General features: G+C 52.3%; 2 protein-coding genes across 3 annotated transcripts; one reads left to right on the top strand and one right to left on the bottom strand.

Annotated features, from left to right (window-relative positions):
- Window positions 1–32462: 32462 nt before the first annotated feature.
- Window positions 32463–37378, bottom strand: LOC132248496 (protein doublesex-like). 2 transcript variants are annotated; one of them, XR_009459693.1, is made up of 3 exons: window positions 36428–37378; window positions 35638–35815; window positions 32463–33367 (listed from the first exon to the last, which is right to left on the bottom strand). XR_009459693.1 is itself a non-coding variant. In XM_059721534.1 (2 exons), exons 1-2 carry the CDS (start codon window positions 37376–37378, stop codon window positions 35807–35809), a joined length of 960 nt encoding a protein of 319 aa, XP_059577517.1. In that variant the 3' UTR covers window positions 35228–35806. The 2 variants fall into 2 exon arrangements, 1 of the variants encoding a protein (XP_059577517.1); XM_059721534.1 differs by lacking the exon at window positions 32463–33367 and having other exon boundaries at window positions 35228–35815.
- Window positions 37379–37538: 160 nt separating this feature from the next.
- On the top strand, window positions 37539–60664 carry LOC132248483 (ral guanine nucleotide dissociation stimulator-like). The gene is made up of 10 exons (XM_059721469.1): window positions 37539–39623; window positions 40227–40292; window positions 44665–44842; window positions 45053–45168; window positions 47166–47246; window positions 50824–51005; window positions 52482–53134; window positions 55720–55788; window positions 57312–57426; window positions 60421–60664. The coding sequence occupies exons 2-10, from the start codon at window positions 40267–40269 to the stop codon at window positions 60594–60596; spliced, it is 1596 nt and encodes a 531-aa protein (XP_059577452.1). The 5' UTR covers window positions 37539–39623; window positions 40227–40266; the 3' UTR covers window positions 60597–60664.
- The last annotated feature ends 7744 nt before the right edge of the window (window positions 60665–68408 follow it).

The following is a 68408-nucleotide window of genomic DNA, read 5'->3' on the forward strand; positions in this document are numbered from 1 at the left end:
TCTCCAAACTAGGACAACCTGGGCCTTCAGTGGCCTTCTCAGTAGGGGTGTGCAAAACCGGCCCTGCATGATTCGAATTTGGATTTGGCCCAAATCGGGGACAGGGATTCGATTAATTGATTCACATCACTGTCCCCGATTTGGTTTGGGTGAATCCAAATCTGAAGATTCGATGCTGATTCAGAGAATCAGTGATTCGGCCATAGACACAGCTTGAAATATTTTTGTACATACCTCGAGGTACCAGCACGGCTCATGATCGCTGTGATGGAGCGTCCCACAGGAGTGCCCCGCCACCCCACATGCTCAGTGGTGAACCCGGAAGTGGACCAGAAGTATTTTCAGTCTATTTCTGGGTCTGCCGGGGAGCGCATCAGGGGCCCCCCATCCCCTCCGGCTCTGCGATCAGCCTCAGGGCGGACCCTGGGTGTCCCCCCAGACCCAGGAGGCACCAGTCACCAAGCTGGGGCGATGCAGGAGGGCCCCCAGTGCACTACCCAGCGGACCCAGAAGTGGACCGGAAGTGCTTCTGGTCTACTTCTGGGTCTGCTGCCGAGTGCGCTGGGGAGCGCCCCCGTGCTCCTGTGGGACGCTACATGTGCCCCTGCATGGCAGTGTTCATGAGCTGTCTGCTACCTAGACTTATGTAGAAAAAACATTTAAAGCTGTGTCTATGTCCAAATCACAGAATATTTTTGAATCTCTCCGAATTAATTCAGAGGGATCTGATTTGATTTGGAGAGATTAAAAGGCCCTCTGATTCAGTTCAGATTTGGAGATCCAGCCCCAAATCGGACTGAATCTCCGCCAAATTGATTCAGGGACCGAAGCTTTGCACAGTCCTACTTCTCAGCCTTCCAGACGGGCGACGGTTACATCTCCTCCCCCAGTGCAGTGGGGAATGTGGAGGTCTCTGTCCATCCCATGAATAATACTGGCATCCCCTCCACCCTACTGATCCCTCTCCACCTTCTGAAGCTTCCTCAGTTTCCATGTCCAGCCACTGGGGGTACTTAAACGAAAAAAGGTTGAAAACCCCTGGAGTAGTCGGTTGGAGTACCAGGAAAGCATGACCAGAACCTCCTGCCTTGACATCTGCCTAGGCCCGTCATAGGTGGAACAACCACTGGACCTGACTGCTTACAGACTCCTTTTCCTGGTCCAGTGCACACAGTGATTTGCAAAGTTTCAGGACACAACAGGGGCATTATTTGAAGTTCCCTCTCAGCTGTCACTGTGAAGAGCAACAGCATCACCTTGCCTGTTAGCTGACAACCAGAAAGTTTCCTTTCTGCAGTCAATTGCCTCTCATACCCATCTGCTAGGATGAGATCAGCCCAGGCAGACGTGTCACAAAGCCTGGACTCGGACGTTCCACCAGCTGACTCCAGGGGTTGCAGCAGAAACCGCACAGACAGCAGTGTCATCACATCTGCAGCACGAGAGAGAAGAGCTTAGGTATGATCATGGCAAAGCTCTGCCCCTGTGGTATTATTACAGCACACTAAAGCTTTCTAACAAGCAACGTCGCACAGCACTCTGAGGGCAGCAGTTTCTTGGACCTTAGCCTCACAAGGCCTGCAATCCTTTAATCCAGTGGGCAACGGGATAATTTCTACTTAAGGATCAGGCTCTGGCCCTGGAATAAAAGAATTAGGGTTCTTCTAGGGAAACAGGGCCTGAGCCTAGGGCACAGCATGTGGTTCCTAAAGAGGACTGATGTGCCTCACTCCTTTTTATGCACAGAGAATACTGTACTCCATCAGGTCCAAACTCAAAGTGACGGGGAAGCGTGAAATCACAGCATGTCCTAGCACCACCCTTGAATCCAAGTGGAGACCAACACAAAGAGTCAAAGACACATCTGGATATGCACTTAAATAAATATTTATTTAAAGAATAAATTACAGAACTTAATTACAGAACTACAGAATTATGGAGGATGGCCCAGGGCATGGAGGTGGAGGGCAGACATGCAGCAGCAGGAGAAGTCAATGTACTGGCCAGCAAAATGGCTACATGAGCCATTCCTGGAGGACGAGCAGGAGACAGCGAATGTCCTGGTTTCTTGCCACAAGCAGCAGCGCTGTGGGAATACTGGATTGCCTCATTTCAGAGATGCAGCAGAGACAGCGAGTGCCCTGGTGTCTCACCATGAATACAGGATCGCCTCTTTTCAGATAAAGCAGCAGCAGTGCTGGAGACGCACTGGATCTCCCTGTTTCAGGGACGGAGCAGCAGCACTGTGGAGACACTAGATCTCCCTGTTTCTGAGGACAAGCAGCGGTGCTGTGGAGTCACTGATCTCCTGGAGGAGGAAGAGGACGAGACGACACTGGATCCCCGGAGTTGTCCTCTTCCCCTATGCTGCCAACACCTCTGTTCGGTTGCTGCAGAGTCAAATGGAAGAAGCCTTCTGGGACAGCCCCCAGTGATGGCCTCCCATGATGCATTCTGCCTGCCACCATTTGCAACAGCTTCCACTTCTGTTTTGCCTCGAACAGCCTCTTGCCATGAGCGGACAACCTCCTTATGGCCACCAAGCCCCAGCAGTGGGAGCACCCCATGTCTGGGAGCAGCTTCCCACTCTGGCCACTAGCCAGAGCTTCAGCTGGCCCTATTTATAGAGGAGCGGCTGACTGCAGCTGACCAATCACATAGGGTCTGTCCATATATGGCCATCAAATTGTCCTATAGCCATCCAAATGTCCATATATGGCCATCAGATACGGTGACCATTGATTGTTCATATATGGAGAACTCCTCTCCAATTAATCCAGGTGAGAAAATGGGAAAAGCCTGGGTACATCCCACACCTTTCTTTCACCATGGCAAAATCAGGACTCTGGCTGCAACAAACACTTGTAATCATAAATGTCCTTGTCTTTGGTTTTCTCCTCTTTGGGGTTTCCTGCTTTGCTCCAGACACGTGGGGCACAGCCCCCATTCCTCACTGGCAGTGAGGTTCTGCCACAATCACAGGCCTCCAGGAGCTGGGGCTTGAAAGGAAACACTCACTCCCAGGAGAGTCACGCTAAAATCCAACTTGCCCTATTCGTTTCATCCTCCCCCTCGTCTTGTGGGGACATCCCTTCCTTCCTGGATCGTGCCTGGGACCACGAACTGTTCTTTCGCTAAACCACCTGCCTCTCTGGGCACAAACGGACTTCGGACTGAGCACAAAGCTCCAACTCTTTGGTCTATCTCAAGTCAAGGGGAGAGCTGGCATTTAGCTGTCACTGCCTCCTCTTGCTGCCCCTATAAGTCAGTGGTACGTGAGCTGTTTTACTGAGACTTATACTTGAATCTAGTTACAAGAGTCCTGAGGAAATCAGTCCATCCGGCAGTCCTTAGTAAGACACCTCACAAGTTCGTCTGTTATGAGATCAACCTGGCAGTTTCCTCACAAAGGCCTATGCTAGGCTCTGACATCAGACCACTAAGTCAAGACACAGGACCAGTGACTTCATAGACACTTGGGTCTTCGGGCCAGCTGAGTAAAACAGAGGAGCTCGCTTATGTACATCACAAAGCATCCCAGCTAAGTAAAGCAACCTCACACAGCCCTCTGCAGTGACCTCACTCGAGGGCTTTTCCTTCACAATCCCTTTTAGCACTTGTTCTTCCAAGAGACACTTGGCCAAGTTCTCAGATCAGATTTGGGGATCAGGCTGAGCTCCGGGAAGAACACAACATGGCATGTCTAGGGAGACAGGGACAAGCAGAGGGGAATAGTGTGGATTTGCTAAGGTGGGGTCGGCTGCTGCTGCCACATTGTGGGAGGGGGACGTTCTGTGCTTCCGGTAAGGACAGACCTCTGTGTGATATAGGAGTAAAGGGAGAGCTTAGATGCAAGCAAGAGATGAGCGCTTAGGTGAACCACACTTGGTGACAACAGGGAACGTCATTTCGGTTCTTTTTTGACGTGGATCATTCAAGTGGCACGTGAGAAGTCAGCCCTGAACGTGGCCACAGAAAGCTTCTGGATTTGCTGAAATCAGAAAGGAGAGGAGTGATGACTGAACAGAAGAGGACATCTCAGGGGATCCACTGACTCCCCTCCCTTCTCCAAATCAGGAGGCTGAATGCAGTACTCCTCCAGTGAAAGGAGGTGATCTGACATTTCTCCAGAGCACCAGACCCACTGTCTCCACTGGCTCTCATGTCCTAGTCCCAGGCATCCACACGGCTTTTGTCCATCTTTGGCCATATAAGAAAACACACATACATGACTAAACATGGCCATAAAAGCCACTCAAAAAGTCCCGTGCCCATGTAAGGGCAATGCCCACAGTCATAATAGCTGTGTGTTCCCCTATATGGGCACTTGGACAGGATGGGGACCAATCTGATGGCCATATATGGACAAGCCAAGTCTGGTTGGCCCCCGGTGAGTGATGCCATGGGACCTGGCTGGCCAGCAGCTCCCTTATAAAAGGGCCCAAGGGCTGAGCCCCTCTCTGAAGCCAAGGACTTCCCATCAAAGCGAAAAGCTCCTTGACAGTAGTGTTGCCACGAGACAAACCACATGCGAATGGCTCAGGGGAAACGAAGCAGAAGGACTGGTGCAGAGAGGTGCCGCCGCAGGCTGCCGAGGGCAGAGTATAGGCCTAGAGAGAAGAAATGGCAAAGAAGGACCCGACTGGAGAAGAGGCCAAGGCTGGCACTCCTAAAGGAGGAGGTGGTGGAAGAGAGGCTGGACCACCGTGTTTGGGAAATAGATGAGGGGGCCTGTGGAGACAACGAAGCTTCTGCTTGGGCAGAAGATGAATATCCTAACGAGGCACAACCCCGAATAATGACCTGGAGGAATACTGCAGCTACGAGAGTCTATCAGATGGATTTTGTGTACTGAGGGAGGAGAAGAGGAGGAGACATTGCCTTTACACTCAGGGTCCGTGTAAAACAGGAAGACTCTAGAAAGAAAGAAGTCTCTGCATTCTCAGGGCAGGGAGCCAAACGGCAACACATCCTGCTGAGACAGGGCAATCAGGAACAGACCCAAGAGCTTGGAAAAGTCACTGGCACTAAATCTAACAGAAACCCTCTTCCTGCTACCAAGCAGCCAGAAGGAGAATGGCTCAAGACCAAGGTAGCACACCCAAGCTGCATTTCCAGAGGCAAACTGGTCTTTGGTGGAAACTCGGTCTCCTAGCCCTCCAAAGAGAAGATCAGCTCCTTCTTGCAAATGTGTTCCCTGTCTGATCCTGCCAGTAGCTCCTGGTCCTTTCTGCCTGATGTCCCCAGAGCCTTTTAGTTTCATTAAAGATCATTTTCTCAGGATTGTGATGTTCTCCTTATTTTGTGTGATCATGCCTTGTGTTTTAATTAGATAAATACACATCAATATATGAACTGTTCAGTTCCACTATTTAGAGCAAGTCTTGATAAGAGAGTGTCCTCCCGTGTCTCAGGCACAACTCGTGACATGGGTGCTTGTACAATCGTGTCTGTCTTGTGGCACAGACTGGGGGGGACTACTGCAGTCCTGGCTGCTAAGCTACTGCCTTACCAGTTCCCAATCAATCATGATTCACTGAGGGACCAGCTCAATACACAGGACCTAGCTACTAGTAGCTACTAGATAATTAGTCAATTAGCAACCATTAACACCTACAAAACCACAGATTAAGGAGAGGGAATAATCAATACAATCAACTGCCCCAAGACAGAGACAGTCAGTCCCGCAAGCACCCATGGCATGAGTTTTGCATGTCAGCAGCTAGGAGTGCAGGGCCCCAGAAGCCAGAAGCCCCCTGCCCCTACCTCCTCCACAGCTGGCAGACGTTGTGGCCACAGCAGGAGCTAGCAGGCCTGCAGCTTTCGCCCTGCTGCGCCTTCACACACACAGTGTCACCCATGGCATGAGTTTGGCTTGTCTGCACCTTGAGGTGCAGTTCCTCCCAAACCCCTGCACCGACCTCCTTGAAACGTGGCAGGCTTCATGCTCCTAGAAGAGGCTACCATCCCTGCATATTTCATCCAAATCAGACAAAAAACAACAGCATTATAGATATTTCATTGATTCCCCATGATACCCTATGGCTAGATCTCTGAAGCTTTTCCGAAGCGCTTTGGAAAGTCTAACGAAGCCAGCACTTGGATCCGGACATGCTGCTTTGGATGCCGAAGCGTCCAAAGCTTCTCCAGATCTGAAGTACGGTCTGAAGCCTTGCACAGCCCTAAGCCAACCTGTAAAGCAAGTGTCCCACTTGGAGGCAAGGCCCTATGAGGAGAGACCAGAATCTCTTCAGCCGTCACCAGAGAAGGCTGAGAGGTGATCTTGTGGCTGCCTGGAATTTCATCAGGGAAGCACAGCAGGGACTAGGAGATGCTCTATTTACTAGGGCACCCCCTGGAGTTACTAGGAACAATGGCCACAAATCAATGGAGAGAAGATTTAGGTTGGACATTAGAAAGAGCTTCTTCATGGTGAGAGTTGCCAGAATCTGGAAAGGGCTCCCAAGGGAGGTGATGCTCTCCTCTACCCTGGGGGTCTTCAAGAGGAGACGGGACCAGACTGGATATGTGCAGTGAAAGCCTCGGCAAAGCCCTGGGAATCCCTCCGCTCCTGTGACATGATTTCATCTGCTCCGGTGTATTCCAGGCTCAGCCCATACCTGAAAGGTCTTCCCGTGGCAATAAAATCCTCAGTAAGGGTCTGGGGGTGGTTTTTAGCAGCCATTTATCATGTTGCACATAAGAGAGGATGGTCCCGGCAGGATCCCAGGTACCATCCATGTCCCAGATGACTTGATGTCCAGGAATCAGAAGGAACTTCAGGCCCCAAGGCTGCAGCAAGAATTATTATAACAAACCTGACGGCTGCCCTGTCCTCAGCACATAGAGGACTTCCAACCCCAGCCCCTTTCCCTCAGGGCACCTGGAAAGAGCTCCACATTTAAGGCACATGGAAGGGCATGTTTAACTCCGTTGCTGTCTCTGGAGCAGCCAGCAGGGCCCTTTCTCATCATAAGAGTCACTTTACTGCCTCCAGAAATCTTGTGGCAGATCGAGTGACTTCAGCCAAAATCCTGGAACAGATGCCCCCAAAACAGACCGAGTAGCATCCTCCCTTCTCTGTGCTCTCCCCCCGTGATGACCACTCAGCTGAGCAGCGCATCACCCCCATGCCTACAGCAAAGTCCAGGGGGGTTTTTATTTAACAGACAGCAGCTGCACTCGGGGCAGAGAAGAAATTTGTATGATGCCAATGATAGATATCTACGGGCCTCTGTTGGGTGTAAATGGTGTGCTGACCCCATGGCTCTCTCAGACCATGGACTGGAGAGGACAAAGAAACATGGGACTGGAAGGGACCTCTTTGTTCATGGCTATATCCTTGCCAGTGCAGGCAATCCCACTGTATGATCCCATGCTGAAGTCCGACAATCAGTATTTTAAAACTAGTTGTTCCCTCCCACGGGGAACCTGCTCCAGAGCCTCCTGTTCTGATGGTTACAATCCTTCTTCTGAGCTTCAGCCTATATGTATGTGTGACCCCTATTTCCCCACTTCTCCTGGGGCAGGCATTTGTCTTTTCTCTTGTGTGGCTCTTCTCCCTCTCAGCAGTATTTCCAGAGAGCAGTCAGCTCCCTTCTCAGCCTGCCTCTCACTAGGATGAACAAGCCGGTTCATCCCAGGAAGTCTCAGCTGTTCTTGTTCCACTTCTGGCACGTGGGGGCTCCAATCGCACACGGCCGACTTCCTTCCATAAATGGATGTCTCACATCTGCCTACACTGTTGCCTCTGCTTTTGTGTGCCTGCTTTTCAGCTGTACATTCCCAATGCTGGGGACTCAGGCCTATGCTGTGTGTGAAGGGGAGCTGTCACATTTGCATGTATATATAGCATGTACATACAGCAGGTACATCTAGTTATCACATCACTTGCAGGCACATATAGCAATACCTCTTCTCCCCTGGTTCCAGGGTATCCTGGATCTGGCAATGGGGGTTTTCCAAGAGAATGGAGGCAAAGCGGAGAGGAGACTTCTCACAGACACCAACTCTGATCTCTCCCTCAGCTACGAAGGAGGTTGCGTGGAGCCACAGCCCCCAGAAGACCGGGGTGGCAGAGCCACACTGAGAGTCCGCTCTGCCTCTCCCTCCACTCCCTGCATCGCGCAGAGCTGGAGGTCACTGCATCCCACAATTGCATCCTGGTCCAGAGAGCAAGTCACTGCAGGGAGACCGAGTGACTTTAAACTCTCCAGCTGGGAGGCACAACAAGGGTCATACCTCTCTTCACATCAGAAACACCCTGGTTTTGAAGGCCTTCAGTGTACACGTGTACGGAGAAATGCTTCAAATGCGACATCTGCCTGCACCCACAACGTGATGGCTAGAGAGCACTGTCTATGAGACAAAGCCAGGATGGCAAGAAACTCTTCATGAATGCCAGTCAGCCCTGACTTTGGCAGCACAGGACATCTCTGTCTAAACTACCAGTCCCTTCCATTTTACATCACCTGGCCACTGCCAGTGCCAGGACTGCAGGAAAGTCTTCATTAGTGACAGTCAGCATTGACTTCAGCAGCATGGGACATCTCTGCCCAAACCACCAGTCCCTTCAGCTGTACCTCACCTGGGGTGGAAGCAAGATGGATGAGCAATGACCTTCTTTCTACCTGGTAGTCTGCTGCTGGGATTCTTCACGCTCATTGATGAGTCTCTGTGTTCCAGCTCTTGGCACACAAGCAGATCTTACATTTTGCATCAAGGGAACTCCTGTCTCAGGGAAGAAGAGTGGAGAAGGTTTTGGTAAGGTTTGGTCCAAGCAGAGATTACTCCTGAATCTGAGCTGTCTCTCTCTGTAACACAAACCCATCTGTGGCTTGTTGATACAAGTATTTCGGAGTCTTCAGATTTCTGCAGGCAAGTTGGCAGAGGACACCTCTCCGTAAGGCCCTGACAGACATCTTGGGAGACACAAAAATAATAAGCAGCTCTGCCCACATGTAGGGAATGTAACAGCAGACTAGGTCATGATCCCTGGTAGGGGTGAGAAGCTGCATGCCAGGATCCAGATACAGCTCCTTTGTGGACACTCGAAGCTCTGCCTGGAGCCCAGCTCTGATGTGAGCACTCAGGGAGGGCAGGGGAGGTTTTTGTCTCAGTTCCCCATCTGACTGTGGCACTGTGAAACCCAAAACCGCTACCACTGCCATAATCTGCAGCACACCAGTAAGCAGCCTCATCGTCTGCTTGGGCGTTGGTGATGGCAAGATAGTGAATGGCACCGCAGTGAATCCATCTGAGACTCCATCTCCTTTGGTACCTGAGCCGTGCCATAGAAATCACAGGGTTTGGCCTGGTTGTTGTTGATACCAGGAGATAACACAGTTACTGTGCTGGCTGCTCAGCGTGCGGGAGAGTTGAACGGTGTTTCCCAGGGACGCAGACTCTGAGGGCACCTGGGTGAGCATCGGCTGGGAGTGGGAGCCTGAAATGGCTCCAGAGATAAAGCGGTTATTGTTCTTAAGCCTGTATCTATGCAGCATCTTCCAAGAGAATCAAAATATGAAAAGGTGAAAATCAGTCACGTAAACACAGTGAAGCAATGTGCATAATGCAGTGTTTCATGTTACCTGAGCAGGAGGGGAGCGGTGTCAGGAGGAGCAGGGCCCAGGCCATGATGGGGACCCAGACCAGCTCGGCTTCCTCAGGCAAATGGGGTCTGTGGCTGGGACCCTCCAAGTCTCTCTTTAAGCTCTGGTAGCGGAGATCAGCCCCTTCGTGCAAATCTGCCGCCTGCTCACTGGCTCCTGCAGCCAGGTCCTGCCCTACTTCCTTCGAAATGTGCCACAAATGATTCCAGATAACCACAAACACAGGAAAAGCTCATGTAGCAGCAATATAGGCCACGTAAACAGCAGCCAGGTAGCTAGATACATACTTTAGCTAGAGTCTATCTACCGTCCAAGGTGATGTTCACCTCTTCGCAACCAGATGCCTGGACAGGCTCTAAAGCGTGCCTCCAGGAAAAGGAAGATAAAGGAGATAAAGGCAGGCGCTGGTGAGGAGATAAGTGCAGGCTCTTCCCTTCCAGCCGCTCCTCCATCCACTCACTGTGGCACAGGCTGTTTCCTGCTGGCAGCTCCTCCTCCTTCCCAGCCCGTCTCCAAGCAGGCGAGCCCTCGAATAGATCAATGTGGCTCTGAAATGAAGTCATGCTCAGTTCCCAAGTTATGGAGGTGTGCCGTTAGTCCAAAACCACTGGCATAAAGACTACTCGCAGTCTAAAGCCACCTGCTGCTCTCCTGTGCCTTTGTCCATAACCCTCACGCAAGACCCCCAACCATGGCCCAACAAAGCCTGCTCTCTACCACAAAATCCTCTTGCCGAGGGCATTTCAGCCGGTGTTTCTCTTGGCTTAGAAACTATTTGTCAGTCCTGCATCCTGCGGTGCCCTACCCCACCCATTGTTCCCTCCCTCTAAGTAAATTGTGAACAGAGAATTGGCTCAGAGATGAGTCCGGATGGCAGCACGTCTGATCTGCGGTAACGCTCCACGTACCCATGAATCTATTGCTCTCATTTTCTGTCCTCATCAATGGGTCTGGGAGATACAGCTCCTTCTCCACAGACAGCTCTCCAGAGAAGGGTGCGCACATCCCAGGGGATCCAAGGGGAGCCAAAGTCCAGATTGACATGACACCTAGTGAAGATTACTGCTTTACCTGAGATGCCCGTGTCTGTGACTCCAAGTCACCCTGGGCTTCTGAACTCTGGGTGAACTCAGGTGCACCCAACCTTGGCAAGCCACACAGGAAAGGGATGAACAGGTGTCCGCAGCCCAGGGCAGAGAGCTGTTGCTAGGGAAACTCTGAAAAGTTGCTTTGTCCCTCACCAAAGGATGTAACGACACAGCGGGACAAGACCCGACCGTTGCTGGGGGGAGCAGCTGCAGTTCCAGGGACCGGCCAGCACCTGGTTTGCCGGCACTCGACGCTCTACAGGGAGCACAGGTCGCAGCCACGCACAGCTCTGCGGGGCACAGGGGAGGCTTCTCGCTTGTATTTTGCCTCCCTGAGCCGTTGTTGGGAAGGGAGCCATCTACATCTAATAAATGAATACAATAACGAAGGGGCCGAGCTCAGACCAATCCCTGGTTGGACTAAATCCCAGTCAAAGCTCCATCTCAGACCCCAGCGTGATCCCAGAGGTCAGACATGCCCCAGTCCTTTACAGGGGTCACAGTATGAAAGACAGGATGGTACAAGAAGGAACTGGGGAAATGCTATCTTGGAAGGAACAGGACTTGAAATGGCCCATCAAATTGGATAAACCAAGGTGTTGTTTGCTCTGATCACTGGGGAATTGGCCTTTGTTTTTCATCTTAGCCTTCACAACTATACACCCCAGAACAGCAAAGGGAGGAGGAGGGGGGCATGTCATTTGTTTTCTGTGTGGGAATGGAGAAACCTGGAAAAAGTAAACCCATTCGTGATCCATCGCGCCCTGTGAACAGGACAAAATTGCCCTGCCTGACAATTTTGCGACTACTCTATAAGGGGAGAGCATCCAGTCAGTCTCTATTCATCAGACAGATATTGGGAAAAACACAGCAGCAGAAGATGCACGCAATAGGATGGGCTAATATTGCCACTTATGGACAAATACAGAACAACAGGGAAGAGATTATTGGTGACTACATCAATATAAAACTGAACCTCATTAGGAAGGGGAGGACACAGATAGTCATTTCCAAACAAGCTGTCTCTTCCCTTTTCTGACCTCTGAGCAGAACTGTGGGACAGAGGCAGGGTCCAAATGGGCTGGAAGGTGATTAGGGATGACTCTTTGATAGCTGTTAATCTAGAGCTGGGATTTCCCTTTATCATTAACAGGCCTGTGGACTCAGCTCCTGGTCTACAGAAAGGGACTCCTTTTGCACAGCAGAGCACACATCACCAGGAATTGGAGCGGAGAAGATCTTGCCAACTCCATGGCTCTAACGACACTATTTGCAGACACTTTTACCTGAGCTAAGTTTTATGCAGCCTAAGGCTATTCCAGCTGGGGAAACATATTTTTGACCCTTTAGACTTTGGCAAAGGAAGACAGAAGGTGATGAACAGGGATCCACAACTCAGTTCAAGGAGCTTCCAAGAAGGAGCGCTCTAAAGCTGCTTTGCCCCTTGCCAAAGGATCTGGTGGCAGAGCAGGGCAAGAATCTCCATCCTTGGAGGTTTTGAAGACCTGGGTAGACAAAGCCTTGGCTGGTACGATGTAGTTGGAGATAGTCCTGCTTGGAGCAGGGGCTGGACTAAATGACCTCCTGAAGTCCCTTCCCACCCTCATACTGTATGAATTTAAGAGGGCCCCGTTAGATGAGAAGCTGAAATTACAGGCTCCAACTAGCAGCAAGTTTCTTGACACTTGAAGCTCTGCATGGAGCAATAGTGCCAGCTGTGCAGAGCCCCAAAGAGCACAGGGGAGGTTTTTGTCTCGCTTCCCATCTGACTGTGTCATGCTGCTCTACGTGTAAACATCACCACTCTTATACCTTGCACCACACCAGGAAGTGGCTTCATCACAGCTTGGACGTTGGTGATGGTCAGAGAGCAAATGGCCCTGGAGTTTGAAACAGTGAATCGATCTGGGACTCCATCCCCTTTGATCCCTTTGCTGTGCCAGAGAAATCGTGGGGCCTGGCTCGACCTTTGTTGGGACCAAGCAACCTAGTAGTTACTGCACGGCCTGCTCAGTGTGCAGGACAGACTGACAGTGTTTCCCAGGGACACAGACTCAGAGGGTGGCTGGGTCAGCATAGGCTGCAACAGGGAAACTTTAAGAAAGAGAGAAATTGATCTCAAATGAATGACTTACAGAGAATCAATAGATTCAGAAAGCCACGGTGTGGTTTTCCATCCCCTTCCAAGTACCTGTGCAGTATGTGAGCAGCACAAGGAGGAGGGAAACCCAGGCCATGATGGGAATCCAGACCAGTAAAATCCTCTATAAGGCTCTGGGATGTTTTTTAGAAGCCATCTCTTAGCCTGCAGGTAGACAGAAGGTCCCTGTGGGATCCCAGGCACTATCCATGTCCCAGGTGGCTTGATCTCCAGGACCCAGATGGACCCCCAGGCCCCAAGGGTGCAGAGAGAATTACTGCAACAGACATGGCACCTGTCCTACCCTCAGCAGGAGGGGACTTCCAGACCTAGTCCTCTTCCCTTGGGGCACCTGGAGGGAGCTGCACATTTAACACATTTAAGGCAAATGGAGAGGGAGGCTTAACTCCATTGCTGTCACTGAGGCAGCCAGTAGAGCCCTTTCCCATCATCATGGGTGGCAGAAGGCCAGGGCGAACAGAGCTTAGCCCCCACAAATGTGGCTCCCGTCACACCACCGCCATGCCCCGCCACCACAGTGCTGAGCCCAGCAGCCCCGCTGAGCACTCCTCTGCTGCGTACAAACCCGGTGCACACCGACCGGCCCCACTACGGCCGTGCAGGAAGGAGGCATGGGGGCCAGGCAACGCATTCTGCACAGTGCCCTGCACTTCCCCAGCCCCCCCAATAAGATTTTCTCCTGATGCGCATGCCCATAATAATAGTCACTATCCTGCCTCCAGAAACCTTCCCCAAGGGCAGATCGAATGGCCTCAGTCAAAACCCTGGAACAGAGACCTCAGGGGGCTCCAGTCTACCCACCCCACCCTCCAATACTGGCTGAAAACTCCCAGACAAGCTCCCTCCAATCTCTCCCTCCTCCCCCCATTATGAAGACAGAGCTGCGACCACAGCTGAGCTGCTTTAGCCCACCCCTGGCGAATACAGACATTAATGAAGGTGCTCCACTTTGCGGTGTCTTCAGCCAAACACTCCTACAATGAGGGTTCAGCTTGGCACAGGATTAGGTCCTTTTCAATGTGCTCTGCAGCTGTGCACTTGTGCTTGCTCACAGCTATAGAGCGCTTGCAGGGGCACTTTTAGATAGGGCAAAAAATGTAATTTCTGCCTGCGCCTAATATTCACTCCCCTGCCTCCAGAAATCTTCTTGGGGCAGATTGAGTCGCCTCAGTCAAATCCCTGGAACTGACACCCCAAAACAGACCTAGCAGCATCCTGCCTTCTCCATGCTCTCCCCTCCCCACGATGACTGCCCTGCTGACCAGCACATCACCCTAGTTCCTACAGCAATGCCCACCTGACCTGGTTTTCTCCTGTTCAATAGAGGCAGCTGCACTCTGGGCATTGCAGGGGTTTGTATGACACGGTGACAGCCAGCGGCCTCTTCTGGGTGTAACTGATGTGTTGTCCCCGTGGCTTTCCAGAGGAATGAATGGAGAGGACAAGGGACCGAGGGACTGGACGGGACCTCCTGGCTCCTGCCCATACTCTTGCCAGCACAGGCAATCCCACCATATCATCGCATGCTCAAATCTGTCAATCTGCTTCTGCAAACGAGTTGTTCCCTTCCACAGGGAACCTGCTCCAGAGCCTCCTGCCCTGATGGTTACAACCCTTCTTCTCAGCTTCAGCCTGTTTGTACAAGAGTCCCAGCTCCAGTGCGACACATGCGGGTGCAAGCCCACTGTGCCCCCCATGAGCCTAGGGGCCCCAACAGCGACCCCCGGACCTCCGATGAGCCCCAGCCTGTCCCAGGTACGCAGGGACCCGTGGAGGGAGGGATCTAGTCAGCTGGGAGCGGGCTGAGTGGGTCAAGGAGGGCCTCGCCCCCGGCTCTTACTTGGCCCCAGCCCCCCAGGGAGCTGCGCGACCAGAGCCTCGCGAACAGGCCACGCAAGCAGGCATGCTCCTGGCCGCGGCACACGAGTTAGTGCAGGAGTTTGCACAGGAGGGTGCGTGGGAGGGTTCGAGGCCCTGCCCGTGAGCCCCCCAGAGTAGACAGTCCCTGCTGCAGCCAGCCTACCAGTGGCATGATGCGGATGGGCACGCGCCACACCCTGAGGGTCCCCTCGGGGTCTGCGCCCTGCCTCTGGCACCTCAGAAGCCTGCACCCAGACGGACCCGTGGTCCCAGGATCCACACGGATGGAGCCCCTGGCTCTCAGCTGCAGGGGCTGCCTGTGCTTTTTCAGGCTCTGGGGCCCAGGAGCATGGCCACCTCCCCTTGTGGGGTCTGCTCCCTACTGGGGTCTCTGGCGTGCCAGCTGGAGGAGCTCCAGACCACGGTCCAGAGACTGCGCGCCATCAGGGACTGCGAACAGGAGATCAGCTCCTACTGCCAGGTCCATCTCCCCCAGGAGACACAGGGCAGACCACGGCCTCCCTCCAGAAGAAGGGAAGACTCGGGGACCTCCCTTACTGTCCAGCCCAGGGGTTGGACCAAGGTGGTCAAGGGCCCCAAGGCCGGCCACACCAAGGCCCTTGCTCCACTGGAGCTTTGCAACAGGTCCGAACCTCTGACACAGGAAATCTATGGGCCGACAAGAGGTAAAGCACTGCTCGACCCAGTTCTAGCAACCAGGGGCGACCTAATCAGCGACCTAGTGATCGAAGGGAAGCTGGGTGACAGTGACCACGAGCTGATCGCCTTCACCATCCGCCAAAAAGCTGGCAAGTCAGTCCGTAATAGAGAAGTCTTCGACTTCAGGAAAGCTCTTTGACAAGCTCAGGAGGCTTGTCAGGGCAGCCCTAACAGGCCACAACCCAAAGGGGAGAGGAGTTCAGGACAAGTTGTTGCTCCTCAAGGGAGCAATCTTGGATGCACAAGCAAAGTCCATCCCGTCTTGGAGGAAAAGCAGCAAAAGGGCACAGCAGCCCCTTGGCTGTCCAGGGAACTAGCAGACCTACGTCTTAAAAGGAAGACCTACAAAGGATGGAGGACTGAAACCGTCACCAAGGAGGAATACTCTGCTCTGGTCTGGACCTGCAGAGAGCAAACCAGGAAAGCCAAGGCTGCGACAGAACTCCGGCCAGCTACAAATATCAAGGACAATAAAAAGTCCTTTTTTAGATATGGGGGGAGCTGGAGGAAAAGCAAGGGCAACATCAGACCCCTGCTAAACCAGATGGGACAACTGACAAGCGATGCCCAGGAAAAAGCAAACTTGCTAAATGGGTACTTTGCATCAATTTTTCACCAGTCCCAGGGGACGCCCCTGCCCACTGCGGGATAGGGAGGCCCAGGTGAGGGAGATTCCTTACCCTCCATCAAAGATGACCTTGTGAAGGAACACCTTGACAGGCTGGATACCTTCAAATCAGCTGGCCCTGATGGTTTACACCTCAGGGTACTTAAAGAACTGGCAGGCATCATAGCAGGCCCTGGCACGGATCTTCGAAAGCTCCTGGCGCTCAGGTGAAGTGCCCAAAGATTGGCAGAAGGCCAACGTGGTGCCTATCTTCAAGAAAGGGAGGAAGTGAATCCGGCAAACTACAGACCCATCAGCTTGACCTCTATCCTGGGGAATGTCTTGGAAAAGATTATCAAGGAAGCCATCCTTAACAAACTAGCTGAAGGCAATATCCTGAGGGATACCCAGCACGGGTTTGTTGCAGGTAGGTCTTGTTTGACCAATCTCATTTCCTTTTACAACCAGGTGACCTATCACCTGGACAAGGGAGAAGAGATTGATGTCATACGTCTCGACTTCAAGAAAGCCTTCTCATTGGTATCCTATGATCATCTCTTGCAAAACTGGCTAACTGCGGCCTCGGGTCCACCACGATCCGCTGGCTGGGGATTGGCTCCGTGGCATGATCCAGAGGGTGGTGGTTGATGGAAGTCGATCGTCTTGGTGCGCTGTGGCCAGTGGGGTCCCTCAAGGCTCTGTCCTAGGGCCTTTACTTTTTAATATCTTCATCAATGATGTTGACATTGGTGTCAGCAGTGGGCTAGCCAAGTTCGCTGATGACACCAAACTCTGGGGTAAAGCGTCCACACCTGAGGACAGGAGGGTGATCCAGGCAGATCTTGAGAGGCTCATGAAATGGGAGGATGAGAACCTGATGGTGTTTAACACCGAAAAATGCAGTGCTATGCTGGCTATGGCAGTGCTACCCTGGCTAGCACCACGGATGAAAGGGAATTGGGGTTCACGATTGACCACAAGATGAACACGAGCCTTCAGAGCGATGCTGCGGCTGGTAAAGCGAGCAAAATGCTGGCTTGCATCCATAGATGCCTCAAGTAAATCCTGGGACGTCATTCTCCCCTTGTACTCGGCCTTGGTGAGGCCGCAGCTGGAGTACTGCGCCCACTTTCGGGATCCACAGTTCAAAAAGGATGTGGAGAAGCTTGAGAGAGTCCAGAGAAGAGCCATGCACATGATGAGAGTCCCAAGCTCTCTGATCGCTTCCCTCAGCTCCCTGATCATTTCCAGGGTCCTGCACCCACAGGAAGAGCTGGGGGAATGAGCAGAGCGCCGGGGACTTGAACATTTCCCCCGCTTCCGGTTCGATTTCCCCATCCCCGATCATTACCCCAATCTCTGACCACAGCAGTAACCGCCGCAGGACCCCTGGGGCAGGGCTGCTCCAAGAGCTGGAGACCCCCGGCCGCCCCCGGCCCTGCCTCAGTTTCCCCAACCCACCCCACAGCCCCGCCCCGCCCCGACCTGCTCTCTGCTCCCGGCAGCTGCCCCGCCCCCTTCCATCGACGTCACACGCGTGACGTCACCGGTCGGTACCGCTGCTGCCGCCCCGCCCCCGCGTTAACCCCTTGGTGGCAGCAGCCTCAAACAAGACCGGGGGGTGGAGCTGCTCCGCGGGGAAACTGAGGCAGGGCCCCGGCTCCCTCGGACCCTACAGCGTCCTGCTCAGCCTCCCCGGCCCCGACCGGACCGCCCCCCTCCGCGGCTCCTGTCCTGCCGGCCCCTCCGGCCCCTGCCTCAGTTTCCCCCCGCGCTGCCCCGCGCGCTCCCGCCAGCCCCGCCCCGGCCCGGCCCGGCCCTGCCTGTTTCCCCCGCCAGCCTCCAGCCCGGCCGCAGTTTCCCTTGTGCCTGGAGACGCGCCGCCTGCCCGCGCCCCGGTGCGGAGGGCCGTGCCGCCCGGGGCTGGGGGACGCGCCGGGGTCGGGGCGAGGGGGCCCCGGTGCTGCCGGCTCTCGGGGGCTCAGTGTCCCGCAGCGCCGGGCTCCGGGGAGGGTTTCGGGGTCCCCCCACCCCAGCTCTGGCGGTGTACTGGGGTCCCCGGTGCTGCCAGCTCTGGGCGGTATCGGCCCCCCTGCACACGGCACCGTGGGGGTCTCGGGGTCCCTAATACTGCCCGTCCTGGGGGGTCTCGGGGTCCCCAGCACGCAGCTCGGGGGGCTCGGTGCTGCCAGCTGGGGGGGGTCTTGGGGTCCCCCTGGGACTGGGGAGGTGTCAGGGTCCCCAATGCTGGCAGATGTGGGGCAGCTTTGGGGGGCCCCAGGCATCCCTGATGGCACCAGGCGTGGAGGGATTTTGGGGTCCCCCTGCATCTGGGTCTTGGGGCGTGGTCTCACTGGGAAACGTGCCCTTCCCACAGCCAGGACCGGCCCCCAGGGGCCCTGCAGCGACTGTGGGCGCTTTGCAGAGGCCAAGGGGAGGGGTGCCGGGGAAAAGGGTGCTCAGGCTTAAAGCACCGGTGCGTGGTCAGGAAGGACGCACAGATGAGATTCTCTGAGAGCTATTCCCTAGCGATTTGGAGGCGCACACCCAGAAGCGGGCGAGAAGACACTTACCACAGAGCTACAAAGAAGCTCGAAACGGGCCGAAGTCATTGTCCCAGAGAGCGGCTCGCTGGGACCCCCTGGGCCCCGGGACGAAGGCGGGGAGTGAAGATGAGACCCCGTTAGGTGGTGCCCTAAAGAAATCACCTGTTACAGATGTGAGCGAGGGGGACGTGGTGCCCGAGACTGCGGGCTTACTCGTAATGAAGGTGGAAAGAGAATAGCTCCCCCCAAGCCCCCAGGGAAAGGCCCAAGGAACCTGAAGCGGTGGAGGCCATGGACAATAGTTATGGGGGAAGTGAAAAGCCTGTGGCTTGGGCGCGACCCATAATGGCTGCAAGCCTGTGTGTGTGCGTGCATGCATCTGTGTTCATGGCATGAACGACTCGTGCCATGGCTGGGGGGCACAGCAGTAGCAGGAGAGGCAGGAGTGCAGTGGCTGTCAGTGGTGGGAGGGGGTGGAGTGGTGGCAAGCGCCAACCAAGCATCAGCAACCAAGCACAGCTGCTGCTGGCAGTGTCGGCAGTGCCTTTTTGTAGGGGGTGCACATGCACCCGTGTGAACCCCCTACACGTTGACCCTGGTTCGTGGCAGGGAAAGTGTGTTTGTGTGTCCATGTGCAGAGCATGGACGCAGGCGCAGGGGGCTATTAGCAGTTCTTAAGGAACCCACATTGAGCCCAACAGGAGCTGAGGCTCATTGTGAAGCTCTGAGGGCCTGTTTGCTGCCCACGAGGCAGGTGGCCCTGGAAAATTTGAGGGAGATCCAACAGAAACCAAAGAGGCATCATGACAGAGCGGCTGAGGAGAGAGCTGCCAGTCAACAACAGGGTGTCAGTCCTATTACCCACCATGGCCGGTAACCTGCTGACAAAGTGGCAAGGCCCTTGGAAATAAGAAGGCACGCCGGGCTGGTGGATGACGAGCTATTCCAACCGGGCATCAATGGGAGCGACAGATTTTCCATGTAAACTTGTTAAAAGCTGGAAGAAGGCCGAGCGGTGGTTGGCTGAGGCTGAACTAGAAAGTGCAGAACTTGGCCCTGAAATAAGCGGGGATGTTAGGGAGACACCAGGGGAGGAAAGAGTACAAATTGAAGAGCGCCTGGCAGCTAGTCAGGGAGGAGACTTGGTTCGGGTTATTTGCACCTTCCGCGATGTCTTTAGTGGTGCGAGAGTGATGGCGCCCTGACCCCAACCATTTATATGGCCCCATGAAGCAGGAGCTCTGAAAGATGCTTGGACGAGGGGTAACAGTCCCCTCACGGGGTCTGTGGCAAAGCCTGATGGGACCTTACGTCTCAGTGTAGATTTCAAATGCTGGAGCTGCTTTCGATGCCTTCCCCATGCCCCAGCTTTTAGAAAGAATAGGACAGGCCCGCTACATAACGATGCTTGACCTGTCTCAAGAGTACTGGCAAATACCCATGGCCACAAAAGACGATGCCAAAGCTGCTTTTGGGACCCCATGGGGCCTATATGAATTTTGCAGAATGCCCTTCAGCCTGCACGGGGCGGCAGCCCCCTTCCAAAGACTGATGAACCGAGCTTTGGCCTTACATGGTAGGTACATGTTGGCATACATAAACGATATTGTCATATGCACCAACTGAGGGAGCTTGGGATGGCGGCCAATCCAAAAAAAGGTGTAGTAGGAAGACGGGAATCAAAGTACCTGGGATTCCTAGGAGGGCATGGGACCATCAAGACTTTGGCTGACAAAATCCAGGCATCCTGCCCACAGCACCCCCTCACCAGCCTGGCCGCTGCCCCCTGCCCCCGGGTCTCCAACCCCTCCTGGGGGACATGCTGCCCCGGGCTTGTGTGTCCTGGGATGGGGCTTGAGGTCCCCACACAGCAACTGTCCCGCCTGGTTAGGGACAGGTGGCCACCCGCCCTGCAGGGACGTGGCAGGAAGCTGGGCTTGCATCCTTTGTGCAGCTAGTGCAGTCCTGGGAGCCAGTGCTAGGGCTGCAGGGAAGGGAGGACGGCTCCGACACTGCTGGGAGTGGGGGCAGTCGGGGGTGTCGGGGCCGGGCAGACCTCAGGCTGGGGCAGGGTCGCGGTCCCGGGTCTCCGATCCATGGTCTGATTTGTGCTGTGGCCTTTCTCGCAGGTGCCCCACACACCGGACGCTGCCAACAGGCGCTGTGCGTGAGTGCAGGGACGGTGAGAGCCCGAGCCGTCATCTAGCTGAGATCTCTCCTGGGGAGACGTGGCTGCTGCGCTGGAGCCCGTGGCAGTAGATCTGCAGGGAGGAGCTGAGGGTGCAGGAGTCCGTCGTGTCGTGCAGAGCGGGACTGGGGCAGGAGTCCCTACAGTGGTCGGCACCACAGCCAGTAAAACAGCAGCTGCAGACGGAGCCAGTCCAGCGCCAGGAGCTTTGGGGGCAGGACACAATGCAGGCCATGCAGCCCCCTTGTGAGACCGAGCTGCCCTCTGCGACCCCACAGCTGGCACTGTGGGATGAGCTCCCCACCCCAGAGGCCTAGCACCAGCTCTTCCGTGGCCTCCACTACCGGGAAGCCGAGGGCCCAAGGAAGATTTGTCACCGCCTGTGGGAGCTCTGCCAGCGCTGGCTGGAGCCCCAGCACTGCAGCAAGGAGCAGATCCTGGAGCTGGTGGTGCTGGAGCAAGTCCTGGCCATCCTGCCCCAAGACATGCAGAGCTGGGGGTGCGGGTGCCAAGTGGAGGCCTCTGCCAGGGCTGTTAACCTGGCCGAGGGGTTTCAGCTGGGGCAGGCAGAAGATGAGAAGCTCCAGGTGAGAGTGTTTGTTTGCTGCCATCTGCACCTCCACGTGTCTGGGGGATGTTCCCTCCAGGATCAAGGCTCCCCAGTGACACATTTCTCTTGTCCCTAGGTCACAGTGCGTGCAACACCCAAAGGTCCATCGTGGGGACAGGCCTCTGGTGGAGGCAGGAGAGCAGGAAACCCCAGGGCCTGAGGACAAGCTGCCTCATGTCCTCTATGATGAGCTGCCAACACACCAAGAGTCAGGTCCTTACCAGCCTTTTTGATATATATGGTTAACAAGGGCTCGACACCCAAAGAGCATCAGTAACCCCCAACCCCCTCTTATAACTGTTGGCTACTGGGTATAGGTCAGCTCCCCAAAGAAAGATAACTTTCTGTTAACTGTTTTGTGTGTGTAAGCTATAATAAATTTGCCTTTATTTCACTCCCAACTTTACCTCCGCTATCCAAAACTGAATCAAACAGCCCAGTTGGCCTGTGAAAAAATTGATACACTCACAGTGCCCAGCAGGCCTGTGACACTGTTTTAGGGCAATGTCTGGTACAGGGAATGAGCCCATGGGGATTTCCTCTGCTGATGAGTCCCAGGGAGCCTCCACATCACAGGAATCTGCACTGGGACAAAGGCCTTGGTATGAACCTTCAATGGACTTTGGGCTGAGTCTCAGGCTTTGTGACACTCTGGGCCTAAAAGTGGGAACAGATTTGGGGAAATTCTGCTGCAAACGATGGGATATTCCCTTCCCATCACAACAGAAAACTTCTGAATCCAACTAACTCCATGGAGCCACTTCATGCAGCCTAAGACCAGGATTAGACACGTCCTGTGCTCCAGGTCGACCCAACCAGGAGACGTCAGGGACAACCCCAGCCTCTCTCAGCCAAGAGCCATGGCTACACAGAGCTTCTTCTGCACACCATGTGGATTTCCATGGGGGACTACAAATCCCATCTTGCCCTGAGAGAGGGTGTTAGAGAGGTATGGCTACTTGGGCTGGGGAATCAACTCCTACAATGGGGAGTAAAGATAGAAATTTAAAATCATGGTGTCCCAAGGAAACCAGATCTGAGCCTAAAAAGGAAGACAGCAAGCTCTATTGTCCCCTAACAGCTGTAGTCAGGGGGAGAACAATGGGACAGGTGCTTGTCTCCACAGCTCTGAATTTCAAAGAGTGAAACACTTGCCTGGACACATGACAGCATAAGCTATTTGAGGTTAGCACTCAGGGATGGCAGCACAGGGCAGGTCTGCAGTTTTCAGGCCCCCTTTCACCCTGGGCATGGAGCATTTGTGAGAGGGGAGTCAGGTGGACGGGACAGCCACAAATCACCTGGCAGCAGGTCCTCTGACCTCGAGATTTCCCCTTGGTCCTCATCATCAGAGACCCAGAGATGCACCTGTCCTCACTGATTAAGTCAGGTGTGGGACCTCAATATCCTGTTTGGGGCCGTAGTTAAAGCGTGTTTCTGACTGGGTACTGGACGCAGAATAACCAACTGGGATTTGGGGAAGGGATCCAATGAATTCAAGGTTTCTACTCAGGACTTGATGGCCAGTGAAGGGTGGGGACTGAAGGATGAAAGAGAAGGCAAAGCAGGGAGAAGCCTTCAGGAGATGATGGTCCTTGTCATGCAGGGAGTGGATGTATGGTCACAGGAATCTTTCAATCTGTCGTAGGCCAACTGGGCACTGCGAGGGTATTAGCCACACTGGGCTGTTCAAAACAACAAATAGACAGACATGGGTTGGCAACTTATTGATAGTCCCTCGATGCCAGGTGTGCGCCAAGTGATTCCAGTGAAGTCAGGCGTCCCTGATGATCGACGTTGTCAGAGGGATTACCGGGGAAGATCCCTTGATCAGGAACAGGGACCCGATCCTCACTCACACTGGGAGTCTGGGGTCCGGGCATGGACCAGAAACAACCATTCTATTCCCTCCTTCCTGCTGGTTACCTGATGCACGTGCTTTTTATACCTAGTCTTATGTTAATCTGTTGGCCTCAGGACCACTCATAATGTTGCCCTATAGCTGTTACCCTATGGGATTGAAAGGTGATGAAACTATCATAAAAGGTGACTACTGAGACTCAGGTTTATCCAATAAGCAAATTATGATGCAGCACCTTAAGGTTTGAAATTGTCATCGCTCTGCCTAAATCCCAACCCCTTTTAGGCTTCATTTGAATATGCTTTTTTGGGATATGCTTTCCTAGAATATGTTGGGTGTGCCAAGCAGTTAGATCTAGTTTTTATCGCTAAGGCTGAACCCTGAGCAAAAAACCGTTAGGCCAGCTAATCTCACAGCTACAGCTTTGCCTCTGGGGACCAGTCAGTCCCATGAACAGTGAATTCATCATTTTGATTAAACTTATGACAGACAAGTTACATTTGCAGTTTACAAACTTAAAAGCTTATATTAACTAATTGTTGTTTAAGCAAAATACCAAATGCCTCCAAGAAGCACATAGTATTGCTTAATAATCCCTCTGGTTCTGGCTGTTACAAAACAGGTAGGAAGCACCCTGCTGCTCCTTCCAGAAGGGAGACCACAGCTCCGAATCCTCCGCTTCCAGAACATTTCTTGGAGGAATGAGGAATGAAACCTGGGCTTTTCTTATCAAGCAGAAGTAGTATTTTCTATACAACAGAAGTAGCTGGTGCAGTGTAAGGCAGTGCTCCCTGCACACTCCTGACGGCTGACAACCCTGGGTTGGGCTGGGCTGGGCTGTTCCCGGTGGGTGTTTGGTGCAGGGCTGCAGTGGGGCTGGGCAGGGGCTGCACTTGGTGCAGGTGGCGGCGCTGAAGCAGGGGCTGCAGCCACCCCAAAATTTGCCGTAACCCCCCTCCCAACACTTCTGCTGCCTGCCCTGATTGCAGCCTTGGCCAAAACACCCACCAGCAAGAGCACAGCTCTGACCCCAGCCTGCAGCAGCAGTCCACCCTTGCCCTGCGCACAGATCCAGGTGGCATGTGCCCCCCATGCCTCTCCTGGGGTTGTGCACTGTGGCAGGAGACACCCATCCCATGACTCCTGAACCAGCTGCTTGGGGCTCTGGCCCCATCTGGGCAACATCTGCCCCAGCCCCACTCCCTCCCTCAACACAGGGACCTCAATATGCCCCTCCCACCCTATTCCCCCCAGACACTTACCAGCTAGACGTTGCTGTCCAAGCTTCCAGGTGTCATATTGAATGTAATAGTCTGAATGCCTGTAATAGTTTCCCATTAGCCAGTTTAGGAAAAAGACAAGATTCATCTTCTGATCTAGGCCATTGTTTTGGCCTATGTGTGGAAGGTCCTAGCTTTGCTCAAATTCTTAACTCTTGAATTTTATCTTTAGAGGCCTTTAACAATGTTAACATAAAAATGACCCTTAAGCAAACATCCCACATTCCGAGAGATCAAACCCTAGGAGCCTTTTAAAAGATTGGAAATAAAAGTCAATTCAGTGATATGGAAATTCCTCAAAGTAATTAAAATGGTCAACAAAAGAAACTAATTACCAAGCAAAAGAATCTGTTAAGAAAGATCCGAGCCCAAAATTGGGAGTAGTGACAGGTTTGGGTAGGAGGGGCCCAAGACAGCAACTCACTCAAGACAAACTGTAACCTACTGTCCCAATTTGGAGGTAACCTCACTTGCAGAACAACGAAGGAAGAATCGCAAGTGTAGGCCAGATCAGACTGATCACCTGAACCACCCTCTCCGTGAACACAAATCTCTTAGTTCGCGCTGAAGCTGCAGAGTGCCCGAGTGGGACTGAAGGAAGGGGACTTGTTCCTATCACTGCTGAGGCCAGCCCATTGAACTGTACTACTGAGGCTAGCCCATTGAACCGTACTACTGAGGCCAACCCATTAAATTGTACTACTGAGGAATGAAACTATATTTAGGTGTTTGGCTTCTTGGAATTCTAGGACTGTAAGTATAATATAGTAATAACTTTTCTAGTTAAAATTATATAGTTAGTTGTAATTGTAATTGTTTTAAAGAAGTCCATTTGGAGCATTGTTTCTGATATATGTAGTTATTGTGTTCTTAATGTTTGTGGTATTTCTTAAAGCTAAGCAGTGTTATATGCCTAGCAAAGAATTTTAAAATAAAATTGTGGTGTATGAATTAAGTGTGCAATCATTGTAAAATCGTGCAAGTAGCTAAAAACTCCCCTATCCAGGCGCATCAAACAAATCAGTAAGTTGTGTGGGATCTTCTCTATTCTATAAGCCACTAGAGACACCAGGCTTGCGTGTTGGCAATCAGGTCACTCTCGGCCTATATGGCTCATTAATAACGGGCCATCAGAATTGGCCCAAAAAATCTTTAGCAGTACACCCCTACCCAGCATAATCTCCCCCTGGACTCACTAGTGTGGTGGGAAAGAGAAGCCGTTCAAGAGCCTCATTTTTTCCTTTTAGCAGATCATTCTGGTCTCAACTTCAGCTTATTACAACATGAAGCCATCCAGATACTGTCCAAGCATACATGGCCCACGTGTTTCTCCCTGCAGGGCATTAGGTGCTGGGACTGAGAGCTGGGCCAGAAACCTTGAGAGTCTGGCTCAGAACTGCAGTGAGTAGGAAAGGTGAGGATGGCACAGGGACCTGGCACTGCCACATCCCCAGCACTTGGGGTCATGGTAGGAAGAACTTGTTGAGTTGAGGATAGACAAGTGCCAAGTCCAGTCCTCCCTATAGGCCCATCCCAGCAGAAGGAATAGCTGTATTTGTCCCTTGGCAGCAGGGTGGGGACTAATCTGGATTTTCTCTTCCCCATGTAGGAGGTAGCTGGCTGCTGAGCAGAGCTGAGGAGATGCCTCCTAAGGAAGGGCCTGCAAATCTGGAGCCACCGTGGGCTTCCCAAGGGTGTTTGGGTGAGATGGACTCCCTGAGCCCTGTGAAGCACCAATGGCACAAGGGCCAGGAGAGACCCCCAAAGTGAAAGGAGAATGTAGCAATGAATCAGGTCCCATCTCCAGTTGCTTGTGAGAATTAAGAAGGGAAAGAAGCCAGAAAAGGACCTGGGTTCAGGGAAGATTTTCTGGTGCTGAGAGACCTGAAGAGGCGTAAAGAAAAGGTCCACCAAAGAGAGAGACTGCATGTAAAGCAAAGCAGTGGAGTGGCCTTGGAGGGAAACCGGAGCTCGCTACCAAGTCCAGGGGGAGAGCCCACCCCTGCCCTCAGTGCAGGAAAAGCTTCAGCTGGCCCTCACTCCTGGCTCTGCACAAGATAAGGCACGCTGGAGAGAAGCCCCACGTATGCACTATGTGTGGGAAGAGCTTCACCTGCCTCCTGACCCCAGCTGCTCACTGCCAGAACCATTCTGGACAGCTCCCCATTGCTTCACCAAAAGGGGAAAGATCGTGGTCTGCAGCTCAGAGCTCATGAAGAACCAACATGTGCACAGGGAGCAGAATCATTACTGCTGTGTCACTTGTTGTAAGACCTTCACATGTTTCTTCTCGCTGGTTCAGCATCAGCACACACACTTGGGAAGGAAGACACACCACTGCACCAAGTGCAGGAAGACCTTCATCAACAGGGAAGGCCTGTCCCAGCACCAGTGTGTGCAAAGCAGGCAGCAGTTACACTCCTGCACAAGGTGTGAAAAGAGCTTCAGGCAGTCTGCCAACCTGGCCAGGCACAGGTGCATGCACACAAGGGAGAAGTCCCATAAATGCTCTGACTTTGGCAAGAACTTCACCCGCTCTTCCACTGTGGCCAAAGGTCAGCTCATCCACACGGGGAAAAGCCAAATCAGTGCTTGGAGTGTCATAAGAGCTTCAGACAATTCTCCAGCCTGGCCCGGCACCAGCTTATCCACAGAGGGGAGAAGCTACATCAGTGCTCTGTGTGTGAGAAGAGCTACCTCCACTCTTCCAGCCTGGCCAAACACCAGTTTGTCCATACGGGAGAAGCCACATGGGTGCTTTGTGTGTGGGAAGAGCTTCACCGACCCCTCCCACCTCTTGCGGCACCAGCGCATCCATGCAGGGGAGAAGCCACATGGGTGCTCTGTGTGTGGGAAGAGCTTCATCTGGTCCTGCAACCTGGCCCAGCACCAGCGCATCCGCACAGGGGAGAAGCCACATCATTGTTCTGAGTGTGGAAGGAGCTTCACCTGTTGCAGCAACCTGTCCCAGCATCAGTGCATCCACACCCAGAAGCATCCCTAATTCTGCCAGCAGTGCAGGAAGGGCTTGGTGCTGTCTCCCTGCTCAGCACCCACCAGTGGCTGCATTTTGTCAAGCATCTTCATGCTGGTAGACTGCAGAAAGAGTTCCTCCAGGCTTTATCCGTTGTAGGGCACAATAGAAGCCCAGAGGCCCAGCCCCCCAAGGTTTGATTGTGGGGAGGGATTATGAGGAACACCTCAGGCAAGGCCAGCCCAGGTGTTGGGGGGAGGAGATAAGGAGGAGATGATTTTTTGCAGCACCCTTGGAGCCTGTGCATTTCCCAGCAATCTCTAAAACCAGTCAGTGCTCCCTGGGGAAGAAGTGACTACATGATAGGGTGTCCTCCCCAAGAGAACTGGCTTCAAATGACTCCCAGGGACTGTCCTTTGCTGCCTGCCAGCTTTCTCTCCCCTCCTGATGTTCTGGTGTGAGGCTCTTGAATAGCAGGAAGGAGGACATTTGTGGCTGGGAAGTATTCTCTGCCCTGCACCCTGACCTCACCTTTCCTCACCGCAACATCACCCCTCTCCCAGGCCTCCCCATGCCCAGTGGGGTCTGCAAGTAGCTGCTACTACCACCCCCTGAGCCTTTATGGCTTGTGTTGCTTTTCAGCCTCTCCAGAGCTGTGCACCACTGGGTGCCTGCTGCTCCCTTCCCCTCATGTTACTCTCTCTAATGCATTCACTGCTACTCCAGCACCAGAACCCAACATGGCACCCCTGTGGTTGGTCTCTGTCTTTTCCTGAGCTATGCAATGGGAACAGACAAGGGCCCACAACACTTTCCAGGGCAGATGTCTCTGTGACTTCCCAGCCCTTCTCTTTCCAGACCATTGGAGCTTGTTCCAACCCTCGGAAACAGGAATTGTTCTGATTCGAGGCCTCACTCCCCTGTCCTGCTGTGCAGCAAGGTCCCTGCCCTTCTGGAGGGACCACTGGGCAGGAGGCAGTAGAGTACCAGGGGTGAAGGAGATGCAGCCGGTGGCAGGTCCTGCCTCTCCTGTGGAAGGGTGAGGAAAGTATGAAGATGTTCTGTGGGTGAAATGCAGCATAATGTATTCTCCCATTGGAAATACTAAGGCCTTCCTGCTCGTGCTCTAGCCGTTTGGCTCAATGAAGGTCCTGGGAACATGTACTGCTGTGGAGCTGCCTGAGGGACCCTTGCAACCCCCCAGGATCCTGGTCCCAGGCAGGGGGAGTCCAGCCAGACCACTGCATCCCCTAGGAGGGAGGAGTGCAGGGAGGGAGACCTTCCTCTTCATTGGGACCCCTGAGCTGTTCCAGCGTGTAGAAACAAGGGGAGCATGTTGAGACAGAGGTATGGGGGCTGCACCCTGACGCCTCTGAACATGCATCCTGCAGGTCTCCCACTGAGAGGTGCCGTGAAGAAATCCCTTCCCTCTCTGCTCCTCACTTGAGTTATCCCAGGTGACCCCTCTCTCTCCCAGATTTCTTCTTGGTTCAGGCTGGTGAAGCAGGTGGCCCGGCCAGATAAAATTCCTAGGGGGAGGAGACAGCCCTTGCTTCCTTCCCCAGGCATTTTGAAAGCTACAAGCGAGTGTCCCAGGCTGCTGCCTGGTGAATTTCTATAAAAACCTGGAAACTAGCCAGCAGTTAGGAGTTACGTCTAGGCCAGTTGCGTCTTAAAAGAGACCCTATACCTGCTTCGTACATCTCAGGTAGCTGGTGTTTACTCAAAGTGTACTCTGACTTCTTTGTTCTGCCCCCATCCCCTGCTCCCCATCAATAAAGGTGCCAGGTTACAGCTTGCCTTGCTGTGTTACTGGGTGCTGGTGGGGCAGAGATCAGAGACAGCAGCCCACAAAGCACAGCCTTTGCACCAGAGGCAGCTGCAGGACTCTGTTCCCCTGGGCCAGGAGCGGGACATGAGACATCTGAGCGGGCCCTGGCCATGAGGAGAGGCAGCTGTGGGGAGCAAAGCCTTTGCCAGAGGGGCTGGAACAGGGCAGGGGGAGGCTGCTCAAGGGCCTGGTGTTGCTGCCACTGCCCATGGGGAAGTGAATGCCCCATATGTTGCCATCACCGGTGGCTCTGGCATCACTGTTTGGGGCCCGGGGGCTGGGGCCTTTCTGTCTCTGGCAGGCTCCCCTGGATGGAGAGAGACAGGTGGTGCTGGGGGCTGCTGGGGTCAGGGAGGCTTGTGGGCATCAGGAGCGGTGCAGTGGCTAGGAGAAGCCCTCCCCTCCTTCACTTCATGGATGGGACTTGGCTCTCCTTGGAGGTATGTCCCTTCTGCTTTTTGCTCTGTGCTCTCCCTCCCAGTGTCCTTCATGACACCCCCCCCCGCCCGGTCCTCTGGGAAATAGTCTTTATGGGCTTCCTTGCTCCTGCCTTGGCCAGTGTGAGCAGGGTCTAGTTGTGTGCAGTCTCAGTCACAAGCTCAAATGTGTCTGTGCTCAGAGGGGAATCCCAGCATGTCTCAGTCCTGGAGCTCAGGGGACAGGACTCCTTAGGGCAAGGAACAGCTGAGGGTGTGCTACCATTGAGCCGCCCTGCCAGAGACTTCAGATTGCTTATGGGCAGGAAATGCCGATGACCCATATCCAGCATGCAGAATTTTGCAAATGCCTTTTATGTTTGTGATTTTCCTCTAAATATCTTCTGATTGAAATGTGAAAAGGGAAAACTCCTGGTAGTAAAAACGGTTTCAAATTAAAAAAAAAACAACTAAAACAAATGGGTTTTTGTTTTAAAACCAAAGATTCCAACACACAATGTTTCAGTGAAGAGCTGATGTTTTTGGTATTCGATTAGAGCCAGCAGAGGCACTGTCAAACCAGTAATCCCTAAGCCAGTGAGGGCAAGCACCGTCTGCCCGCTACAAGGGATCCTCCAGGCATGCTTTACACCCACCCATGCCTGCAGCTGTTGCCCCAGCTCAAGCCCCAGTTACTCCTCACACCCCTACTGCATCCTCAGACCGTGCAGCCCCCCTCCATCCCACCACATGCCTTGCCCTATGCCTGCACCTCACAGCTTCCCCCCACCTGCCCATATAGGCGCCCTGCACCTTGCATCCCCCCAGCCCCACCTGGCACTCCCAACTCTCATCGCCACGGGATCTCCAGGCAACCCATGGTTGGCAGGGATCCCCATGCCTAGCCACGTGCATCCCCTCCCACACCCCCAAACAGCATGAACTCTCATACTGTTCCACCTAGGAAAGAAAACGTGCCACATTTTGATTTTGTTTTATTTTAACTGTTTTTTTTAATGTCATGCCATCCAAAGTACAGGTAGCACGTCTCCCCATCTGGTGGAGGGACTGGAAGTGGAGATAGAAGCAATGGAAAATGCTCCTGCCCCCATGCTGGTGGGGAGGGATATTACAGAGCTGGAGCATAAGCGAGCAGCGTGGGGAAACATCCTAGATCCCATCCGCATTGATGTAGTGACTCGCTGGCAGAGCAAGAAGGTGAGGAGGGGAGGTAGGGAAACGGCCCAGAGCCAAGTAACCTAGGTGGCTGTGGAGGCAAGAGGGGGATAAGGAAGAGACCCCCTGACTGCAGCAACCAGCTGGCTGCTGAGGGAACAAATGACTGGGGTTGTAGAGAGGCAGCAGCAAGGCGCCAGACTTCCATGCGTAGTTCCTGAGGTGGTGCAGAGTCACTTGGAAGAACTGGATGCCTTTAAGTCGGCAGGCCCGGATGGGCTCCATCCCAGGGTGCTGAAGGCACTGGCCGACGTCATTGCAGAGCCACTGGCGGGAATATTCGAATGCTCGTGGCGCACGGGCCAAGTCCCGGAGGACTGGAAAAGGGCTAACGTGGTCCCCATTTTCAAAAAGGGGAGGAAGGAGGACCCGGGCAACTATAGGCCGGTCAGTCTCACCTCCATCCTTGGTAAAGTATTTGAAAAAATTATCAAGGCTCACATTTGTGAGAGCCCGGCAGGACAAATTATGCTGAGGGGAAACCAGCATGGGTTTGTGGCGGGCAGATCGTGCCTGACCAACCTAGTCTCTTTCTATGACCAGGTTACGAAACGCCTGGACACAGGAGGAGGGGTGGATGTCGTATACCTGGACTTCAGGAAGGCCTTCGATACGGTATCCCACCCCATACTGGTGAACAAATTAAGAGGCTGTGATGTGGATGACTGCACAGTCCGGTGGGTGGCGAATTGGCTAGAGGGTCGCACCCAAAGAGTCGTGGTAAATGGGTCGGTCTCGACCTGGAAGGGTGTGGGCAGTGGGGTCCCGCAGGGTTCGGTCCTTGGACCGATACTCTTTAATGTCTTCATCAGCGACTTGGACGTGGGAGTGAAATGTACTCTGTCCAAGTTTGCAGATGACACAAAGCTATGGGGAGAAGTGGACATGCCGGAGGGCAGGGAACAGCTGCAAGCAGACCTGGATAGGCTGGACAAGTGGGCAGAAAACAACAGGATGCAGTTCAACAAGGAGAAATGCAAAGTGCTGCACCTAGGGAGGAAACATGTCCAGCACACCTACAGCCTAGGGAATGACCTGCTGGGTGGCACGGAGGTGGAAAGGGATCTTGGAGTCCTAGTGGACTCCAAGTTGAACATGAGCCGGCAGTGTGACGAAGCCATCAGAAAAGCCAATGGCACTTTATCGTGCATCAGCAGATGCATGACAAATAGGTCCAGGGAGGTGATATTTCCCCTCTATAGGGCGTTGGTCAGACCGCAGTTGGAGTACTGCGTGCAATTCTGGGCGCCACACTTCAAGAAGGATGCGGATAACCTGGAGAGGGTACAGCGAAGGGCAACTCGTATGGTCAAGGGCCTGCAGACCAAGCCCTACGAGGAGAGACTAGAGAAACTGGACCTTTTCAGCCTCCGCAAGAGAAGGTTGAGAGGCGACCTTGTGGCTGCCTATAAGTTCATCACGGGGGCACAGAAGGGAATTGGTGAGGATTTATTCACCAAGGCGCCCCCGGGGGTTACAAGAAACAATGGCCACAAGCTAGCAGAGAGCAGATTCAGACTGGACATTAGGAAGAACTTCTTCACAGTTCGAGTGGCCAAGGTCTGGAACGGGCTCCCAAGGGAGGTGGTGCTCTCCCCTACCCTGGGGGTCTTCAAGAGGAGGTTAGACAAGTATCTAGCTGGGGTCATTTAGACCCAGCACTCTTTCCTGCTTATGCAGGGGGTAGGACTTGATGATCTATTGAGGTCCCTTCTGACCCTAACATCTATGAATCTATGAATCTATGACCCTGGGGTCAAGCTAAGTGACAGCCCCAGGGAGGAGCCCAGTCAGTCAGTGGTAGAGGAAGCCGAGGCTCTCAGGGAGGAATTAGAGAACATCCCAGGGAAGGAAGGGTCACCCCTTAGGGAAGCACTTGAACTCCCTGCTGATTGCCTAGCTGGGCAGGAGTTCAAACCCCAGCTTGGAGGAACTTTGACGGGTGGCCCAGGCGCAGAAACAGGTCACCCCAGATAAGAGGGAACAGGTGATCTGGGATAAGTGGGAACCAACGATGCGGCTAGGACCAGCCCTGACTGCATCATGAAGGACTTCCATGAACTGGGAGACAGCCTCAAGAAGACTGGGGCACAGGTTGTATTTTCTTCCATCCTTCCGGTTGGCAGCAGCCAGAGACGCCAGGGTGCCTGCATCAAAGAAGTCAACTGGCGGCTCCAGAGTCGGTGTCTTCAGGAGAGCTTCGGATTCTACAGCCATGACCAGCACTTCCAGGGAGGAGGCTTCCTGGGAGATGATGATCTTCATCTCTCCCCCAGAGGTAAGTATCTGTTGGCCCGCAGCTTGGCTGATCTCCTCCCAAGAGCTTTAAACTAGGCTCGATGGGGGTTGGGGAACCGGTAGTCAAAGAGAGCCCAGGGCTGGTAAATGACAAACAAGATGCCAGATCGCACCAGGTAAGTATTAAGGGGTTGGTAAGCCATAAACAAGGCACCAGACCACACCAGGTAAGTAATAAAGGGAATATATGCCATCAAGGCACAGGGACACCAAGAGCCCCCTTTGGGGGATTAAAATGTCTTTATACAAATGCCAGGAGTATGGGGAACAAGCAGGAGGAGCTCGCACTCTTGCTTGCTAGCACCCAGTACGACCTAGTCGGACTAACCGAGACATGGTGGGATTCTACACACGACTGGGCGGTAGGCATTGAGGGGTATAGGTTGTATAGGCGAGTGGCCATCCTCTGGACACTCTCCAGATTCCCTGCGTCCCTCCTGAAGTGCGGCGCCCAAAACTGGACACAGTGCTCCAACTGTGGCCTGACCAGTTCTGCATAGACGGGGAGCATCACCTCCTCTGATCTATTAATCATGCACCTGCTAATGCACGACAAGGTGCGATTGGCCTTGTTGATGGCCTCGTTACACTGCCAGCTCATGTTCATCTTGGAGTCAATTATGACTCCAAGATCCCTTTCTGCCTCCGAGCTGCTGAGAAGGATACTCCCCAACCTATAGGTGTGCTGGGGGTTCCTCCTTCCCAGGTGGAGTACCTTTATCTTTATTAAATTGCATCCTATTTCTCTCTGCCCATTGATCCAACCTGTCCAGGTCAGCCTGAATCTGCTATCTGTGTTGGTCTAAAGACATGGGCAGACAAGGCTCTTTGGGTCAATGTTATATATTTTATTAGGCCAGCTAACCCTGCCCCTGCCCTACTGACTCCCTCCCTCGATCTGCCCCCCAACACTCCTTCCCCCCACACCTACCAGCCAGACGCTGCTGTCCAAGCTGCCGGGCTGCAGAGCAGCAATCAGATCCCTATGACCCGCTTTGGCAGCTCAATAATCAGTCTTTGGTTTCAGCCCAAAAATATCTTTCAGTGCTGCCCTAATAAAAAGCATTCCCCTAAATCTACTGCCAATCATTAACACCAGGCTCCCACCCAGACCAGTACACACCCACCTGCACCAGTAAATCCCTCGGTTCATAAAACCAGCTGCACTTGAACCATCATTTCTCAGCCCTTCTGCGGGGTGGAAAAGAGCCCGCACCAATTAAACATACATTGAGTACGCGGTGACAATGGTTATGAGTAGGTACTTTCAGGGATCATTTCTGTAGTTGATGCCTAGAGAGGGGTATGTAACAGTGATTTATTAGTGGTGTAGCCTACACCCTTCACTACTGGGTGTATTTAGATGAGGGTCCCTCATTATCTGGCCATGTCCTCAGCAAGTCTCGGCTACTGAATCCCTCCCGTCAGGAAACCTCTTTGGTGAACGGAGGCTTGCCCTGACTAAGGGGAGCAGCGCAGGCGTCTGCAGTGCGTGCCACAGTACACTGTTCTCACGCTGCTCGCCGTGGTTTCAAGTCATCACTGCTCAAATCCTGCACGGCTTCTGGTTGAGTTTTACCAAGCCAGGCATGCAAACACCTCCCATCTTGGGAAAAGAAAAGAAAAGAGAAACACTTGGCTGCCAGGGATAACCCGAGCAACTCCTCAGCTGAAGGATCTCTCACACAAAGGATCTGGAGGGACACTCTGCATTTCAGTATCGATCCAGGAAGAGGCGATTGCCATTTACATCAGCCTAACCTATCCACAAAGGACAAACCGGAGTACAGCGCAGGTTCATCCTACAAAACTGATCCACGTTTTATCTGCAGATCCAGAGTCTTTACCTGCACCCGTCAGCCTGGCACATGAATGGCACGCATCCTCGCAGCTCACCCCCGGGCTCCCCGTACATGATTGCAGGTCTCCTTGACTCCATCTATCTCGACACATTTATTCTGGGAGGAACCTGACAGGCTTCAGTGTCCAGAAGTAGGCGGGGGAGAAAACCCCGGGTTTAGAAAAATCCACTTGAGGAAGAGAAGGGCAGGGACATTTGGACATCCATGGAAAGGGGCTGAGGAAAAAGGAGGTGCTGTCCTGCAAACAACTCAGGAACTATGAGATGTCAGATGAACAGTGAATAAGGGCGAATTACAGGCGTCGTTCCTCCGATGCACATCTAGGAAAGCAGGCAGGGACCTGCTCTCCAGCCCAGCCCAGGGGCACTGGATGCAACGACTCTGCAGTGCAGCTGGATTTTATGGTGCGATCGTGTGGTGGCTGTAAAGTCCAGGCAGGCAGGCCTACGAGAAGGGGCCTTAGCACCTGACCCCCCACAGTCTCTTACCTTCATGTGGCTGAGGAGGGGCTGGAGGAGCCCCCAGAGCACAGGACGCTCCGTCTCCATCCCTGCCTCCATCTGCCAGCTCTGTCACACCAGGGGATGCAGGAACTGCTGCAATCTCACATCCAAGCCCGAGAAGAGTCACCCGCAGCTCCCACCCCTCATGAAAATCTCAGCGACTCTAAAAGAATAAAATGAAATACAAATAAAAAGGCAACGTATGGGCAGCCAAGACAGTAACTGTGTTCCTGAGCTCTGCATGCACCTGTGCCAAAGAAAACTCATCTCAGTGGTACTAGTCAGTCCTGCTCCTCCCAGCAGCTCCCCAACCCCCCCCAAACGCCCTGAGATTTAAACCAGAGCTGCTCCTGCCCCGCGCCCCCTCCCCACCCGCCACCAAAATCTCCCGCGGGGCAGAACGGATCGTGCCCACGGGCAGGACCTGACCTGCTATTTCAGTTGACACCAACACAGTAAAACAGGAGGTAGAAAGAGAAGCAAAGCCCTGAACGCACCAGACCAGCGGGGGAAGCCAAGCACGTGTGGGTGGGATGCCACAGCCCGAGGGTGCAGCGGGACCAGAGGTGCTGCCCGCACTGCCCCGGCCCAGCCCCGGGGATGCGCAGGACACGCGGGGACCTGCCTGGTGCGGGCAGCGCAGCTCCGCCACGGCCGCCTGCCCGCGCCCACCTCGTCCTGCCCGGCCCGGCCCGGCCCGGCTCGGGGGCACTGGGACTGGGACCCGGGCGGCGCATGGGTGGAGGGGGAGAGAGATAGATACAGATCTCGGTACCTTGTATACAGAGGCACCTATGTCTACTCCAATATAACAACACGGGGTCCGTGCCTGTCTGTCCCCACGTCCTGGAGCCGCGAGACAGGGGGACCGGGGCGTTTGCAGCCGGCAGGGCCGGGCCGGGCCGGGCCGGGCACTGCGGGAGGCGGCGGTCGCAGCCCCGCTTGGCCCGGCCCGGCCCGTGCGCTCCCCCCGCGGGGCCGGGCTCCCTCCCCTCTGCTGCCCGCCGGCTGCGGGGCTCGGAGCGGGGCAGCGCCGGGGCCGGGGCCGGGGCCGGGGCCGGGGCCGGGCAGGAGGCGGCCGGAGCAGAGGGGGAGCCCGGCCGCAGCCGCCCCGCCGCCCCCGGCCCTGCGCCGCCCGCGACCTGCCGGGCTCTTCCCGGCACCCCGGGGGCTCCGGGCCTCCGCCGGCCGCGCTGCCCAGGCTGCCCCGGGGGGTGGCGGGGGCCGCCCGCGCCGGACAAGGACCCCGGCCTGCGTGTGTGCGCGTGTGTGCATGCATATTCCCGCACGCGGGCACGAGGGTGTGCGTCTCTCCATTCTGTATGTGCATGTCAGTGTACATGTGTCTGTGCGTGCATGCATGTGCGTGTGTCTGCGTGCATGTGCGTGCATGTCTGTGCATATGTGCATGTGTGTTGGTGTGTGTGCGTGTGCATGCATGTGCATTTGTGTGTGCATGTCTGTGTGCATTCATACATGCATGTGCCTGTGTGCATGTGCATGTCTGTATGTGCCTGCCTGCATGTGCATGTATGCTGTTTGTGCATGCGTGCATGTCCATGCATACATGCATGTGTGTGTGCATGCGCTCCTCTGCATGTGTGTGTGCCTGTCTGCACATGTGTCTGTGTTCATGGCAGAAGAGTATATTTGTGTCTGTGTCCATGTGCAGAGAGTGAGTGCCTACAGTGCGCTCCTGTCTGCATGTGTGCATGAGTGCATGCATCTGTGTTCATGGCATGGAGAGCGTGTTAATGTGTCCTCATGCAGAGTGAGTAGAGAGCACACCTGTCTCTGCGTGCGTGCGTGCATGTGTATGCGTCTGTGTTCATGGCAGGGAGAATATGTGTGTGTCTGCGTGCCCATGTGCAGAGAGATGGTGCGTCATGAAGGACACATGCCCACGGCGGTGACGGGAGCACGACGGTGGCGGCGGGAGAGTGGCGGTGCTAAGCGGGAGCTCCCGCAGGTGGCACTGGTGTTGTCAGCAGTCGGAGGGTGGGGGGTGGTGGCGAGCACTGACCAGGGGGCAGCAACCACCCAGAGACCTTGCCAGCAATGTCGGCGGTGCGTTTTTGTAGGGGGTGCAGTGCCACGCTCAGGGGGGGCATGTGTACATGCGTGCATCCCTACACATTGCCCCTGTGGTAAGTAGAGTCACACAAGGAACAATGGTCACAAACTGACAGAGAGCAGATTTAGGCTAGGTATCAGGGAAAACTCCTTCAGAGTAAGGGTGCCCAAAATTTGGAGTGGGCTCCCAAGGGAGGCGGTGCTGTCTCCCACCTCGGGGGTCTTTAAGAGAGGGCTGGATAGGCACCTGGCTGGGGGCATCTGGCCCAGCGCTCCTTCCTGCCCAAGCAGGGGGTTGGACTCGATGATCTGTTGAGGTCCCTTCCCACCCTAGCATCTGTGAATCTGTGAATCCGTGCTTAAAGTATACCATTTTGTCAACCTTCAGACCTAGGAGACTTCACATTTTGTCATGAGAGCACGCTACCAACTTCCAAGGTGGTTAGCACGTGGGCACTGCTTTATAGTTATTTTTTTTAATGTTTGCATGAACTGATCTCCCCAAGCTCACAAAATGACTTTTTAGTCTTCTACTTCACCTCCCTTTCCCAAACAAGGCCACGGAGCCACTATAACAAATGTATCTTGTGTTTCACTCTTAGTGACAAAAGGGATTTATCTAATCTTCTTATGCCGCTGCTTCTGTCCCTGGAGTAGCACACCAAGAGAGCATCGAATCACCAACTATGGGACTGCAAGAGACGTCGGGGCCGTCTAGTCACCCCCTGCTCAAGGCAGGAGCACGCCCTACAAACCCGTCCAGCCAAGCATCAACCCTTCTCGTACGCATTGGCAAGCATGGAGATTGCACAACTCTCCGGGTAGCCCATTTCCGTGTTCCAAAAAACCTAAAAAAAATCACCCTCATATAGAGCGAAAGGTCTTATATCGAACCAAAATATCCCCTGCTGCAATACTTGATTTACTCTGAGTCTGTTGCTGTGGCTGAAGAAAACAGGACACGTCTCCATCCTCTCCATGGCCACCTCTCAGGGATTTGAAGACATCGAGCTCTCGAGGACTAATCTCACAACACAGTCGTTCAACCAAGATACGTCCATCTTCCAGTCCGTTCATCTCAAGCGAAAGAGATAGCGCCATTATCGTTAAGGAAGCAGGCAGGAAAGGTAACATGAGGATGGCAGAGAAGGAGCATTACCTCAAGGCGCAGTAAGCACATGATATCCATGAAAGAGCCTCTTCAGCCGCAGCTCTGGTGAAAGGGCTGTTTGACCAAAGGCAGAAGAGGGAGATCCAGGGCACGGATCTGGTTAAACATTTCGCCCTCCAGAAAGGGAAAGGGCTTGAAGGGAAACTGAGGGAAGTTGCCCATGAAAGCGGTGCAATGCTGAGAGACTGGGAGGATCCACACCGTCAAAGGGCCGACAGTAGGCAGCAAGTAATACAGTGTATTTCCCCCAGCTCAGAGCTGGGAGCCAGCGGGAGCCCCCCGGCCTACAGAAATAGAGGTTACGTCACCGCAGGGAACACGTGTGAGATAGACCTGGGCCGTATGTTCTTGTGCACACACAATAAATGGTGTTCGTTAGGAGCTGTTGTTGGAGTCCCTTTCCTCATCCGCTGTCACAGTGCCCTGGAGGGAAACCCTTGCAGGGTCCAGTCCTGGTTGGAGTCCCTCCTTGTGAGTACCATCAGGTCGTGTGCAAGCCAAGCCCTGTCTCACACCCGGTGGCTGATGCAGCAGTGCGGCCGGACACGGCCGAGACGTGCAGGTGGGCAGACCCGGAGAACGTGACACGCATCACAATGGCCCCTTCTAGAACCGGCTCGTCGCCGTGCGGCTCTTGGAGACGAACACAGCAGGTCAACTGCTCCCGACCCGACACTGGTTGTTGTCAGGTCACACCCGTGTCCTTGCGATCACCCTGACCGCAAGGGTAAGTGTGGGCAAATGAGGGGGGTGTTTGCACCCACACTTGGGGAGTCCTAGGGTGGGTGACTTGTGGCTGGGGGTATTGTCACTTTTATGCTTTCGTTTCTTTCCTAAACATGACTTCAGTCCGCTCCAGTAGCAAGCCAAGGACTGAAGACTAGGTGTGCTTGCCTGCCATGGGGGGAGGCGGGGGGAGTGCTTGGAGTGATGAAGTTTGCCGGGGCAGGCATGGTGAGGGGTGCAGCGGAGGGGGCAGTGAGGATGTGGATGGTTGCTTTAGGGTTTCCATATTTCCAGGTCCAAAATGCAGGACACCTGTCACATGGCGGCGGGGGGACGGGGGGATATGACAGTGTGAGGGCAGGGACATGCCAGTGCCCTGTCACTGCCCATGCTGTTGCCCCTCAGTGCCAAGCCACAGCCCCCGCCAGCCCTGCTGCTGCCCCTCACTCCCAACCCACTGACCCCAGCCCTGCCAGTGCCCCTCACCCCCAAACTGCAGTACCCTGCCCCCCGGGCCATGATGCTGCCCCTCACTCCAGACATCAAGTAACTGGGAATTACTGGTTGTGGTTTCAACTTGCTCTTCCTTCTTTCTTTCATACAGCTACAGAAAACTGGAGAGCTTGTTATCCCAGGATACAACCATGGGATCCTTTGGAGACACAGGAAGGTAAATCAAATAGAGATGTCAATTCTCACTGTTATACGCTCTTTTTGCCTCGCCTAATTTGAGAGATTCAGGTGTTACTTGAAGAATGCAGTGCTCAGCAGATCTTCACAATGCGTGGTAAGGAAATGAGTAGTGCGTGTGATCAAACATTCCTGTCGCTGTCGACAGCAGCACGTGATGTTAAATGTGATAATGCCATCTCCGTGTAACGACTCTGTTTTCATGGCGAGGGGAAGGGCAGGGAGCTGCACTGGAAAGAAGATGGCCCAGCCAGGTGTCTGTGCATAGCGGTGGAGTGAGCTCTGGAGCAGGACCAGAAAAGATCCCCCGAGGCCCGCAGACGACAATGAAGCCTTACTTCATTTTCATTTCCCCTCTTTATTCTAGGGAAGGAGAAGATGCTATTGAGGCTAACTTGGCCCTGGTTGAACACTGAGGAAAAGGGCTGAGGGCTCAACCCAACAAGAACAGTTTTTCTGTTGGCTTTTTTGGTAATTGAACTGACCCCTAAATTCTGCTTCCAGTTTCATTGGTTGCCGTCCATTGACTCTGGGGGATTTACATAAGCAAAACCTGATTATTAAAGTGTTTTGTGTTGGATGATAGCCTTGAAGGGTCTTCTTTGGGGTCTTCTTCTCCTTTAATGCCTTAGTAGTCCCATCGATGCACTGTTTCTTTTCCAAGTTTCCTGCTTTAATCTATTTTAAAAATGTATTTCTATGTGTTTAATTGGGTGTCCAGCCTGGACGAAACTCCCCGCAGTGGTGGTTCATAGCTTCATAGATGTAGGGTGGGAAGCGACCCGAGCAGATCATCGAGTCGGACCCCCTGCCCTGGGCAGGAATGAATACTGGGCTCATATGAGTCCTGGTACGTTGAAGCTCATGTGACCCAGCTGGGTAGTTATCCAGGCTCCTTGGAAAGACCCCCAAGGTAGGAGCCAGCACCACTTCCCTTGGCAGCTGGTTCCAGATCCTGGTCGCCCTGACTGTGACCCTGAGGGGTGCAGTCACCTGCCTTGGAAATCTTCAGGAGGAGACGGGAATGTCACCGCGCCGCGGTCACTTGACCCCCTGTGTCTTGTCCTGCCTGGTGCAGGGGTGGACCCGAGGATCGACAAGGTCCTTCCAGGCCTGACAGTGCATGAATCGACGAACAGTTTGCTCCCCACGTAACATCCTGCTCTCCCCTTCTCACGCTGGACTTCAGGCTCTGTGGGCTTCTTTTGGATTTCAATTTCCATTTTCTAAACGAGTTGATGCAAACAGTCTCCTAAAACTTGCTATTTAATATCATAACACTTTTCTTTCATGCCTTCCTGCTTCCTTTTTTTGTTAAGAGGTCTGGCTCTGTGGCAGCGTGCTCATGGTCCGTGTCTCCATTATGGCATGCTTTTGAATTTAAAGTAAGGATATACATTTATTTAATTTTAACTTTAGGATCTTCCCCATTTTTCTTTACACAATTCCTCTTTCTAAAACACAAGACCACGGCACTAAGTTGAAATATTCTTCTTTATGAATCCTGTGGTATTAATACCATTGGACTAACTCTGGGTGTCCGTCTTTCTACTGCCTGCTGGAGCGCGGTGATGTCCAGGCTCTGGCAGACTCGGTTCATATAGTTTGCTCCAACGTGCTGCATTTCCAGCATGTCAGAGCAGGCTCCCTGCCCGCGTATAGGAGCTCATAGTGACTCACTGAAATAATAGAAAAGTTTTTGCATTTTGCTTTTAGTAATGCATGCTTTCAACAGTATTGTGCTCACCTTCTGTATCCATTTCTTCAGCTTTCATTTTAAGGGTTTTTGTCTTAAGAATGATACATTTCATCTATCAGTTATCAAAATTAGACTATATGCCATTAAGAGGAAAACAGTATTCATTCATGAGATGCTGCAGGAGATTTTCAATCGAAGACAGAAACATACTGTGTCCTAGGCAGGCATTTCTAATTCGTCATCCTCTCAGTGTTGCCTAGGCGCAAAGCTCTACTTTATAAATCCTGGGGGAATCTCACTTCTTCCAGCAGTTTGGATGAGAGGTTTTTTCATGGACTCCTCCCCTCCAGGTTGCTGTGGCACAGGCTGTTTCCCTCCCGTCCATGTTACCCCCTTATGGTAATTCAGACCATTGCTCACATGAGAAAAGATGATCAGGACAGCGGTTACTAGAACTTCATTTCCCTGCAATGCAAGAAGTGTTTTGTCTTGCCTACAATGTAAATGCAAAACACGGAAATCTTCACCACTGTTTAGTCTTCCTGAAACTTAATTCAACATATCTCAGCTCAGAGGACACAGAGTAAAGTAGATGAAATGAAGTTAAGTTAATGATCCTCGCATTTTCTTTTTAACTTCTCCCTCTCCCATTGACATGGATCTTCTGCCACCTTGGCTGCAATGCTTGTGGTTCCCCTGTCACTTGTTGTGCACATAATTCAGCACTAGTCCTTCACTCCTGGAGAGACTGTCCTGTCATTTCAGACCTGTCCCCTGGATAACGTCTTTCCATCGTTCCCCCTCATTCTTCTCCCTCAGGCCCTAGCTATCAGGTGTGCTACGTGTCTGTGTATCTGCCGGGGGTGGCCGAAGGTCAGTGGTATGTCCAGTCTGTATTTTGGGAAGCACTTTGCAATCTTTCAGGATGAATGACGATGCATGGATATAAAAGCAGGGCACAGTCATTAGGCGTGTGTCTCCACATGCAGGGGCATGCGGTTGCCACAGCAAAAATAGAGGTGACATAAATTTCCTTTATGCTGCGGTGCAAGCCCTTGCACATGGGATTGGTGCAGGGCAAGCTGCCTTGGGTGGGGGTGGGAGGCTGGAGCCAGCAGCTGTGCTGGCCCCAGCAACTTGACTTGGGGCCTCCCAGGGCAGCAGTGGCAGCAATCCTGCTGCTTGGAGCCTGCCCAGGTGCCAGAGCATAGCTCTGTCCAGCCAGGCTCTGTTTCTGGCAGCACACGTAGGTGCCATGTGCACTGTGCCACCTTTGATTTCTTTTGTTTTTTGACACCAGGAGCTCCCAGTGTCAAATTTGGGCACCACACTATAAATCTGCAGCATGGCAAAGGAGTGCATATGTGCCACGTGTGGTCTATGGGGCCTGAAACGGGTTTGAAGTACCACAAACTGCATGTGCACACTCATCGGGACACGATTGATGTGTGCAAAGAAGTGGCACAATGCATGTTGATTTATTTTTCTGTTTTTGTCTCTCTGATTTATTTTTGTTTTCTTTTGAAAGGTATAGATGTGCTTAGCACCCAGAGAGTGGTGGTAGCCGGGTCGTTCTTGGCCCGGATGGAGGTGGGCAGTGGGGTCTCGTGGGGTTTGGTCCTTGAACAGGTGTCATTTAATATTTTCATCAGCGATTTGGAGGAGGGTATGGAAAGCACCCTCTGCAAGTTCGCAGATGATACTAAGTTATGGGGAAAAATTAATACACTGGAGGGCAGGTAGCAGATACAGGCTGACCTGGACAGGTTGGATCAATGGGCGGAACAAAATAGGATTGAGTTCAACAAAGATAAATGCAGGGTACTGCACCGAGGCAGGAGGAATCCCCAGCACACCGCCAGGTTGGGGCATGACCTCCTCAGTGGCTCAGAGGCTGAGAGGGATCTTGGAGTCACAGTTGACTCCAAGATGAACACGAGCTAGCAGTGTAATGAGGCCATCAACAAAGCCAATTGCACCTTGTCGTGTATTAGCAGATGCATGAGCAACAGATCGAGGGAGGTGATGCTCCCGCTCGATGCAGCACTGGTCAGGCTGCAGCTGGAGTACCGTGTCCAGTTTTGGGTGCCGTACTTCAGCAGGGACACGGAGAACTTGGAGAGGGTCCAGAGGAGGGCCAGTCGCATAATTAGTGGTCTCTGTGAAAGACCCTGTGAGGGGATGTTGAGAGATCTGGATTTCTTCGGTCTTTACAAGAGACGGCTGAGGGGCAACCTCGAAGCCGCCTATAACTTCATCAGAGAGGATGGCAGGGAATTGGTGATGCGCTGTTTACCAGAGCACCCCAGAGAGTAACTCAGAATAATGGGTACAAACTAGCGGAGAGTAGATTCAGGTTTGACATTAGGAAGGCATTTTTTATAGTAAGGGTGGCCAGAATCTGGAACTGGCTTCCAAGAGAGGTGGTGCTTTCACCCAACTTGGAGGTCTTCAAGAGGAGGCTAGATAGGCACCTGGCTGGGGTCCTCTGACCTCGGCCCTCTTTCCTGCTGAGGCAGGAGGTCGGACACGATGATCCTTCGTGGCCCCTTCCGACTCGACAGTCTATGAATCTTAACACCTAATCATCTTGGCTCCTTACACTACTGAAAGTAATAACTTCCAATTAACCAGGTTTTGAACTCCTCAACAGGGCAGAGCAGGAGGAGGGCTATGGGTGCAGCTGCATCCCTCTGCCTTCTTTCCTCCAGCGCCTCCGCACCCGAGAGCCGAGGCCCCGAGCAGGCAGCCAGGAAGGGCAGGAGCAGCTATTTGACAGCGGAGACTGGAGGACCTTGCAGGCTCAATGGAGGCAGCAGCTGCAGCTGCAGGTAAGTCTGTGGAGGAAGGGACAGGGCCGTGGGTGGGGGGCAGATGGAGGCCCCAGTAGGGCTCTGGGGATGGGGGACAGCAGCCACTCCAAAATTCACCATAGCCCCCCGACCCCCCACCCAGCACCACTGCCACCCTCCCCGAGTTTCAGAGCGGGGAGACTGCTTGTTTCATGACTGATGTCATGATTTTCTTCTTTTGTTTCACAGGTCATGCAGAAAAATGTAGATGCTCTTCTGGAGGATTTTGGGAACATACATACATTTTTCGCAACATACAGGACCTTTGCCTCTCCTGGTGAGGTCCTAGAAATGCTCCTCAGCAGGTAAGAGCCAAGAGCTGTGGAGGAAGCTGTGATGGCCTTTAGAGGTGGGACGTTGCAAGAAATGATCTCAAATAGTTTTGAAGATGGCATACTTAAGAAGTTAATGCTATGCATGTATTTCTAACGAGCTTGAAAAAGTCAGTGTTTCAGTTGAAACAGGGTTGAAAATGCCTCCTCAGAGCTGAGTACTTCCTCAAACAAGGAGACCAATAAGTAAATTGGACTGCTTGGTTCCTTAGTGGAAAGAGAGGACAGCTGGAGGCAAGCAGTCCTCCAAACAGCTCAACACACTGCTGGGAAAATCCAGAGTTAACAAATCCAGGCTGTCACTGTCCCTGTGCGTAACTCTTTGCTGCATGAATCGGCCTGTGCTGGATCAGGACCTTTCTATCTCGTCCCCCTGCTCTCTGCAAGTCCGTTCATAGTGTCTGAGGAAGGCCAACAAAAGTCTGTAGCTCTGTGAAGAAGTTATTGTCTCAGTGCCACCCTGCCCTGCCTCCTGCCTGCCCCTAGCAGTGGTCTGCAGAACAGGTATAAAGCATACCATTAGGCACCATGTCTCAGCATTAAATTCTCCCACAAGCATATTTCAATGGAAAATGTGGGCAGCCTTTAATATGTATAGATTTGCAATGGCCAAGTTTTTCCCTACAACAGTCAGTAAAGAAGACTTCTATTTTTCCTAGCAGCAAATAATTAACATCTTTATTTTGCAACTAATTCTTCTAATGTAATGTCACACGAAAGGGTGGGCCAAATTGTACCATTTAGTTGCTGGAAATGCCCTGGTGTAGAAGGAAGCAGAAGAGGGAGGGGGACAAGGCTAAGACTTGACCTCCTTCCTGTCCTCTTTGTAGTGATATGCCACTGAAAGGTGATATCCATCTGAGAGTGAACAGCGAGAGCAGTCTCAATACTCTCACGACTTCAGAAAATGCGGCAGCCCCTCTCCGCGTATGGAGAACATGAGGGGCAGAGGGGAAATCTTATCACAGCAGTCCTTCCCCAAAGGACAGTCTCAATCTGGTCCTCAGCAGGATGAGGGTGGGCTGACAGCCGGAGAAGAAATTATGTTAAACCAAAGTCCTGTAGAAAGAGACTCCTTGGGGCACAAGGGTGCTAACTACAGGGGCTGCCTGCCTCCTCGCTCCACTCTGTAGCACCTTCGTGCCCGGCCAGTCCCTCCATTGCCCAGTGCTGCCCCCGAACTGGGACTGATGCTCCCTTTCAGCCTGGGACTCTTCTGCCCTGGCACAAAGTGCTGTGGTCCTGGGTGCACGTGCAGATGCTGTGCCTGGGAGCAGTTGACTCTGGCGCCAAGTGCACCAGAGTTTATGGCTCGCCTTAATGTCACGTGTAGATGCACCCGATGTGTAACAGCCTCTCTTTGGTGCTGGACTAAGCCAGCAGCCCTGGGGTGGGAGCAGGTCTAGTTATCACCGATCTATATGCAGTCTTCTCCTTTCTTCCAAGCCCTCCCACCTTTCCAAGGACAAGGTCTGCTAATCTAGCTCTTCCATTTAACCAGATCCCCCCTTTGCTGTCCAGCCTCACTATTAAAAAAAAAACATTTTATTTGAGTCTCAGTGAAAGTGTGATGTAGCCATGATAGTCCAGTAATTATGGGAAAGGCAGGGATTTCTGAAGAAACCTCTCACATCTTTTACTCTGCTCAGGGTCACAACGTGATCCTTGTCCCCCCAAACTGGCCAGATTTGGTTTCCTCTCTGACTTGGGGAGTGGTTTTCCTGCTGCTCTTTTGTGCTTTTGCAGACTAATCAGAATAGTGATAAGAACGTAAATGGATATGACAAGGACATTTTACTAAGGCGTAGTTACGTTCTTGTCCGTCATGATCTCTGATCACACCTGCTGGTCCTATTACCCTGATAGGCTGTGCGGTCTAGTGGTGCTGAAGAGTCTAGTGGTGCTGCCCTTCCAAGTATGTTGAGCTTGTTTTTTAAATAACTCTCTAAAATATCCATTTTGATGTTTAGGCATGGAAAGCTGGAGACCTTGAGCTGCAGAGGAGATGAAAGTCCAGATTTCTCAGCGGACTCCAGGGCAGTCCTCAGGAAGTAAGTGTGCTGTACAGCAAAACCTCAGTCAGGATTCAAGGGATGTGGTAAAACTAATCATCTTTCATATATATATATATATATGTATATATATATATATATATATATATACACACACACACACACACACACACATGCACACAGAGCCATCCTTATTGGTATCAGCAAAGAATTCACTGTATCATGCCTACATTAATTGACACAGACTGGGATGCTGCCCCAAAACTGAACAGAAACTGTCCTTTATTTTGGGGTCAATAATTTCTGGGGGACAAACAAAGCATGCTTGTTGCCCTTGCTTCTTTTCACCACATGTTATGCAAATATGCATGTTATTGTCTGTTGTGGATTTCATTTTCTATTCTGGAAATGCCGACATACTCTAGGGGGGATGTAGCCCTGATTGTGCTTGCATGTGATGCATGTGTGTATGTCTGTGAGCATGTGTTTGTGCATGCATGTGCCTGTGTGCACACGTGCATGTGTACATGCATGTGTGTGCACACATCTTTGGCATGCACAAGTGTGTGCTTGCATGTGTCTGTGCATGCACAAGTGTGCATGTATCTGCATGCATGTTTCTGCATGACTGTATCTCTGTGTGCTTGCATGTGATGCATGTATGTGTGTATGTCTGAGTGCATGTGTTTGTGTGCATGCAGGTGCCTGTCCCCCAAATCCTACATGCTTGAATTGCTTAAGCATTGGTTAATTGGTCATTTGATTAATCATTCATCCTTGTGGATTTTTAAATTGTGTTTACATTTGGATGCTCAAAATGGTGAAACTGAACCTTTCTTAAATGAAAAAAGAAGATGTCTTGTTCTGCCTCTAGTTCCATACGGACCATTACTTAGTTTTTAAGAGGCAGGAGTCTAATGAACCTTCCCTCAGCACATCTATACATTGTCATCTGCATGCTCTGAGGTTTGGTATGCACTGGCAGTATAAAGGACTTGAAGGATTATATTTGATCCCCCCCTTGTTGATCCAGCTGACTCCCTTCAGCTCTCGGCAGTGAGTGTATGGCTCTGAGTTTCTCTATAAGAGTGCTAGCACAGCTTCCGGCAAGTAAATTAACACAGTTTCCCACATTAAGTAAATTGTCTTAACTCCCATGATCTTGCTTGTCAATGATTGGATTTAAGCAAGGGTTCAAGTAGCTTCAATTCTTTCATTTCTTTTGGGAAAAAACAAGTTCCACATCCTTTTGTGTCATGTGCCATCTCGTCAGTACCCCAGGACTAGTAAATCCAAGACGAGAGTCTAACTTCCAAGCCCTTACACAGGATCTTCCCTCCCAGAAACAACCTTTCTACAAAGTTTCATGAATAGGGTTTTTAGTTTTCCGAAGTTTAACATTGCTCATTCCTAAGACATTCTGGCAGGGGGGTGTTACAGAGAAAGCCACAGGTTTTCAAACCCCACTACAAAATGATTATTAATACTTACCATTACACGCTATAAAATATCTGACCTACCAGTCCCACCATCGGGAAATCCTCTTAACTGGGTGGCTGTGGGGTTGTGAAGTGCGAGTAGGGCATGTTCTGGGAAGCAGCAGCTGTTGAGTCTGGACCTGAGATGGTCGAAGCTCGATCTTATCTCTAAGTCTGATGTTAATAAAGTGCTGAATAACCTGCTTGTCTTTGGGTTTACTTGGGAAGAAATATGAATTAGTGGCTAAAGTAATGGCCTTGGAAACCAGGACTTCCTGAGGCTACTGCCCACTCTGGAACAGATGTGTTTTAATCCCCTATATACTTTGCTTAAGGCTTTATCAGAGCCTCTGGAAACTGCAGCGGGGAGCCGCAGCCAGTCCTGGTCCCAGTCCTGATCTGGATGCATGGGGAGGGGCAGTTTGGGTCAGGGCAACCCCAATCCAGATGTGTGGGGGAGGGGAAGGGAAGAGTGGCCTGGATGTGGGGGATGGGGGAACAGCTGGATCCTCCCCCTCTATGCGACACTGGTCAGGCTGCAGTTGGAGTACTGTGTCCAGTTCTGGGCGCTGCATTTCAGGTGGGACGTGGACAGCATGGAGAGGGTCCAGAGGATGGCCACCCGCATGATCCGGGGACAGCAGGGCAGACCCTATGAGGAGAGGCTATGAGACCTGAACCTGTTCAACCTTTGCAAGAGAAGGCTGAGGGGGGACCTGGTGGCCATCTGTAAACTTACTACAGGAGACCAGCGGGGTTTGGGAGAGACCTTGTTCCCCTGAGGGTCTCCCTGAGTAACAAGGAATAACGGCCGTAAGTTGCTAGAGAGTAGGTTTAGACTAGACATCCAAAGGCACTGCTTCACAGTCAGAGCGGCTGGGATCTGGCACCAACTCCCAAGAGAAGTGGTGCTGGCTCCTACCCTGGGGGTCTTTAAGTTGAGGCTCGACGTTTACCTGGCTGGGGTCATTTGAGCCCAGTTTTCTCTCCTGCCAGGGCAGGGGTCGGACTAGCAGATCTACAAGGTCCCTTCCCACCCTACATCTATGAATCTATGAATTGTAAAGTGGGTTTGCATTCTGCAAATGTGACTGATGTGCCGTGCTCCAGGAATGCGTGTAGAGAAGAAATCGAAGGAAACCTGTATTTACTGTCTCCTGATACAAGAATTTAGGGCCACCTCATTAAATGATGAGGCACCAGGTTTGAAACAACCAAAAGGAAGCACTTTTCCACACCTCACTAATTTGTGAAACACATCACCCCCGGATGTTGTGGAGGCCAGTACTATAACCAGGTTCAGGAAAAGATTGCAACTACCCTTTCGAAAGTTGTCAATCTGGGGCTGTCAGTCATAGGGCTTAGGGATGTCCACGTGCGTGGTGACTTAGCAAACATCGAGACGGAGGATGCATCTCTCTATTCACTTTCTCCTACTTGTCCTCCAAAACATCTGCTCCTTACCACTTGTGGAGACAGTGTTGTGAGATAGCGGGGCCTCTGCTCTGAGCCAGATTGTGATTCTTACGGTCCTATGTATCATGTCTGTACAGGAGAATGGGCATTATTCCTGCCTGTCTGTGGGAGAGCAAGGGGAGAGACTGGCAGACCTCAAAAGCTGTGGTAGTGACTTAGCTGAAGTTTACCCACTCAAGTAGGCATTTCTTCTTTGTGTGACACTAGGAGAGAAGCACTGCAGAAAGTGGCCCAAATGTAGCAAGAAAAAAAGAAAGCAAGAAAAGTAGAAAGCGAGAAAGCCAGGCAATTTGTGTGTTGTGTAAAGGTTGTGTTTGGGGCAGGATGTTCGTGTTTTCTTGTGTCTCTTTTACTTTGTTTGCTGTAATACTAGATCAAATTGGAGGATGGTGATATCGCTAAAAATAGTTATAATTGTCCTATATTTTGCATCTTGAGGATACAATTCAGTGTTCATTCACTAGTTTGATGAGTAATTAAGAGTGGTAAAATGTGTGTCAGTGAGTTTAGACCAGGATTACGGAAAAAGGTGCCCAGATCAGAATTCCTTGCTTGCTCATAGCAGAAGGAATAGATTCATCTTTTTATACAAGTTTGAATGACAAATATCACTGTTACAAAGACTGATTATGACTGGATTTTGTCAATGTATTCCTTTTCAGTCCAATCATCTTCTTCTTGAAAACTTGGCTGCACTTCAGCCCTGAAGATTTCAAAGAGCCGCCGAAGTACCACACACTGCGGAAAGTAATAGCACACCTGAGCAAGAACGTCCCTGGCTGTGACATGGAAATGGAGGCCAAACACCTCCTCCACCAGTTTCAAAACGAAGCAGAAAATGAGAGTAAGTTATATTTTTTTTCAAGCTATCACTTCATCATGTCCGAAACTGCACTAAAGAATTGCATTTTGGGAGGTAAATTTTAGCAACAATTATATTGCCAGGGCCTAATCCTGATATCACTTACACGACAGGATCAGGCCCTGTAGACTTTTGGGTTTTTCTGGCTCTGTCCCTGGTGAATCTCTCCTGGGAGAGTGGGTAAAGAGTGGGTAGAAATACAAATCTGCAGTGGGGAATCACAGGCCTGGTCGTGCGGATTGGAAACTGGGAACTTGGCATTTCAGAGAATTTGCCAGCGCACAAGAGTCAGAGCAGCAGCCAAGAGGCAAATTGCCTTTGCATTTTCAGCACCTTGGAAGTATGGCCAAAGCTGCTCTCTACCTACTTCTCCCCTTGCAAAGAGAAAAATCTCATCAGGTGTTACCGTGCTCTGACCAAAGGCAGCTTCAGGCAAAGCCTTTTTGTCGTGAAGCATGTCTTGCTAGTGACCACCATAGCACAGGAAGTGCGTGTGACTGTTGTTTCCTCTTTGAGTGATGGGCTTCTGACCTCCAAGGACAGAGAAATAACTTACATTCCAGGTCAAAGACCTGCTGAAACAATGGTGAGCTGTGGCAATACAAGAATGCTATATGTCCAGCGTCAAATTGACACACGGTCCTTAACCCAGTTAGAAACTTTCCTGTGGCAAATCACTTGCTGGGTATGCTTCTTGGACCTGGTGCAATGTGCTAATGTCTCGCTTTGGCACAGAAGTGAAAGGAAATGATATATGAAATAGAGGATACAAAAGCAAAGCAGTATTTTAACCCCATAAACTTGACCTGGTGGATGTTCCAGAAAGAAGGTGTTATTTTAGAATTGGGTTCACCGCCAGATAAACTCAGGCATTTAAAGGTGGTTAAAAGATGCATTGCATCCCTCAAAAAGGGAGTTCCCCAGCCAACTTTTTCTTCAGCCCCAAAAACATTCATATGTCCAAGGTTGCTAATAGGTGTCTAATGAGGTTCTGTCCTGGATTTGGTTCCAGTGGGCCAAGAAAATGTTCAGGTCTATGTTTCGATCCAACTCTTGTTCAAAGCAAGCAGAAGTTTCCAGGGGTTTTGTTCTTGCATTTATTTCTTGTAGTAATATTTGAAAAAGGTTCTTAAACTTTGAGTGACAGACACCTCACTTGACTGAGAAGTGTCAATGAGTTAGACTATAGGGGAAATGCCAGTGGAAATTAAGAGGTTAACATCTTGTAGAACAAGATTTAGAGTTGATTTTACTGAGTTAAGATAAAGAGAGAGAGAGGGGAGATGCCAGTTGGGGAGGGAAGGAATCAGAAATGGAGGACAGAGAGCTGATTTTTGTAAACAATTGTTAAAAATTCTATTTATGTGGCTTCTTTTCATAAACTATCCATACATAACTAAGGCTGGTACAGCCATTTTCACTCACCTCATTTAGCTCAAAATAAACTGGTGTATCTAGGCCAGCCTGGGGACCATCCTGCGGACCAGCCAGGAGCCCAGCCCAAGGGCCAGCCCGGGGAACTGCCTGAGGTCCAGCCCGGGAAGCAGCCCAAAGGCCAGCCCGGGGAGCAGCCGGAGGACCAACCTGGGGACCATCCCAAGGGCCAGCCAGGGGCCCTGCCCGAGGACCAGCCCAGGGACCTGCCCGAGGTCCAGCCTGGGGAGCAGCCTGAGGGCCAGGCGGAGGACCAACCTGGGGACCAGCCCGAGGGCCAGCCCAGGGACCAGCCCGAGGCCCATCTGGCGGACCGACCTTGGGACCTGCCTGAAGTCCAACCCAAGGGCCAGCCTGGAGAGCAGCCCGAGGGCCAGCCTGGGGACCTGCCCGAGGTCCAGCCCGGGGAGCAGCAGGAGGAACAACCTGGGGACCAGCCCAAGGGCCAGCTAGGGGACCTGCACGAGGTCCAGCCCGGGGTGCAGCCCGAGGGCCAGCCGGAGGACCAACCTGGAGACCAGCCTGAGGGCCAACCCAGGGACCAGCCTGAGGACCATTTGGGGGACCGACCTTGGGATCTGCCCGAGAGCCAACCTGGGGACCTGCCCAGAGTCCAGCCCAAGGGCCAGCCCAGGGACCTGCCCGGGGACCAGCCCAGGAACCTGCCTCAGGAAAAGGTATGGTCTAGAACCTTTTGTTCAAAGTATTCAATATGAAAAGGGGATGAGGAATTGCCAATATTTGTCTTATAAGTGAAAATTGAATTTCCACATGCATTGTTTACTCCTGTCCCCCAGAAAGCTGTTTATAGCTGTGACCAAACACAAGTGCACGGCTGCAAACAGCTTAAATGGCCCACTGGGTGAAAATCTGGCCCCTCATTGCATGTGGTGTCAGCTAAAGATGTTTCAAAACGTAGTGTCTTGTGTAACGTGTGTCTGCTGGGGCTCCCAACCTGTGGGTGTTTTCAGAATGGGAGGGGGGCAAGGGAGCAGAAGGAGTTGAGTCTTAGGGTTTTTCAGCCCCCCCTACAGAGTGCGGCCAGTGTATTACAGGCCCCCCAAAGTGGGGTGGCTCCAATTCACCCACTCCACCCCTCAACACCAGCTGCAGAGCACCAAGAACAAGCTCCCTCCACTGCCTTTCCCCACTCCCATTCTGAAACAGCCAACACTGGCACAGAGCTTGGCCCTTGTTGTGGAAACCTGCTTGCAGGCTCCCAGCGGGCAGCTAGATCCCCACCCCTCCAGACCAACAGTGAACTTCTGTTTGGTCTCGGGCAATGTAGGAACTCAGAACGCTTTGCAAAAATCATTCTGAGTTAGAGCTGGGAGCTCCACTTCTCTCTGCACCCTTACGGCACGTCCACACATGCAGCATGTGTGCTTGCAGCAGCTCAAATAGGAGCGGCATGTATTTGAGCCGGGGATTTCTGCCTCACCAAATGCCTGGCCACACCCTTTGGTGTGGGGCAAGTTGTGCCATCTGGGGCAAAATAAGCCCGCCCAGCTCCTCCCAGATCTGCAGCGAGGGGGAGATAGAGCCTGGGGCCAGCAGCTGCTTGCAGGAGTGAGGTGGAACAGGGGGTGGGGATAGGTGTGGGGGGATTGTGGGGGGGCTGTGGGTGGGCGGGGACTGTGGGAGGATGCTGCTCAGGTAGGGTGGGTCCTCTGCCCTCCAACAGGGCATAGCTCCCCAACACAGCACATGGACTGCCGCCCCCAGGACCACAGCATTCCCCCCCTGCCAGGCCCACATGCCCCCTGCAGGGCCCACAGCTCCCCGACATAACCTACCCCCACAATACCTCAACCCCCCATGCACAGCCCGCAGCTCACTGGGAGCAGCAGTGAGCACTGGGGCACTTGGGGCCTCCTGGCACATCCCCCCATGTGGCACAGCAGTGCGGCTTGGCACTGGCCGCTGCTCTGCCACATCACCTGGGCCCACTCCCGGAGACCACCTGTTATGCTGGCCCAGGTCCTGTGTGCATGGGCACCACGTGCCATCGGGTGGGGCCTGTTTCATGCATGCAGGACCCATCCCGCCTCAACACACAGTCCCCGTGAGGGGCACGGGGCACCCGCAAGTGACAGCATGAGTGGCCCAGAGCTACCCAAAAGTGCATGGTGCTATACTAAACCAGGCCAGGCCTCGGCTGAGTTGCCCTGCCCCCCCAGTAAGGAAGGGATTGGGGCTGGGGCTGGGGCTGGGGCTGGGACAAGCTGCCCAGCCGGGGCAGGGGGATGTGGGACTTGGGGAGGGGGTTGGGGGTGGCGCGGCTTGCTCTGGATGGAAGGGGGCAAACAGCAGCAGGGCATAGCCCCCACTCCTGGCACTGCCGCACTTGCATTCTGTGCCCCCTCACCCCAGATGGGCAACTGGCGGGCGATGCCCTACTGCCACTTACCCAGCCGGGGCAGAGAGGCACAGGATGTGGGCACAGCAGTGCGGGGAGTGGGGTCTATGCCCTGCTACTGCTTGCCCCCTTCCGCCTGGAGCAAGCTGAGTTTGCATTGTGCCCCTCCCTGCCATCCGTCCTGGCTGGGTAAGAGGCAGCGAGGCATATCCCCCACTCCCCGCACTGTTGTGCCCGCATCCCAGGCTCCCCTGCCCTCCTGCCCCTGTCCCATGCATCCCTCCCCAGCTGGGCAGAAGTCAGAGGAGTCTATAAACACAAAGGAGTGCAGAAGATGGAAGCAAAGCTTCCAGGGTTTTGGAATATTACTTTCCATATCACAACCTTGCCCAATAGGTAATGGCAGAGAAAGGTCAGTAGGCGCATCGGCCCTGCAGGAGCTCCTTCCTGAGCAAAGCTCATTGCGCAGTCAGGAATGCTACCGTTTCTTTCAGCAGACAAGGTTCTTTGGCTAAAAGTGCTGTCTTTTATTAGACCAACTAAACACCCATTTCAAACGGCAAAAATCGATATCTTCTGTGTTTCAGGGGTGTTAGTTGTAGATGGAATACTAAATATGAATACTTCATTACAAATACCAAACCAAGTTACTCCTGGAGGTAGGACACCACCACTAACAACATTCAAGAACCAGGGATAGACCCAAAATACCTGCTTCTGGTTCTGCTCTTTCATCCCTACTGCTTCCATCATGTTTCTGACTTTTTCCCTTCATTTATTTTTCATTATTTACCTCTCTGAATGCTCATCATCTCCTTCATGCGTACCTTCCATGGCCGCGTGTTCATCACCTCCTTCTTCCTCCACCTCTGATCTGCTCTGTCTGCACCTTACTCCCAGAAGAACGAAGACGCCTACATCATTCACTGCTCAGTGCCGAACAGTCAAGGTGTTGTGTACAAAGGCATTCTGGTAAGTGATGTGGAAGAGCTGTGTAGATTTATTACAGGATGTGTTTTCACTCGGGATGACAAGTTACATGTAAATTCTCTGCTGCTCTGATTCACACCAAGACAAAGCTTTGAAATATTAGGGGCCACCTCATGCCCTTGATTCTTAGGTGAATTGACATGGTTATTTTAGTAGTCAAAGTACATTCCACCTCCCAAACTTTTCTCTGGGCTTTCAGCTGGATAATATCCACCACTTGTCCTCAGTCATTGACTAAGGTACCAAGAAACCATGCACGCCATTTGTATGAATGGGCGTGTCTGCACAGGTAGGCAGACAGATACACTGAAGAGCAGCTTGGTGGCAAGTCACCGAAAGATGCTGTATAGCACTAGAAAATTAGGATCCCAAAGGGCATATACTTCTAAATATCATAGTGTATTACCCCTCATTTTCTCTTATAGAAAAGTAGAGCTGGAAGAGACCTCAGGAGGCCATCTAATCTAACCCCCTGCTGAAGGCAGGATGATTCCTAACTAAACCTTTCCACTCAAGTTATGTCTGACCTATTCTTAATACTGCAGAAACCAACCTCCCACACAACTACTATTCTCAATGCCCAAAACACCAAGAAGAACCATAACCTGCTACAGTTAAAGCAAGGAGGCGGAGGTCCAATCCCAAATGTGGTGCTTGGTAGGACCCCGAGCAGAGAAGCAAAACCCAGGAACTTGTAGGTTTTTTTAGTTCTAACAAGAGCAATCAGCACACCCGAGTCCAAATCCCCAGCCAAGAGACAGTGTTCCCAGTGCGTTTGCTGTCCTTCCCAGTCTTGAGTTCTCTGCAAATTTGCTCAGGAAGCTCTTTATTCCTGCATCCAAATCATCTGAACAGCAGCGGAGCCGGGGCAGATCCCTGTAGGAGTCCACTCAAAGCCTCCTGCCGTTCCCACCTGGATCCAGGCAGAATGACCTTTGCTTGTGGCTGCTGAGCCAGTTGTCTATCTGCTTTGGAGTCATTTGCTTTTCCCCATGTTTCTCCCAGTTGTTTGTGAGAAGGTTGTATGGGACTTCCCAGTGAAAGGGAAACCGTTTAGAGGGAAACCCTGGGCCAGATGCATGGTGAGGGAGATGCTGCTTGTGCCATCTCACTGGCCCAAGGTAGATTTAGGCAAGTAAAGCCTTGATGGCATAGGACCAGCCTAGTGGCTTCTGAGACTCTGCTACGTGTGGGTGACCACGCTGCAATGAAAGATTTCCGAGAGACAGAGGCAAAATAAAACAACATTCATAGTGGTCTTTTTTACACTAGGGACAAACCAAATCTAGAGACGCAGCTTGGTAGAGTAAAATACACACAGAAACCGTCACCCTTTGCTAGGATGTTCTGTGCATAACACTATTTCCATCTCTCTGTAATTTCCATTTGTGCACTGTCTGTACCTCAGCGATGAGACACCAAACCAACATGCCAGATAGATAAAGTGAAAACAAATGTCAAGAAACAAGGAAGTAAAATATTTCACTGCAAAATGCTTTTTCCAGTTAACGAGCCAAGACACAACTAGAGATGTGATCTCAAAAATTATGAGAAAATATGATCTGGACATGGAGGAAGCTGGAAACTACCAACTTGTGCAGGTCATTTCAGAACACAAAGGTAAGAGAGCAAAACTTTTTGCTGGTTCAAATATCCTCCTCATATTTGCAGAACATGCCTATGAATCCATTTTAGAAATAGTGCATTGTTGCATCTCATAGCCAGGTGGAGTAGACCTCCCTCTTGATTACCTGGTAGGAGTCAGCACACCTCTACTCCCCTTTGGGATGTCATGCGTGCAGCTGGGGAAGACCGACAATTAGAGATCCAGCGCTGACATGTGTCCCGCTGTCTGAAGTCAGGGCCAAATGAAACAGAAGAAAGGTCTGGGAGCGTCACCTGTACCCTGACTGGTGCCCAGAAAGCCACAGGGACGACACAGTCCAGATCCACTCCCTGAAATCCATCCTGCTTGAAAAAAATCTACGACCTCTGCACCAGGAATTTGTGATGACTTGTGTAATCTCCGCATCACGGTATTAATTCTGGTGCAGCACAGTACAGCCTCCCTCTCCTCCAGTTAGTTAAGTATTGTCTGAAGCCGTTTTTTGTCCTGATATGTCCCGTCTCCTTGTGAGTGATTACATCCTTGACTTCAATAACTTCCTGGAGAAGACTGAAGTTTACTAGATGTTTCAAATGGGCACAGCTCCTTTCTTCCTCGTGCATGTAAACTGAGTCACAGGGCTATATCCCACTTCACCTTGTGTGCCTAACCAGCGTGGCCACAGCCACATAGCTGCCGTTTTGGATAGGGTTGTGCTGCAGCTCAGCATGTTTGGAGCCATGAACAGGTCAGATGCGCTCACTAGGCCGTACTATAAGTCATGACATTTTGGCTGGCCAAAAGCTCATTGGAGAGGTGGGAGGAGAATGAGGGCCCTCCCATTCTTTAATGTTCAAGCTAATGGGAAGGCTACTCATCCAGGGAGCAGGACACCCAGGGCCTAGCCCCACCTTCCAGAGTTAGGAAGTATTTCCTCATTTCCAGCTTAAATGCCCCCTGTTGCAATGGAAGCCCGTTACTATACCTGCTATCATCACAGACAACTAGAGATCCTCTTTACAAGTAACAACCCTTTCTGAAGATTTCTAACACCCCCTCCATTTTCTCAGGATTACATAATCCAGGTCTTCCAACTTTCCTGTCTAGGACAATATTAGACCCTTCCTCATTGTTGCTGCTCTTCTCCAGACTCTTTCCAGTTCATCTGTTTGTCGTAAAGCACGATGCCTTGAACTGGCCACAGTTTTCCAGCTAAGGCCTCCCCAATGCTGAATATCATTGAAAAATGGTTTCCCCTACTTTGCACACAACATGCATGTTAATACAGCCCCATATGCTCTTGCTCTTTATCAGTTTTTGTATGAATATTGCAGTGATGACTCATATTTAGCTTGTGCTCTACTCCTGTAACTATTATACTATCCTTTCATTAATTTAAGACCATTTTTTCCAATTGGTCAAGGTCACTGAGAATCCTCAACCTATCTTCCAGATCATCTGCTGTCCTACCTCGCTTGGCATCATCTGCAGATTTCCTAAGTGTATGCTCAGTTCCTTGAGACCTCTAGGACACATTTTATGCGGACTGAGATAAGAGGTCATTAAACACATTGCCTTTTCCGTATTGAACAATTTTAATTCCCTTTCCCCAGTCAGTAATGGACCTACACTTCCTTTGGTCCTTGACATGTAACTTCACAGGATGCTTGTGTGTCTCGGACTAGCTGTATTGCAGTGCCTTGGTCTGCCTGGAGTTTTCCTTTCTTGTCATCTGTAGTATTGTAGCTATGTTTCTACATTTGGAGAGATTCCTTGTTAAGTTTCAAGTCACAAAAGCATTTGCTGTTTAGACAAGCCAGTCCGTTGATGTGATTCTTAACCTTCCTTACACAGGGATGGCATATCCTAGTGCCCTTAATATTCTCTCGAAGGTACAACCAAATTCCCCGATTCCTTTTTCCTTTAAACTTACTGTCCATGGGATCCTGGCCACCAGTTGTTTGAGTTTTTGCATGCCCACGCTAATCTTTACTATTTATTTGAACTATTGTCATGCCAAAAGCCAGACTTATGGTCAAAGACCCTACTGGGGAAAGCATTGTATAAATCCAGAGCATCACCCACAGAATAGCTTCACCTTCACAGAGGGCTACTGGATTGTAGGCATTGTACTTGCAGTGTTTGGCAAGCCCTAAGCCTGCTGAGTATCTTGAGTGGCAGGAGGAGAGTCTACCATCAATCCCTGACCATTGCGAGGTTAAACTATCATCACCATCAAATCAGCAGCAGTATCAGGCCCTGCACTGGATTTACAGCCCTCTTTCAGAGCCAGTGAAGAGAGGGAGGATGCAAAGGGAGGGGAGAAAGCCAGGTTGAGCAGGTTTCTTTCTGCTCGCCTCTGGGACCCAGCAACGCAACACCCCAGTGTCCCCCCTCCCCGCACAGGCACCTTTTTGGAAAACAGCTGTCTCCCATTGCTAGCAGACAGGGACCTGTGAGCTCAGGGAGCAGCAATCTCCTCTGATGCCAAAAGGCAAAGTTCAATCCCTGCTCTTGGTTAATGATGAGGTAAAGGGGTTGTTTCAGCTGAATGGAAAAGAATTTGCCTTGACCTTTTTGTTGAATAAAGGACCCAACACATGCAAGCTGTAGAAAACCACACATGGAAATGATGCATTAAGGAAGCAAGTCAAATGATTGCCTTTCAACCTAAATGTACAGCCCTGTGTGTATACGTCATGCTACTGTCTGTAGTCAATGATCTCGGAGCCAGAAAACTGTTTCATGTAGTGCACAGGTAAGTTTGGTGTTATCAGACTTCCAGAAGCATAAGTTTGGACGGTACAACATCTTCTCATACTTTTGCTGGTGGGAAAGGAGATGTTATAATCAGTAAAAACCAAATTAAAGAACCTTATTTGGACTTCTAAGTGGCACTTGTCCAGCCAGCATGCACCTCTGAATGCTCACCAGTTTTCTATGCTTGCTTGCAGTGCTACTATCCAGAGTCAATCACTCGACGCTTCTTTGCTTTTCTCTTTCTGCAGAGCTAGTCTTCCCACAGGAAGCAAATGTGCTTTCTTATATGAACAGCCAGGGGAACGCAGACATCAGCCAAAGAAGAAAGCCAGCTTTCCCTGTCTCCCCATTGTCTGCTGCAGACAAGAAAAAGAGGAGGCGCCTACCTCGCCTCTTTAGAGGCAGCAGGGTCAGACCCGAATGAGAGCATCCTGACAAGGAGCTGACACGAATACCATTCTCAGGCTGGGGGAGACTGGGAACCTGTGGGGGGTTGGGGTGCAGGCATGGGAGGGATGGGGTTAGGTGAGAATGGGGAGCAGAAGGGAATATAATTTATGTTCAGGAGGGATGTTGGGCACAAGGAGTGGGAGGGAGAGGGGGAAAATGGGAGGGAGGTTTGTTACAAGGCGGGGATAAGGGTATGGTTTTGCAATTGCAAGAAAGCAGACCCCTGGGTGGGGGAAGGGGTATATACCCTTCCCCTTGCCCCCCCAGCCCTGCCGGTGCCCCTCACTCCCAACCCACAGCCCCTTTCCCACCCACCCCCATACCTCCTGGTGCTCCTCCCTTATCCTGCAGAGAATGAAAGTAGCCATCAATCCCTTCTTCAATTGCCCTGATCCCCCTCAGCCTGCTCACCTCTGCCTGGAGCCCCCTCACCTGCCCCTCCAGGGCCTCAGTCCGGGCACAGGTGGGACAGGCAAGAGACTCCCGGCCCCCACGCTACCCCCAGGCCTCAGAGGTCCCGCCAGGCAGCCCCCGCAGACAGGGCTCAGGGCACTGCCCACCCATCCAAGGGGCCTGTCTGGGCGGAGGCCTCACAGGAGCTGCGGGCCGGAGGCAGCAGCAGGGCAGGGGCCTTGGCTGCGCTCCGTGTCACCACCCCATAGTAGCACCCCTCCTCCTTCACTTCCCTGAAGTCTCTGGCATAAGCCCCCATGTGCTCCTGCCCATGCCTGGCCTGTGAACTGCAGTCAAACTGCTCCCCTGTTGGCAGTCCCTGTTCGCTGGCTCCCTGGTCACAGCCTGGTCCCCAACAGTTTGTGATGCACAAACACTCTCGGGAGACGAGGTTAGTTATATGCTCAAGACCTTTCCCAGCTTTCATTGGCATGCATGGTTTTCAAACTGTTTTGGGAAGGCTTCTGGATCATCTCCATGTTTGTTGTGAGGGGAGATTGGTGTGTTCAGCCTGAGGGAGCAGCTGGGGCTCACTAAGCGCCTGCAACTCCAGGGTTTCACTGCATCCTGAGTACTGTGAGATGGTGTTTGCACTTGAACCTGGCCTTTTGGCCACCATGCTCATGCTGGCGCTGGACCTCTTTGTGCTGGCGCTGGGGCCTCCTTCTCCACCATCTCCATTCGCTTCAGCTCCAGGTCATGCTTGAGCTTGCACTCCTCAGCTTCCAGCTGCAGCTGGTATTTGCACAAGTCCCACTCAGAGGATGGCCCCTCGGGTTCTGCCTGCACGTGCGGAGGTGATCTTGCAGGCGGTCATCATCACACAGGATCTTAATCAGGTCTTCTCTCTTCTGCTCCTTCCTCTCTCTTTCATCACCTCTTTCAAGTTGCCCACAGTCATGTGGTCATACTCGTCAGTCACCCCAGCTACCTACGCTGCCCACTTGACCCAATGCCAAACGAGAGATTGTTTGCTCAAGGGTTTCCAGTGACTCTGTTCCCTTCCCCAAATGATGCCTTCAAGACAGCAGGTTGTCGGATCCCACAGCTACCATCACACGTGGTGGGCCAGTGGCTACTGCTCCTGCGTTGAGCACCCACCTCACTGAGCCCGACCACCTTCCAGGCTCTAAGTGCGTCCCTGGGGGCACCTCACGTCCAGGCACCCCCACTCCTGGACCACACCTGCAAGGCTGGGGGAAATGAAGGCACCGTTCTCGATCTGGACTGATCTTGGCCCTATGCCCAATGGGAAACAAAGGCCTAGTAGCTTTTGAGGGTATTTGATCCACTGCAAGAACTTGGGGTGCTTCCCTGTCTGAAGCAGAAATAGAGGTCCCCCTTACTCAGCCAAACCAAGGGGATCCCAAGGCATAAACTACACCCTCTCCCAACAAGTCTCCCATGCTAGGAGAAATGTATTAGTTACAAGGAGTAGGTTTGCAATATGGCACAGGATTGAGCAATATCAGAGAAATCCCTTCCAGCAAATGGTGGCATGGTAGCCTTTGATCACGCATCTGAGTTAATGCAGGCTATCTATTTAGTTAGTGGGGCTGTGCAAAATTTTGCTGGGTTTTTCATTTCAAAGCTGTTTCAATGCATTTCGAACTCAAAACAGTGAAATTGAAACAAAACAAAAGGATTTGAAACAGCTTTGAAATGAAACAAGGGCACTCAGAACATTTCGAAAGTGTCAAAATATTTTAAGTTTCGAAGCTGGGCTTATTTGAGTTCAGCACCAGTCACAGGTGACAGGGCAGCCTCCTTTCATCCAGCTCACAGGTCTGGGGCTCGCATCCCTGGAAGGAGTCCAGCACAGCCTGGCAGCCTTCCCCGGGGTACAGGCTGCACCCAGCATTGGAGATAAATGCTGCTGCTGCCTGTCCCAGGCAGCAGGTGCAGCCTCCCCTCATCCAGCACACATACGGGAGCTTGGTCCCCCAAGAGTAGTGTGGCACAGCCCAGCAGTCCTCCCGGGGTGCAAGCCCCTGGATTTCTGCTGGGCATGGAGTGTACCCGGCACCGGAGAGAACTGCTGCTGCCTCCTGTTCCAGGCAGCAGCTGTAGCCTCCCCTCATCTGATACACTGATCTGGGCGCTCACACCCCTGGCAGGGCTGCTGGGCTGTGCCAGACTCCTCCCAGGTATGCAAGCCCCTAGATCTGTGAGCTGGATAAGATGAGGCTGCTGCTGCTGTCGGAGACCAGCGCTGAGGCCAAGTAAGCCCTGTTTCAAAATTCAAAACCGGTTCAAGCTTTTGAAATGTTACAAGTGCCCTTAGTTCATTTTGACTCCTTTAGTTGTGTTTCAATTTCACTCTTTTGAGCTTGAAACATTTTTAAACAGCTTTGAAATGAAACAGCTGGCAAAATTTTGCACAGCCTCACTAGCTAAATAGATAGCCAGCATTTACTCACATGCGTGATCAAAGGCTACCATGCCACCATTTGCACTAAGGGACTTCTCTGATATTGCTCTATCCTGTGCCATATTCCAAACCTACTTCTTGTAACCAATACATTTCTCCTGTGTACCTAGCAAGGGAGACTCATTGGGAGAGGGTGTAGATTATGCCTTGGGATCCCCTTGGTTCGGCTGAGTAAGGGAAACCACTATTTCTGCTTCAGACAGAGAAGCACCCCAAGTTCTTGCAGTGGATCAAATACCATCAAGGACTACTAGGCCTGTGTTGCCCATGGGGCATAGTGCCAAGATCAGACCAGATCATGGTTGGTGGCTTCATTACCCCCAGAGAAGCACTTGGAGCCTGGAAGGTGGTTGGGCGCAGTGAGACACATGGCTCAATGCAGGAGCACCCTCTACTGGCCCACCACGTGTGATGGTAGTGGTGGGTTCTGACAAGCTGCTGTCTTGAAGGCATCATTTGGGGAAGGGAACAGAGTCACTGGAAACCCTTGAGCAAACAATCTCTCATTTGGCATTTGGTCAAGCGGACAGTGTAGATAGCTGGGGTGACTGACGAGTATGACCACATGACTGTGGTCAACTTGAAAGAGGTGATGAAAGAGAGGAGGAGGAGCAGAAGAAAGAAGACTTGATTAAGATCCTGTGCGATGATGACCAGGCTGCAAGATCACCTCCTTGAGTCCATCCAGACCCTGAGGGGCCATCCTCTGAGTGGGACTTGTGCAAATACCAGCTGCAGCTGGAAGTTGAGGAGCACAACCTCAAGCATGACCTGGAGCTGAGGCAGATGCAGATGGTGGACAAGGAGGCCCAGCGCCAGCACAAGGAGGCCCAGCGCCAGCGCGATCATGAAGCTGAAGAGGCCGGGCTCAAGTGCGAACATGATCTCTTAGGAGTCCAGCACAGCCCAGTAGCCCTCCCAGATCTGTGCCCTGGATGAGAGGAGGCTGCAACAGGGAGCACAGAAGAGAACATAGTCTGACAATAGTCAGAGGGATGGACAAGCCTGGGGATCCTCTCCACAACACCTTGGATGCGGGCAGCAGGGAGACAGCAGACCTCTCGGGATAAGTGGTCCAGATGGCAGATAGGTCCTTCCGTGCCCCTCAGGAGAGAGTCCCCATCCCCACCCGGTGTGTCCTCCTTGGGGTGGGAATACTTACTTCCTGAACACTTATCTCCTCCTCTGGCGTCTCTGTGGGAGTCTCCTTCTGCATAGTGCGGGGAGCTACCTGATGTGCCGTGCCGGGGAGGAGTGGCCCCAGCTCTGCATGCTCTGGACCTGGAGACAACTGTTTTCCAGGTGGCTGCAGGGGGTCTTTGTTGCTAGTCTTCTCTGTGGCCACCTCCTCCCCCTTCTCCTGCACATCCTTCCTCTCTGCGCCGTTTCCCTGGAGTAGGGCCCAGCGGTAGTTGTCAGTGTAGCCTTCATGGGCCCTGATGTGCGTAGCTGGCGTAGCTCCTGCTCAGGCTCCCGCACTCGGTGCTCCAGGGGCTCCACCAAGGAGCACATCCCACACGTGGGGGAGCGCCTGTGCTCGGGGTCAGCAGCCGCTGCCACCCCAGGCAGCCCCTGTAGTCCAGGGCCAGGGCTGCACACTCTGTCTGGGTGGGGTCTCTGTGCGGGGAAGCTGAAGCTGACAGGCACGGCGAGTCACTGCCACGGCTGTGAGGTACGTCTCATACTTACCTGGTCTCAGCAGCTGCTCTTCAGGCCTCTGGGCTCAGGCCGCTTGCTTGGACCAGCCCTCTGGGCGCCTTCTGCGCGCCCCTCTGCACGAACTCCCGTGCAAACCGCTGCTCCCTAGTTGGGCTGCGCCTGCTTGTGCGCTCTGTTTGCAGGGCTCCCGGGGGGCTCAGCTAAGGAGGGACCTGGGCGGGGGGGTTTCCCTCCCGGGCTCCACTCAGCCGACATGTCCTGCCCGGCACGGCCCCACACGCACACATGCACACACAATCTCGCACACATGCTCACACTTCCTCAGCCCCCTACAAGCTCCCCTGTGCTCACTCACCCTCTCTCTCAGCCCAGCTCCTACCTCCTGGCTCTTCACTGGGAGGTCTGGGTCTTTGGCTCCCAGGAACACAATGGGCATGAACCCACGTGTCTCCCACGGGAAGCAGACCGAAGAACAATTTTGACTAATGTAGGCCACTGGATGTTCCCCCACCTCCTGTGTCTGGGACAGCACCGCACCTAACGCCACGTTGGAGGTATCCGTCTGCCATATAAATGGCTTGTTGAAGTCCGGTGTACACCCCTGGCTGGGTGCATAGAGCATTTTTAACTGAAAAATGCCTGCTCCATCTCAGGTGTCTCAGGTGTCCAGCTCCCTGCTCCCTCCCAGCCCTCCCAGCATCCCTCACTCCTGAACTCCCCCAGCCCTGCCCGTGCCCCCCACTTCCAACCCACAGCCCCTTCCCCACCCTCCAGCCCCACTGGTGCTCCTCATTCCCAACCCACAGCTCCCTGCTCCCCCCAGTAACCCTAGATAGGGGGGCATCGGCAGAGGGCAGGGGGCAGAGGGTGTCTGCAGGGGGGTGGCGGTGGGGGGGCAGGTGCAATCCATGGGGAGTTGGGTGGGGAATGGGTTGGCACAATTTGTGGGAGGATGCGGGCTAAGCACAATCCATGGGAGGGTTTATGGGGATGCAGGATCTGCAGGGGATTTCTGGGGTCTGGGAAGGTTTGGCAGGATCAGGTTTTTAGCCCCCAGCCTGTGTCAGTTCCAGTTTTCGTCTAAAAATGGCAACAGCACGGACGTGCACCCGGACAGTGTCTGCAGAATGGCTGTACAACCTCCATTCCTGAGATGACAAAATGTATATAGTTAAAACGTTTATGTTCCTATTATTTAAGACAATTAAATATTTATTAGTTAAAAAGTCCTGGTAAAGGTCATCTTTTTAAACAGTTGTACTCTCCTGAACAAGATGTCTTTTCAAAAGGCAGAATGCTTCTTCGATTCAACATTTATTAATATTTTACTGAAATTATGATAACATTACGAATTAGCTGGTTTTTTTCTACGTGCCTGGCCCTGGGATGCTCAAGCAGCCGTCAGGTGTTCAGAGATCCCTCGGGAAAGTGAAAATAATTGCTAGGAAAGCAGACAGTTAGCTCTTGAATGACTCTGGCATCAGGACCCCAACCCGCTGCTCAGAAAACTGTAGTAGGAAATGAAGAAAATAGAGAACCGTTTTTACAATTTGTTCCTAATCAGATTTGTCACAGATAACACTTGGTACTGGGGAAACAAGTCCAGCAGAAAGCGTGCGTGGAGAACGAGCAGCCTACTTGTGAGACTCTTCAGAGAAACGAATACCTAGCGATTTCCAATTCGTTTGAGTTTTCTCCAAAATTCTTTGGGCCATTATGAAGAAGAAAGTGAGACCACAAGAAGAAAGGGAGGAGAAGGGTACGCAAAAAGGGGGGAAGATGTGCTGAGTGTTATGGAGGGGAGCATGGGGGAAATGGAGACAGAGGGGGAGGAAGAACAAGATGGGGGGGAGGATGTGTTAGAAATGGCATTGGGGATTGAACTTGTTCCAACAAGCTTTCTTCTCCCACAAGTATCAGAAGAAAGCTTGGAGATGGAGAGAAACAAAATGGAGGATGGGGGAACAAAGATGGCTGCCGGGAGAACATGGAGGAAGAAGGGGGTGGGAAAAAGAAACAAACAGAAGAGCATTTGGAAATACCCTCGGGGCAAGGGGAAACTATGAATGCAAAGGATGGGAGAGAACAGAAAAAGTTAAAAGGGAGGGCTCCCTAAAGAATTGTGTGTCAAATTCTGGGACTGGGTGGGTAAGACTTAGTTGGGGTTTTCAAGAATTCATGGAACGGGGTGGGCGGGAGATAGTTTTGCAGAAGGGTGGTGATTCTACTATACAAGAAAGGGGATAGAGAAAAGAAGTTACAAAATTGGAGACCTACCACACTCTTGAATGTAGACTACAAGCTACACACATAAATACTGGCAGCATGGATGGCTGAGGTTTTAAAGCAGGTGGTTGGGGAACACGAGTCGTGTGTGGTAGAGGGAAGGAAAATCGTACAGATGCACTGAGTTTTGAGGGATGTGTCCGGACATGGGAGGGTAAGGAAATGGAATTTGGTGGTGGGGAATTTAGATTTAGAAAAGGCATACGATAGGGTGAATCATGGGTTTTTGTTTAGGGTTTTAGAGGGGATGGGTTTTACAACAGTTTGTGGGATGGATACAGGCAGTATATGCTGGGTGGGGCATTTAGTTGGGTTCGGGTAAAGGGTTTTTTTGGAGGTCATTTTCAAATTGGATCAGAGGCCAGACAAGGGTTCCCCTGGTCTTTGATCTTATGTGTGTGCGGCATAGAGACACTGGCATGCAGGATTTGGGGGGGATAAGGGCATTCACAGGGTACAGACTCCATGGTGGGGGTGGGGGGGAAAGCACGGTGCTTACTCTCTATGGATGATATTACAATACTAGTCAGGGATAGACTGTCATTGGGAAAAGTTTTGGGGCACACTGAGGAATATGGGGAAGCATCTGGAGCTAAAGTGAATGAGGGAAAAAGTATTTTGTGGGCAATTGGGCAATGGGAGGGGCTTGAGGGGTATGGGTTTCAAGTGGTAAAGGAGAATTTGAAAGTGCTAGGGGTGACATTTGACTTGACTGGGACAGGAGAAAGGGCATGGGAAGAGATAGGGTCAAAGGTGAAGCAGGTATTGCGGTTATGGGGAACAAGGGGGCTTTCCCTGGGAGGGAGGGTAGAGTTGTTAAAGAGGCTTTACTACCAGTGATATTATTTACAGGGATGGTGTATCCGCCATCCTGGCTTCAGGCAAGGAAAATTCAGACTGAGTTCTGCGTTTTCTTCTAGAGAGGAAAGAACCAGCATGATGGAAGGGGAGAATTAT

The sequence above is a fragment of the Alligator mississippiensis genome, chromosome 1, assembly GCF_030867095.1.
Source record: "Alligator mississippiensis isolate rAllMis1 chromosome 1, rAllMis1, whole genome shotgun sequence".
Lineage (NCBI taxonomy): Eukaryota > Metazoa > Chordata > Crocodylia > Alligatoridae > Alligator > Alligator mississippiensis.

Coding starts and splice junctions, on each gene's coding strand:
- LOC132248483 (XM_059721469.1), top strand. CDS start 40,267: ATGGGATCCTTTGGAGACACAGGAAG. Junction 40,293..44,664: donor TCCTTTGGAGACACAGGAAG/GTAAATCAAATA, acceptor ACTCCTCAACAG/GGCAGAGCAGGAGGAGGGCT. Junction 53,135..55,719: donor GGAACCTGCCTCAGGAAAAG/GTATGGTCTAGA, acceptor TACTCCCAGAAG/AACGAAGACGCCTACATCAT.
- LOC132248496 (XM_059721534.1), bottom strand. CDS start 37,378: ATGCATGCACTCATGCACACATGCAGACAGGAGCGCACTGTAGGCACT.